The sequence below is a fragment of the Rhinoderma darwinii genome, chromosome 3 (assembly GCF_050947455.1).
Source record: "Rhinoderma darwinii isolate aRhiDar2 chromosome 3, aRhiDar2.hap1, whole genome shotgun sequence".
In the NCBI taxonomy this organism is placed as follows: Eukaryota; Metazoa; Chordata; class Amphibia; order Anura; family Rhinodermatidae; genus Rhinoderma; species Rhinoderma darwinii.
The window spans coordinates 30,536,956-30,609,044 of record NC_134689.1 but is presented as its reverse complement, the minus strand read 5'-3'; positions in this window follow the sequence as shown (position 1 = coordinate 30,609,044).

Genomic DNA, 72,089 nt, shown 5'->3' with positions numbered 1-72,089 from the left:
GAGCTGTTTTTCTATTGGCACAATGAAAAACGGCTCCAAAAACGTCTCAAGAAGTGACATGCCCTCCTTTTTACAGGGTGTTTTTTTTACGAGCCATTTTTTTCAAACGGCGGCGTAAAAAACGCCCCATCTGAACAAAACACAGTTTTCCCCGAAAAACACCTGAAAACCCTGCCTGTGAACATACCCTTACAAACATCCAATGACTCATCACATACGTACTTACTCAAACATGAAAGCCCTCATACGCACACTCATCACATACATGCACGCACACCTAACACATAGCCACACATTTAACATGCCCACAAGATATATATATATATATATATATATATAAATAAAGTGCGTCACTCCCCCACTTCGTCAATTGTACCTCCTTATACAATATGGTGCCCAACAGCTGCTTCTGGTATGGTTTAAATAACCATTTCATAGACCTTGGTTCCTCGCAGTTTGTGATGAATACTCAGAAACATTATTTACTTTTCTTTTACCAAGTATACTGCATTTCCCTGAAAAATGTATAATGGTTCGGATTGTTCCAGAATTCTCTTGGTGTTATTATCCTATATTTCATAGATGGAAGCTGAAAGCCTGGTTTTAATTTCTTATGTTACTGTTACGTGAAATTGGTTTTGTCATTTTGGCGTCTTCTCTTCTACAGATGTATGTTAAAGCTTTTTAAACGAGGAAGTTACGTACAGGGTTTATAGATTGTCATGGCCATTACATTAAAGGATTAGACTTAAAAACGCAAATACATTCAATAGCTTCTTGTCTTTAGCTTGTGTGTGTTTTGTTCCATAAAAATAGCACATCCAGGAGGAAACCAGAACCTGCTGCAATAGGATTAGCGGTGATGAAAAGGCAACAAATGGCCCAGTATGTAAATATAGAAGAAGTTCAGCTTGACTGTTATAGATTATAGGGACATAACTTCATGGAGTGCAGATGTTGCAGTTGCACTCATAACCCTGAGCTGAAAGGCTATATACACCTGAGCTTGAAGGCGATATACACCTTTGAACTTACATTTTTATAATTGTTCATTTGCTTCCTAATTGCAAAATTAAGTGACTTTTTAAATAGTCTTTAATAAAAATTTCTTACCATTTGGCTGCTGTAGAGTCTGTGTAACTTCTGTAGATGGCTGATCTCCTGCAAATTGTAAGTCAAATACAAGCGCTCGTTCATTGGCTAATCATATCGTTTATGCAGCAGAAAATATTAACGTTGTAGTGGTAATGCATGGGGATTCTACGATCGCTCGTCCCCATACATTACTGATCATAGCTCCTTGTGAAAGGAGGAAATGAGCGGTTATCAACGAGCTGTCGCGTTGATCGGCGCTCGTTATTACGGCCAAAATTGCCCAATGTAAAAGAATCCTTAGAGATAGCAGCAAAGAGGGGTGGGGGTAGGCTGTACAAAGCATGTCAGTGTATAGAGAAAGCATCTTGTTAGCCCGTGTGCTCTACTCCCTATCTACACTATGATACTAACAGTTTGTGTGATCTGCCCTTCCTGAACACTTGGAAGCTCCTCCTCCCTACGACTATCTCTAACACTGAAAGGGGAGAGGGGGATAGCAGATGAGTCAGCCATCAGCGGCAGTGGACTGACGGATTTGAGTTAGAATTTACAGGAGACCAGCTGTCTACAGGAGTTACACAGACTCTACAGAAGTAAAAATGTAGAGCATTTTTAATAAACAATATTTAGAAAAGATGCTTAATTTTGCATTTAGGAAGCGAATGAAAAAACAAAAAAAAACAAAAACAAACTTCAAAAGTGAAAGTACTGTAAATGACACATGATAGTTAGGTGGCTCCTGTACTGATTTTGCATTGGGACCGAGGAGATTTAACTATGCCTCTAACTACATAAAGAGACATAGACTATGGTCCTCAAGTCTTTTCAACAAAAATAAAATGTAACATTACAGTAAGTAGATGAAGTTTGTGATAACTTGAAGTTTAGAAGCAAAAATCCCCCTCGTACCATCAGATGTATTTTCCTATGATTCCTACAAATTAGGAAGCAATATAGCATGTTCACACGTGGATTCTGCTGCATGTAAATAGAGTTTTTTTGTGCCCCATACACATGCTCCAGAAAATTAAGTGTGGTTTTTAAAAATAGCAGTTTGTTCATTATACACATGGATTCTGCACTAAAAAGAAGCGGATTTGCTCAATTGAACTTCAATGGAGCTAATGAATATGTGACTCCATATGCATAGCCATGACGTAGACCTGCGTTTTAGCCATGGATTTCTGCTGCAAATACCCCTAAAATTCTTCCACGGATTTGCATATTTGCAAATCCTAGCCATGTGAACAAGGCCTTTTTTTTAAACAAAAAAATAATAATGCAGCTTTAGAATATGCCAGGGGCATAAATACCATAGAGGCAGACCAGGCAACTCCTATGGGGACTTTAGCCTAACCCTGGTTGGTTTTAGCCCTTTTGCTACTACGTAGGAACCTGTGCAGAACTCCCCTCTCTAGAGCAACTGCAATGTTAGCAAATCATGTGGTGGGAATCGGCCTAAGGTTCATGGAAAGGATGTAGAGGAAAAAGCAAAGTCCTAGCCCTTCTGTCCTGGGTGGAAAAATCCAGCACCATGATGACATCCCATTTTGATCTTTGTTATGGTGCTCCTATTTTTTTATGTATGTCGGAGTGTCATTCCAAATCACTTTAAAACCTTAAAGGGGTTTTCCAGTACTTTTATATTGATGGCCTATTCTTAGGATAGATGGTTGTGTTCAGATGGCACTGGTTTCTTTGGGTGCTCGAGGTAGGGTCCCAACCCGGGTATAGGTTAAGAATTTGTACTCGGCACACCTTGCTTGTGTTACAAAAATATATTTTTATTTTTATTATGGATGCCAGAGGCTGTATGTGCGACGTCGACGTTTCGGTCAGACAGACCTTCGTCGGGCACTGAGCCATGCTGGGGACTGGATCGGTACAAAATGATGCGTGTATAGCGCTGCTGTGGTCAGTAACCGGCGGCTTACCGCTCTGTGTTGGCGCTGCGGTAAGCCGCAGCAGCGCTATACACGCATCATTTTGTACCGATCCAGTCCCCAGCACGGCTCAGTGCCCGACGAAGGTCTGTCTGACCGAAACGTCGACGTCGCACATACAGCCTCTGGCATCCATAATAAAAATAAAAATATATTTTTGTAACACAAGCAAGGTGTGCCGAGTACAAATTCTTAACCTATTCTTAGGATAGGTCATCAATATAAGAACCATGGGGGTCCAACTCCCGCACCCCCGCCAATAAGCTGACTGAAGGGGCCACGGCGTTCGTCGCTGCAGCCTGTCCCATGTTTACCAGGCACAGCGCCGTACACATCCAAGGCAGCTACTTGAATGGTAGCAGAACTGCAATCCCAGGTACAGATGCTATGAAAGCCTATGGCGCTGTGCCTTTAAACTGGCAAAAGACAGCGGCAACGAATGCCGCAGGCTCTTCAGTCAGCTGATCGGTGGGGGTGCCGGGATTCGGACCCCCCCTGACCTTATATTGTTGACCTATCTTACGGATAGGCCATCAACATAAAAAGTCCAGGAAAACCCCTTTAAGAAAAAAGCCATGACACCTCATATTGATCGGAGACCTATAGATTATGCTTTATGTCTATACTGTAAGCTGCACATGTCAGAAAATTAAGATCTATAATGCTTTTCTTAACTTATAATTGCTTGGCAGTCACAAGCTGAGGAAATGAACGAGCAGCCTGGGCATGTATAGAATGCACTGGTTACTGCTGTGCCGCTACAGACATTGGAGCCAGTAACAGTTGCTGCTCCTGCTGCTCTTATTGTTTTGCTGATGATTAGAAGATATTGCATTATATATATCATACTGCTTAGAATAAAAGAAAACCTACATGAAGCGAAGAAACAAACTTACTAAAAATGATGACGGTGGGGAAGATTTATCAGTACTGTCGTAGGATACATCCATTTACAGGGCAGCAAAACTTCTGCGATTATGTATGCATGTAAGACACCCTTTGCAGATGATAGATAGATAGATAGATAGATAGATAGATAGATAGATAGATAGATAGATAGATAGATAGATAGATAGATAGATAGATAGATAGATAGATAGATAGATAGATCCTGGATGCCAAGGTGAAAAAAACAAGTGGTGAACTTAGCAACACAGTGCAACGGCGCCAAAAGGCTAATGGAAATGTATCATCAGAAAATGGCAAAAAAAAATGTATTAACATATTTTTTTTGTGCTCTTTTTTTAGGACTATCCATGTAAAATAAGTCCAGAAATATTCTAGTTCAGACTGGAGTACGTGCATTAAATTTATATTCCCTGTTTTATGCTGCTTAATTTGCTGTATAGACTGGGATGAAATAAGCAGAGTCATCTCGTTATCATTAGTGGGTTAATGACAGCTCTATTGTACTGTTGAAGGCCTAGAGAAGGAAAGGGAACAATACTATACACTATATGCACAGATAAGGCCCTGTAGTAATCTCGTCTGCCACTCCCTGTCTCTGGGGAATGTCTTGTACTCCTTCACTTCCTGGAGACCATATTAGTCTACTGACACATCTGTTCATTAACTCCTTTTCAATGCAGCTGCCATAAACCACACACCCTGCTGCACTGTCTGTACGACTGTACGACATATGACTACCGGCAACGTTATTATAACTAAACAAAAAAAATTGTTACAACTTTAAAAAAAAACAAAAAACATTTTAAATCTTCTACATTTTTAAATAATAAAAAAAAAAATGAAATACATCAGTCACTCCCGTTATAGCCACTGTTCAGTCCCCTGACAGTCATTATAGACTTCCTATGGAGAACTCACCAAGCATCCATTTTTGAATGCTCCTATTCCAGAACGCTACCTCAGAATGGAGCGGGTGGGCAGATGCTGATGAATGACGCCACTAGCTGGACTGGCCTGCTACATTCAATAGTCTGTGATAACATCTATTTCAGGCATCCGCACCGTCTTAAACTACTGCTTCCCCCATATTTCCACTGTAGGGAAGTTACAGCTATTCAGCCCCGACATCATATTTAAAATTGCCGTGCCATTAGACAGTCACTTTGAGTAAATAACCCCTTATTTCCTAAGTAACATTTTCATAAGTCTCCACTCTCTCTGAGGCATATTCAGATAATTATGTGATAATATTCTCCATCCACAAACTCTTGGTGTGTTATGTTTTTACTTTGCGCTCTTTTATTAAAGTAGAACAAGGTCTTCCATTGCTGTCAACGATTTACGATGCTTGGGGTGCTGGCGTCTTTATTATTTATGATACGTCTGACTTTCGGTGAACTGAATCTAAATAAATTGTAATAATAACCAAAAGGCAATTGTTCTTTGACTTCTCCATTCAAACCTCTCTTTGGCAAGGAATTTTTCTATACTTAAGTACCACTAAGCCTGACATGCAATCACCCTGTGTTATTAAAAACAATATTGGCTAGCTTTATTGTATTGTAATATTCTTCTTCTTCAGTCTGCATTCTATTACGTGCTGTTTGTACTTTATGTTGTGTTAAATTGACTTATATTTTACAAGGCTATTCCCTTTAACTGAAGCTCAAAATCCCTTCTATAAAAGCACTGGTCCATTCATTGTATTTTGTCTTATTGATATATATTGATATTTGTCTTTTTTTAATATTTGATCTCAATCCAGAATTTTTTTAGTGAAAAAAAACCTTTTGTGACATGCTAATCAGAGATATCATTGGTCACATCGGTGGGGGTCCATCATCCGGTTCATAATATACTGAGAGGGAGAGGTCACGTTTCCCATTGTGTGTCAAAAAACTAGATGAACCCATCGTTCAATGTCCTGGTTGTAAATTCCTACTGATCTTACTTTTATGACATATTTGTTTGGTTAATATGTCATCAAAGGGGTTACCTGGTTTAGAAAACCGAATTTCTCATCAATTATCCAGACCAGAGAGCAACTACAAAATGCATCTCTCAGTCTGAAGGACCCAGCATATCTGTGCATCATATGGACAGCCCATTGATGGGTATATGAACTATGCTACATATCACCTGTGGTGGCGCTGTGGGAAATTAATCACTTGCTACTGGTCACTGGGGGTCCTATCTTCTAATATAATTGGATTGGACAACCCCTTTAAGATCTTTTGTTGGAGAACCACTTTTTTTATATTTTTCTCATTTGTGTAATTTTAAAATTAAACTGTCTCTATGACTTAAAATTGACCAGTCCTCCAAATATAACAGCTACAGAAGGTGAAAAAGACTTGAAATGTGCTTTCCCATAGTAACTAATGAAATAATTTGATAAATAGTAATACTAATGTGGATTAAAAAAAACAAACTTTATTATTATACCAGAAGGAGATAGGCAGAGCCGGAAGCAGACTAATTGTTTGTTACACTATTCACAAGGATCTCCTCGGTCTGCACCACCTAATAAAATAAAATGTCTTTACAGAAATGTAACCCTATAGACTAAAATTCTGACAAATACAAAGAAATGTGGAGATGCACACACCAAGATACATGTAAAAACATTTAAAGCAGATTTGTCACATTGAACAATCTTCCCTATCTGCGGGCACCATATATAGAGCAGGAGGAGCTTCCAGTGGGCGGTCCTAGTCAATGATTGACAGCCATCTCTATATGAACACTCACACAAGGAAGGCTGTCAATCCTTAATTGAGAATGCCCACGGGACTCATAAGCCCAAAGTAAGCAGAAAATGAAATCAATATAATACATGTTACAACCCCCTCTCCTAAAATTATATCAACTGTTATACTGTTACAATTATAGCTCAATTATAACTCAGCTTCCTAACATAATGATGCAGTTACAGTAGTTCGACCTGTCAAATCCACTGTAATATGACTAAACTAGACTCACTTGATAGCTGTTCGGACAAGTTGCCTACATAGCAAGGCTTCTGGGTTGGTCTGGTTGTCTAGACCCGCATGCTCCAGGCCAATTTCTCACCTGTGGTTAAAACTAAAAGACATAACGGCAAACAAAGCATATATAACTGGAGGTATGTCGTCTATAAATATTTATTTTTATAAAACATTCACCTTTTTTGTTTCATACCACATTGCCCTATTATTTGTTTTGTAGCGGTGTTATTTTTCTACAATAAAGGGGGTTTTCCAGCCAGTAAAAATTGATGGCCTATCCTCAGGATAGGCCATCAATAGCTGATTGGTCGGGGTGCGACTCCTATGACCCCCGCCGATCAGCTGTTTTGAAGGGGGTGAAGTGCTCGTACGAGCGCTGCTTCCCCTTCATTTCTACTTGCTTGCTGTGAATCTTCTACATGCATGTAGCAGCAATTCACAGGTATCACAGCCTTTTCTACAATTCACTTCAATAGGAGAAAAGGCTGCAATACCTGTGAATTGCCGCTAAATGCATGTAGAAGATTTACAGCGAGCAAGTAGAAATGAAGGGGAAGCACCCCCTTCAAAATAGCTGATCGTTGGGGGTCCTGGGTGTCGGACCACAACCCATCATCTATTGATGGCCTATCCTGAGGATAGGCCATAGATTTTTACTGGCTGGAAAACCCCTTTTACTTCAAGTGAATGGGGCTGAGCTGCAATACCACACACAGCCCATAGACAAGAGTTTTGCTGTTTCGGAGATAAAAGGAGATCCTTTTTTCTAATTTTAAACAACCTCTTTAAAGGTGTATTATTTCCATAATGGTGTATTATCCAAACAAGACTCTGCTCTGCCTTTACATTTCTGTGTAGGATTAATTTTACACTGTCTATAAGCAGCTGATATCGCTGCCTTAGGCACCAAGATATCTTGTCCTTCCCCTAGGTATTGCTTTCTGTGGCACAGCTACCTCTACACGGGATCCCAGTCCAAGATGTCACTTTACTAAAATATGGACTAAGCATATTGCAGAACCAAAATAAAAGTTTACAGTAGTTATTCAATACTTATCCTTAGTGTATTAAATGTATTTAACCCTTTACTTTGGACAAAATTCTTCTCTAACATTTTTTTTTCCTTATTGGCAATAGTTGGATGAATCCACAAAATAACTTCAAGGTGTTTGAGTTACAAGTTCTGTTCTCCCAAAACTTAAAGCAAAAAGTTCACAGAAGCATACAAAACTAAAACAATAAGAATAAATAAACAGAAAATCCCTTGCTGTATGAAGGCAAGAAATGATATATCAGTAAGAGGAAAACTCTTTAATTCATTAGCGCTCCCAGGCTTCACAATCGCATGCAAGACATAAAGAAATGCCTGGCAGATTTGCTACATTTTTCCAATGTATTAAAACAAAAGTGGCATAAAATATATGTGTTAAATTGATCTTTTATTTGCCATTCTTATCACATTCCTCCAAACATCTTCAAGTATATTCTTTGTAGAGATCTAAAAAAGATTGGAGCATGGATCAATATATCCTACCCACTTTCAAAATCCCTCTTTTATATACATTTCTTAAAACAAAAACCAGGCTCTTAGAATTTATCTTTCCATTTCTGTTCTACATCGAAGACCTCGAAAAGACGGTAACAAATTATAGAACCACCTAAACCCTTCCACTCAACCGGATGAGCTTCAGGTGATAAATTTATCTCACGTTCTATTTATTTTCAATTCCAGTTCAAAGCTTCCATTAGCTGCTTGATCTATAAACATATTTGCTTTTCCATCTCCCACCCAATATTTTTTCATCAAAATCTTTTAACCAAGATCAAAACTCAGAATCCTTTTCATCATTTTTATTCTTCTGTTTTCTCTTCTCCTCACGTTCCATAAAGTTAAGGAAAACCCTTCAAGCCAATTCACGGAACATGCAAATTGATCTTCATAAATATGTCAACAATGTATTAAAGTATCAGATTAATGGCGTGAGAATATTGGCCCTTGGCCAACTGATGATTGAGCAGTGAATGTAGAATTATGTTGCAAATGTGCTTTTTTATTGGACATCTCATTCACTTCTAGTCACAATTGATATCGTTGGCAGAAAATGTGCCAGTTGTTAATAGCCAAGAATAAATGCATTATGTACAAAGTGAGCCGCCTGCTTTTAACCCCCACATTCTAAATAGAATTGTTATTAAAGGGAATGTGTCGCCAAATTTAAAAAAAAAAAATTAAGTAAGTTACTTATTTTTATTATATTTTTTTACGTTTTTTTTTTGCTGTATTTTTTTTTCTTCTACAAGGTCGAAAGTATTAAAAATTAAATGTTGGCCACCAGAGGGAGCACTTCCAACAATTACAGCAAGGTGAATCAGGCAGAGCAGCCTGACCTACAGCTGCTGTAAATGTGTGAGGGAAACTATTTTTGGCTACAAACCAGGAAAAGGTGTCTTCATATTGCTAAGCATTGTCTAGCTCCATTTTGGAAGTGTTTTTGGAAGAAGCTACGCGACACAACAAAAGGCTAAGAATGATGAAAGTCAAGGTGGGAAGCCACTCTGCAGAATGACTTTTTAGTTGACAGGTTCACACGGTTTGTATTTGACTAGTTTTTTTATGCATATTACGAGCCGAAAAACACGTCAAATGCTTGATTAAGCTTCCCATTTACATCAATGGTAAATCGCGCCGTTAAAACATACAACACAATTTTTTACGCGAGAGTTTTTAAAAAACATGTTGCGGAAAAAAGTGTCTTGTCAATTCTTAAGCAGAAAATTACCACAGCACTGGACCACAAGTGGGTGCACGCCTCAATAGGACCGGATCCGTGGTCCCCAATATCAGATAGACAAAATAGACGAGGAGACAGCACTTCCAAAATATGTCAGCTTTTTAATCACCCGTGCGACGTTTCAGTCCAGCAGGACTTTTGTCAATTCTTAGGCACATAAAGCACGCCAAATGTTCCCATAGTCAATGGGACTCCTAATGACGCAAAGTGCGTCAACAAATACCTGAAAAACTCGTAAAATATGCCTGTATTTTAAAAGGCACTTCACAAGAAATGCTACAGTATTTTACACATCTTCACGTCGCTTTTTTTTTAGCGTCGTGTGAACATCCCCTAAGGGAATTATTTTTCATTTTTCATTGGAGTAGGTGAGAAGATTTTCATTTTTTATATTACTAACTTAATTTTTTTATTTTGCAGGTTCTGCACCGTTTGGACTACGTCGTAGATACGCTGGACCAACTACTTTGATGATCTACGTTTTTTTTAAAACAAAGAAAATAGTTAACAAGAGTTGTGCGGTTGAGTTTTTATTTGAATTTAAAAATATTTTCTTAGGGTGTATTCAAACAGTGCGGTTTTGACGCGTTTTCACCCCGCAGCCAAAAACCACATCGAAAAAATTGTGGTAAAAATGCATGCGCTATTCGATGTGGTTTTCAGCCGCACGGGAAAGATGCGGCAAAACTGCACTGCTCACCCTTAGGCCCTGTTCACACAGAGTTTTTTTGCAGGCAGAAAAAAAAATTGGTCTCAGAATTCCTTCAGGAATTTTGAAGACGATTTTAAACTGTCTGCACTTTTTGTCCGCTGTATTCGCGGCAATTTTTGTCCACAGCCATTGAAGCTAATGCAAGGTCAAAAACACCACAAAAAATGCCTCTGAAAAGATTTTAATGGGAGGTCAGAGGCGGAAGCTGCAAGAAAGGAAAGCCTCTTCCTATAGAAATCAATGCGGGGAGATTTTGGTGGTTTTATGGCGCTGATTCTGACGTGATTTCCACATCAATATCAGCGCCAGCAAGCTGTTTTTTAATATTTTATTACCACATTAGTAATGGCAGTTGTCTGTTTGACGACATCCATTACTAAGGCGGGGCTTAGTGTTAGCCAGTAAAAAGGCTAGCAGTAACCCCCCCCCATTATTACCCCACGGTACCCACCACCACCAGGGGTATAGGGAAGAGCCGGGTACAATCCAGCAGTGATGGGGCGGCCGCAGGCTGGTATTATTAGGCCGGGAAGGGCCAAAAACAGTCCCTTCCCACTGGTAATGCTAGACTGCGGCTGCTTTATTGTAGTTGGCTGGTTATGAAAATGGGGGGGGGGGAAGAGCCCACGTGATTTTGTCAATTTATTATTATTTTCTATTTTTTTTAAAACTATGTGGGGTCCCCCCATTTTCATAACCAGCCAGATACAATAAAACAGCTGCAGCCTAGCATTACTAGGGTGGGAAGGGCCACTGTTTTTGACCCTTGCCAGCCTAATAATACCAGCCTGCAGCCGACCCAGTGCGCATCCATAACTACAGATGGTCCCGTACTGGATCGTGCCCGGCTCTTCCCTATACCCCTGGTGGTGGTGGGTACCGTGGTAATAATGGGGCGTTCATTGCAGCCTCACGTTATTAATAGACGTCGTCAAATGTAATTAAAAAACTCCTGGAAGACCGCGGGAGCATTACACAGGCCGAAGGGCATTACTAGATATTCATAGTGTCCATCACGGGTGTTAAATTCAGTCTTCCATTCATCACACTGGCGAATCCAGACTAGGTTGTAAGCCCCACGCAGGTCTAGTTTGGAAAAAATCTTGGCACCACGTATACGATCAAACAGTTCTGAGATAAGTGGCAACGCATATTTATTTTTCACCGTGATCTGGTTGAGACCTTGGTAGTCAATACAAGGATGAAGAGAACCATCCTTCTTTTTGACAAAGAAGAACCCGGCTCCTTCCGGGGAGGAAGACTTCCGTATAAAGCCCCTCTCCAAGTTCTCTTTCACATAGGCGGACATGGACAGAGTCTCTGGCATGGAGAGAGGATATACCCTAACATGGGGAAGGGATGCACCAGGAATCAGCTTGATAGGGCAGTCATACGCCCGGTGTGGAGGCAATGTCTCCGCCTCCCTCTTGCTGAAGACATCCGAAAATGCAGCATAGTGACCCGTCAATCCTGTCAATGACCGAGGCAGCGAAAGCTGAGCTGAACGAATCTGCACCAGGCATCGGCTTTGACACTCAGGGCCCCACTGTAGAACCTCTGCAGAATTCCAGTCCAGGACTGGGGCATGTAGTCGGAACCAAGGCAGGCCCAGCAACACAGTGTTAACGGCTTCGATAGGACATAGAATGACAGGAGTTCAGAGTGCAGAGCTCCTACTTAGAACCTAAGCGGCTTGGTCACAGCTATAACTGGGTCTGGCAGAGGTAGTCCATTCACTCATGCAACCGTCAACAGCCTCTCCAGTGGGGTGGTGGGTAATTGAAGAAGATCATCCAGGTCTCTACGGATAAAATTAGCAGCGGATCCAGAGTCCAGATACGCAGAGACCTGATGCGTTCTCTCGCCGGACACTATGGTCACTGGTATGGACAATTTAGACAGAAGTCCTTTCTCACCCAAGGTTGTCTCTCCTGGGTGGATAGCTTACACTGGTCCATCATCACAGACTCCTTAGGAGGATCGACATCTGAGGACAACAGGGGTTGCTGTAAAGTAGGGACCAGACTAGGAAGGCCTCCCTCCCGACTAACCTCTTGGAGGCGTTTTCGGGTCCGCAAATCAATCCGGGCGGACAGAAGAATGAGGTCATCCACGGTAGATGGCAGGTCTCGAGCGGCAAGTTCGTCCTTAATTTTAGGAGACAGTCCATGCCAGAATGCAGCCACCAGGGCCTCATTGTTGCATAACAGTTCTCCCGCCAGGGTGCAGAAGTGGATGGCGTACTCGCTCACGGAGGTGTCTCCTTGGTGTAGGTTAATCAAGGAAGCCGCTGCAGATGAGACCTGTCCAGGCTCCTCAAACACCATGCGAAAAGTCCGTAGGAAGCCCTGGAAGTCACGGGTCTCCAGTCCTTGTCTCTGCCAGATAGGGTTCACCCATGCAAGAGCCTTGCCAGTGAGGAGAAAGATGATGAAAGCGACCCTTTCGCCGTCAGATGACAATGTCCTAGTATACAGGCTGAAGTGGATCTGGCACTGGTTCAAAAATCCACGACAGGTACCTGCGTCTCCATCTTAGCAGTCCGGAAGTGGTGAAGAAAAACGCGGGTTAACACTGCCAGGAGGTTTAGTCTGAGAATCAACACTGCCAGGAGGTGTAGTAGGAGGAACGGCAGCTCGTGCCTCCTGCCGACGTGCGTGAATGTTCAGGGCCTGGAGGAGTTGGTCCTGTCGACACCAGAGGTCTAGCATATCCGCCCGCATCTCTTGTGACGTCGTCATGGTCTTCGATCGACCAGCGGGGCCCATGGCCTGAGCATACCATCACGTAGGGTTCATGGACCTACTGGGCCATACCGCCTCGGGGGTATGGCAGCTGGCCAACAGGGTGCATGTCAGAGTCCATAGTTCATATAGGGTACCTGTGGCAGCTCGGACAGTAGCAAGGAAGGCTAGGCAGGAACTAGACAGCAGGTGGACATCAGGACAGGCGTGGTATACAGCACAGCAAGGCTACAGCTCAGTATGGCACTAGAACAGGATACAGGTTACAGGATACAGGAACAGGGAATACTGGGAGCAGGAAACACTAGGGGACCATTTTCAAGACAGACTTGGAATACGACAACAACGCTCAGGCGTGAGAGCATGGGGCTGGGACCTTCTTATAGTCCAGGGTGCTCTGGAGCAATTAGCTCAATCTCCAACATGCGTGCGCTCTGGCTTCTTAAAGAGGCTCTGTCACCAGATTTTGCAACCCCTATCTCCTATTGCAGCAGATCGGCACTGCAATGTAGATAAGAGTAACGTTTGTTTTTTTTTTTTTTAAACGAGCATTTTTGGCCAAGTTATGACCATTTTTATATTTATGCAAATGAGGCTTTCTAAAGTACAACTGGGCGTGTTTAAAGTTAAAGTACAACTGGGCGTGTATTGTGTATGTACATCTGGGCGTTTTTACTTCTTTTACTAGCTGGGCGTTGTGAATAGAAGTTTATGATGCCGACAAATCAGCATCATCCACTTCTCTTCGTTAACACCCAGCTTCTGGCAGTGCACAGACACAGCGTTTTCTCGAGAGATCACGCTGTGACGTCACTCACTTCCTGCCCCAGGTCCTGCATCGTGTCGGACGAGCGAGGACACATCGGCACCAGAGGCTACAGTTGATTCTACAGCAGCATCAGCGTTTGCAGGTAAGTAGCTACATCGACTTACCTGCAAACGCCGATGCTGCTGCAGAATCAAATGTAGCCTCTGGTGCCGATGTGTCCTCGCTCGTCCGACACGATGCAGGACCTGGGGCAGGAGGTGAGTGACGTCACAGCGTGATCTCTCGAGAACACGCTGTGTCTGTGCACTGCCAGAAGCTGGGTGTTAACGAAGAGAAGTGGATGATGCTGATTCGTCAGCATCATACACTTCCATTCACAACGCCCAGCTAGTAAAAGAAGTAAAAACGCCCAGATGTACATACACAATACACGCCCAGTTGTACTTTAACTTTAAACACGCCCAGTTGTACTTTAGAAAGCCTCATTTGCATAAATATAAAAATGGTCATAACTTGGCCAAAAATGTTCGTTTAAAAAAAAAACAAAACGTTACTCTTATCTACATTGCAGCGCCGATCTGCTGCAATACGAGATAGGGGTTGCAAAATCTGGTGACAGAGCCTCTTTAAGTCTGGGCTGAGCTCGTGAGCGCACCCTGGTGGTCACTGTGGAGCAGGACGGCCGTATGTTCAGACATCTCTTGAGAGAAGGGTGTCGACTGGATGGAAGGAGTTTGTGGTCAGTGACCACGGACGTTACAGGTACTGCAGCTCAAGCCTATTCAAGTGTATCAATGTAAATTGGGCATAGGTGCTATACCAGGCATTGACAGTCCTCTGATCTTCAATGGGCCATGGCACGCCAATCTATTAATCTGTTGTCCCAACACTTCTCAGGATGATAAAAACTTTTCTGATTTCAATAATGTTTTAACTTAAAGGGGTTGTCCCACCTCAACAGCTTATCACCTATCCACAGGATTAATGGAGGTCCCACCGCTGAAACCTCCACTAATCATGAGAATGAGTGTCCCAAGTCCTCTATTTGAAGTGGCAGAGCTGCGATCACATATGTGCGCTGCTGCTCCCTTCATTCTCTATTGGATTGACAGAGATAGCCAAACTCTGTCAGTCCCATAGTGAATAAAAGGTGCAGCAACGTGCATGCATGACCGCCGCTCCATTTAAACGGGGGACTCAGGACCCACATTCAAGTGATTGGTGGTCCCTCAGTGATCAAGCACTTATCCCCTCTCCTGTAGATCAGTGAAAAGCTGTTATAGTGGGACAACCCCTTTAATCACTATATAGGATAACTTTTTATTGTATAAAATAATTTCAGTGATATTAGGCAGGAACTAATATAGTAAAGTTTGAAAGAAAAATCAAAAACTCAAATAAAAAATACATCCACTCAATGAATTCCTATGTATCCCCTATTGACAAACAAATAGAATAACAGCAAGGCAACTTATCCAAATTGCTAATGATTTACCACTCAATGTTGTACAAAGCCATCTCATTATAAGTTCTATATCCTGTAAACATATTGTTGTCTACTCAGCCGTTACAGCAAGCAAATGATATTAAGGACTTTTATATTCGTTATTACTGTGTCAAATGAATGGCCAAAAATACGGCAGTAATTTAAATAATATTTGCTAAGAACATTGCTGCTCCGAGGCCCCCCACCATGTTAGAGTGGTCTTTACGATCATCCACTAGGCACCTTGTTGGGCCCCCCGCAGGGCTTAGAATTGTCTTCCCTTTTGTTTGCTATTGCATCTTTTCCCCAGTAGCTCCTGCCAGTTTGTGTAAAGATTCATACACATGCTTTTGCACTTTTCATAATGGATTGTATAAATTAATGTTCCCAAATTATTTTCATTTTATATCAAATGGTTGTGGCGTCTCTGGGTGCGAATTGAATTGATGTAAATAAGACAAGTAGTCGAAGGAAAAACAAATTTTCTTTTATGCAGACTCCACAGTTCTTTCTGCACTCACTAAACTGCAAGCTTTGCCAAGTAGTACACTGTCTATAAATTTACAGCGGAAAGTGGAACATTAATTTTGGCAAGCTTTCATCTGCTTGGTTAGTTGAAAGTCAGGGATCTACAAAAAAAATACCTTACCTTAGTGCAAATGCCAAGTGCCATTGTGTTTGCTTAAAAGACAAAAGATTAAAAAGAATGTTAGCATTAAATCTGGCAGAGGAAGAGTCAGCTGGAAGACTTTGTTCACAATCGGTATGAAATACAAAGCCTCGGTCCTCCATTCTTCCCTTACATAAAGTTCATTCTTAAACCCCTGTCCCGTCTACTATGCTTCACTGTTCTGTTTCCCTGACCCTGTGACTTTTTAACACTCTTTTCTTTATTACATCTTTTTTTTCTATTCACTTCTTTTTGCACTACATGCAAAAATTTCGAGGTACAATCTCCTGATGGTACATTGTTTATTGAATTTCCTTTTTACCTATTCCGACTTTGCTGCTGTTAATATTGTATTAGATGGGTGGTATGGTGGCTCAATTTTACTGATGGGGAAAACATAAAATCTGTAACAAAACCACCGAGCTATCATGTATCATGTACAGTAAGAAGGAACATTTGGGCTCCCTTAATGTCCAGGTTCTGAGCGTAACTATTAGCGACACCACCTAAAGTTACACCTTCGGTAGGGGCCATAAGTTAAAGGGGTTGTCCGAGAGTTTTTTGCTTTTTTTAAAAAAGAGATGCATAAAAGTTCTGATATTAAAAAACAATCAGTACTCACCTCCTAAATCCCCAGGCGATCCCGCACAGATGCTCTGGTGGTCCCCCGCCTATCTTATTTTACAGGCCTATAATCACTGGCCTCATTGATCAAGTGCCGTACATACTGTACAGAACTAGTGATTCCTCAGCAGTGATCCTAATAAATATATAACCTAAAGAAAAAGATGCCGAGAGACTAGAAATTGAGAAAGTAGAAAAATACTTTATTGAAGATAACACATAAATATACAATGATTTAAAAAGAATCCATAAACCGACAGGTTTAAAAAGATACAAGCCATGCAACTTACAGAATGAATATGCCATGTAGACAAAATTTTTTATAATAAGTGCCTGGTGGCATAACCTAACACTGGATGCGTCTGCAAGCTATGTTCTGCCCTTGCAGTTACATAAAATAAATAAACATATGCCATATAAAATGGTATAGGAATGAGTAACCAAGTACATATGAAAGACACGGCAGGAAATAGACAATGATGACGTGTAAAAAAGTGTTTACAGCAGGTGACAACAATTGAACATACCCATAATAGGTCCAGGCTAGAGTGCACAGAAAGATGTCCGCCCCAACGTGCGTTTCGGCGCAACTGCCACACCTTCGTTTCACTTGGAAATGCAAATAAAATAACACAATTTTTTATGAAAATTTTCATAACCCATGCCTCTTTGCGGAACCATTTGCATCTAAAGTGACACATATACAGTATAGATTTTGTATATTTTCCTGTCTCCTTCAACAGTCCATGGGATCCAAGAGAGAGCCCAGAGGATGGGTCAGGTGTGTGCAGAAAGGGAACTCCATGATGTGATGTGTCTCGAAGCAGCATCAGTCTCTCCCCATTCTGCTGTGATTTTTCTCCCCACCGGTTTCGCCCTCTGCAATGGCCCCCTCTTCGTGTGTCAAGAACAACAGAACCAAGCCTAGTGATGATGTCCCCCCAGGAGGAGACCAAGATCTACCATGCCAATTACATCTGCAACTTAGAGGCCATCAGTGTGCGGAGGAAGACACATGTGAGGAGATAAATCCCAGCAGCAGTGGCAGCATGGAGAGCGACTGATGCTTCTTTGAGACACAGTGCGTCATGGAGTTTCCTTTTTACACACACCTGACCCGTACTCCGAGCTCTCTCTTGGACTCCATAGGTACCGTGCGGGCAGATCGGCCTCTGCTGCGTTGGAAATCTCAAGTTATGTCTCGGGAGCTCGCCGACATATACATTCAATGAAGTCCAGTGACAGATACCACACAATGGCATCCATCACCCATAGGCAATTATGGCATCCGCTAAACGTATCCGTTTTTTTATAGAATTCTCTAAATAGAATAGCACAGTTGACAACAGCATCAAAAAGGTATACACGACGTGTACCATCCGATAAAGGCAAAAATAACACTGCACACATTTAAGGTGCTCATCAGGAGATTTCCCAACATACGCATTAAAAGAAGGGCTAAAACGTAGTGTGAAAGGGCCCTAACTGACAAAAGAGATTCTGACAGCAATAAAGATACAGTATATTAAGAAATTATTCTATATACAGTTGAAGATTTACGAATACTGCCACTTCAAACGCCAGTCTAAATCACAGTAAGATGCACCAAATTCATAGGCGCATGCCTCTTAATAAATTTGGCAACACTTTGCCTGTCCAATTTCTGTGGTAAATAATAGTAAATCTGTCAACGGGAGGCCACGCTTTGCCCACTAAACCCCACCCACTTTTCAATAAAGATCAGTTCACACGTTGCGTAAATACTGCCGATTTTCCTCAACGGGGTCAGTTGTGAAAAATCCGCAGCATAACACAGTAGCAGCAAAGTGAATGAGATAGAACAAATATCATCCACACGCTGGGTAAATACTGAGTGGAAAAAACACTCAGAAATTGACATGTGGTGGAGAAGCTTATTCCACAGCATGTCAATTGTATTTGCGTAAAGGCTGCTTATTTGTTGCGGGTTTTCCCCATTGAATTCAATGGGGAGATAAAACCTGCAACAAATAGCAGTTGTTGCGTTTTTTGTGGTGGATTCGAAGAGAATTCGCTGCAAAAAAAAGCAATTCAGAAAAATAAAAAAGTCTTATACTTACCCGGAACTCTGTGTTTCTTCCTCCAGGCCGGTCTCCTGGGATGACACATCATCACATGTGACCGCCGCCACAGCCAATCGCAGCCAATCAATAAAACGCCATCCCAGGAGGCCGGCCTGCTAGCAGGCTGGTTAATGCTGCAATTTTCCGCAGTGCAGATTCCGGGCGAAAAACTGTACCACAGTTTGGTGCGATTTTTTTGCCTGGAATTCCCTGTGGTGCAGAGTGGATACGCTCTTATGTGCATTTACGCAGCGCATCTGCCCTGTGTGAACTCAGCCTAACAGGTCAACATTAACTACAGCCTTAAGGGTATGTTCACAAGGGAAAACAGTCTCTGATTTTCAGCTATTTTTTAAGCATCAAACGTTTTTTGATGCGTTTTTTTGCGGCCCTTTTTAGAGCTGTTTTTCTATTGTCACAATGAAAAATGGCTCCAAAAACGGCCCAAGAAATTACATTCACTTCTTTTTACGGGCTGTCAAAGTGAAACGCCATTTTGCCCATTGAAATCACTGGGCAGACGATTGGAGGCGTTCAGCTTCTGTTTTATCAGCTGTTTTCGGGGCGTTAAGGGCCCGACAAACAGCTGAAAATAAGCCGTGTGAACATACCCTTAACTACTACTTTATGCTGAACTATTCCTGCTGTTTCAGAACCGATAAAAACACAGGGACATATACAAAACCACCGAAAAAGGCCATACTTACAAATGGACACAGCCAGGCCAGAAATGCTGATGAAAGGGCGAGCAGGTGCTTTAAATAATAATAGCCACTCCCACTAGTCTTGAGGGGAGTGGTGTGTGGTGCATGGGATGTGTAGTAAGAAATAATAAATGAATAGTGTGTGTGCAAGTGTAATACTATAAGTGAAATATAGGGGGCAGTAATAAATGAAGTGCCTCAATAGAAATAAATGGATAATGGGGTGCAAGTGAGTGAAACATGGAGGGATAGTGTGTACGTCATGAGGCACAACGTGTATAGCCAGGTAGAAGCCTATTTGTGACGCCTTGATAATTCATAGAGCGGGCTACCCTGCTTGCTATGCCAAACAACAACACACCATGCTCTCCCAGCATCAAAGACCCGGCTGTGTCCAAGAGAAGCGAATATACATAATAATGAAAAATACCTGGGGTATTGGTAATCATTTTGGCCAAAAGGACGCAAGCTCGCAATCCACGACAAGGATCCCCAGACTTGCGAGTCCCTAACTCCTAAACTGGAACAGAACGTTCCTGATACACAAACAGAACCGATAAAAACACAGGGACATATACAAAACCACCGAAAAAGGCCATACTTACAAATGGACACAGCCAGGCCAGAAATGCTGATGAAAGGGCGAGCAGGTGCTTTAAATAATAATAGCCACTCCCACTAGTCTTGAGGGGAGTGGTGTGTGGTGCATGGGATGTGTAGTAAGAAATAATAAATGAATAGTGTGTGTGCAAGTGTAATACTATAAGTGAAATATAGGGGGCAGTAATAAATGAAGTGCCTCAATAGAAATAAATGGATAATGGGGTGCAAGTGAGTGAAACATGGAGGGATAGTGTGTACGTCATGAGGCACAACGTGTATAGCCAGGTAGAAGCCTATTTGTGACGCCTTGATAATTCATAGAGCGGGCTACCCTGCTTGCTATGCCAAACAACAACACACCATGCTCTCCCAGCATCAAAGACCCGGCTGTGTCCAAGAGAAGCGAATATACATAATAATGAAAAATACCTGGGGTATTGGTAATCATTTTGGCCAAAAGGACGCAAGCTCGCAATCCACGACAAGGATCCCCAGACTTGCGAGTCCCTAACTCCTAAACTGGAACAGAACGTTCCTGATACACAAACAGAACCGATAAAAACACAGGGACATATACAAAACCACCGAAAAAGGCCATACTTACAAATGGACACAGCCAGGCCAGAAATGCTGATGAAAGGGCGAGCAGGTGCTTTAAATAATAATAGCCACTCCCACTAGTCTTGAGGGGAGTGGTGTGTGGTGCATGGGATGTGTAGTAAGAAATAATAAATGAATAGTGTGTGTGCAAGTGTAATACTATAAGTGAAATATAGGGGGCAGTAATAAATGAAGTGCCTCAATAGAAATAAATGGATAATGGGGTGCAAGTGAGTGAAACATGGAGGGATAGTGTGTACGTCATGAGGCACAACGTGTATAGCCAGGTAGAAGCCTATTTGTGACGCCTTGATAATTCATAGAGCGGGCTACCCTGCTTGCTATGCCAAACAACAACACACCATGCTCTCCCAGCATCAAAGACCCGGCTGTGTCCAAGAGAAGCGAATATACATAATAATGAAAAATACCTGGGGTATTGGTAATCATTTTGGCCAAAAGGACGCAAGCTCGCAATCCACGACAAGGATCCCCAGACTTGCGAGTCCCTAACTCCTAAACTGGAACAGAACGTTCCTGATACACAAACAGAACCGATAAAAACACAGGGACATATACAAAACCACCGAAAAAGGCCATACTTACAAATGGACACAGCCAGGCCAGAAATGCTGATGAAAGGGCGAGCAGGTGCTTTAAATAATAATAGCCACTCCCACTAGTCTTGAGGGGAGTGGTGTGTGGTGCATGGGATGTGTAGTAAGAAATAATAAATGAATAGTGTGTGTGCAAGTGTAATACTATAAGTGAAATATAGGGGGCAGTAATAAATGAAGTGCCTCAATAGAAATAAATGGATAATGGGGTGCAAGTGAGTGAAACATGGAGGGATAGTGTGTACGTCATGAGGCACAACGTGTATAGCCAGGTAGAAGCCTATTTGTGACGCCTTGATAATTCATAGAGCGGGCTACCCTGCTTGCTATGCCAAACAACAACACACCATGCTCTCCCAGCATCAAAGACCCGGCTGTGTCCAAGAGAAGCGAATATACATAATAATGAAAAATACCTGGGGTATTGGTAATCATTTTGGCCAAAAGGACGCAAGCTCGCAATCCACGACAAGGATCCCCAGACTTGCGAGTCCCTAACTCCTAAACTGGAACAGAACGTTCCTGATACACAAACAGAACCGATAAAAACACAGGGACATATACAAAACCACCGAAAAAGGCCATACTTACAAATGGACACAGCCAGGCCAGAAATGCTGATGAAAGGGCGAGCAGGTGCTTTAAATAATAATGGCCACTCCCACTAGTCTTGAGGGGAGTGGTGTGTGGTGCATGGGATGTGTAGTAAGAAATAATAAATGAATAGTGTGTGTGCAAGTGTAATACTATAAGTGAAATATAGGGGGCAGTAATAAATGAAGTGCCTCAATAGAAATAAATGGATAATGGGGTGAAAGTGAGTGAAACATGGAGGGATAGTGTGTACGTCATGAGGCACAACGTGTATAGCCAGGTAGAAGCCTATTTGTGACGCCTTGATAATTCATAGAGCGGGCTACCCTGCTTGCTATGCCAAACAACAACACACCATGCTCTCCCAGCATCAAAGACCCGGCTGTGTCCAAGAGAAGCGAATATACATAATAATGAAAAATACCTGGGGTATTGGTAATCATTTTGGCCAAAAGGACGCAAGCTCGCAATCCACGACAAGGATCCCCAGACTTGCGAGTCCCTAACTCCTAAACTGGAACAGAACGTTCCTGATACACAAACAGAACCGATAAAAACACAGGGACATATACAAAACCACCGAAAAAGGCCATACTTACAAATGGACACAGCCAGGCCAGAAATGCTGATGAAAGGGCGAGCAGGTGCTTTAAATAATAATAGCCACTCCCACTAGTCTTGAGGGGAGTGGTGTGTGGTGCATGGGATGTGTAGTAAGAAATAATAAATGAATAGTGTGTGTGCAAGTGTAATACTATAAGTGAAATATAGGGGGCAGTAATAAATGAAGTGCCTCAATAGAAATAAATGGATAATGGGGTGCAAGTGAGTGAAACATGGAGGGATAGTGTGTACGTCATGAGGCACAACGTGTATAGCCAGGTAGAAGCCTATTTGTGACGCCTTGATAATTCATAGAGCGGGCTACCCTGCTTGCTATGCCAAACAACAACACACCATGCTCTCCCAGCATCAAAGACCCGGCTGTGTCCAAGAGAAGCGAATATACATAATAATGAAAAATACCTGGGGTATTGGTAATCATTTTGGCCAAAAGGACGCAAGCTCGCAATCCACGACAAGGATCCCCAGACTTGCGAGTCCCTAACTCCTAAACTGGAACAGAACGTTCCTGATACACAAACAGAACCGATAAAAACACAGGGACATATACAAAACCACCGAAAAAGGCCATACTTACAAATGGACACAGCCAGGCCAGAAATGCTGATGAAAGGGCGAGCAGGTGCTTTAAATAATAATAGCCACTCCCACTAGTCTTGAGGGGAGTGGTGTGTGGTGCATGGGATGTGTAGTAAGAAATAATAAATGAATAGTGTGTGTGCAAGTGTAATACTATAAGTGAAATATAGGGGGCAGTAATAAATGAAGTGCCTCAATAGAAATAAATGGATAATGGGGTGCAAGTGAGTGAAACATGGAGGGATAGTGTGTACGTCATGAGGCACAACGTGTATAGCCAGGTAGAAGCCTATTTGTGACGCCTTGATAATTCATAGAGCGGGCTACCCTGCTTGCTATGCCAAACAACAACACACCATGCTCTCCCAGCATCAAAGACCCGGCTGTGTCCAAGAGAAGCGAATATACATAATAATGAAAAATACCTGGGGTATTGGTAATCATTTTGGCCAAAAGGACGCAAGCTCGCAATCCACGACAAGGATCCCCAGACTTGCGAGTCCCTAACTCCTAAACTGGAACAGAACGTTCCTGATACACAAACAGAACCGATAAAAACACAGGGACATATACAAAACCACCGAAAAAGGCCATACTTACAAATGGACACAGCCAGGCCAGAAATGCTGATGAAAGGGCGAGCAGGTGCTTTAAATAATAATGGCCACTCCCACTAGTCTTGAGGGGAGTGGTGTGTGGTGCATGGGATGTGTAGTAAGAAATAATAAATGAATAGTGTGTGTGCAAGTGTAATACTATAAGTGAAATATAGGGGGCAGTAATAAATGAAGTGCCTCAATAGAAATAAATGGATAATGGGGTGCAAGTGAGTGAAACATGGAGGGATAGTGTGTACGTCATGAGGCACAACGTGTATAGCCAGGTAGAAGCCTATTTGTGACGCCTTGATAATTCATAGAGCGGGCTACCCTGCTTGCTATGCCAAACAACAACACACCATGCTCTCCCAGCATCAAAGACCCGGCTGTGTCCAAGAGAAGCGAATATACATAATAATGAAAAATACCTGGGGTATTGGTAATCATTTTGGCCAAAAGGACGCAAGCTCGCAATCCACGACAAGGATCCCCAGACTTGCGAGTCCCTAACTCCTAAACTGGAACAGAACGTTCCTGATACACAAACAGAACCGATAAAAACACAGGGACATATACAAAACCACCGAAAAAGGCCATACTTACAAATGGACACAGCCAGGCCAGAAATGCTGATGAAAGGGCGAGCAGGTGCTTTAAATAATAATAGCCACTCCCACTAGTCTTGAGGGGAGTGGTGTGTGGTGCATGGGATGTGTAGTAAGAAATAATAAATGAATAGTGTGTGTGCAAGTGTAATACTATAAGTGAAATATAGGGGGCAGTAATAAATGAAGTGCCTCAATAGAAATAAATGGATAATGGGGTGCAAGTGAGTGAAACATGGAGGGATAGTGTGTACGTCATGAGGCACAACGTGTATAGCCAGGTAGAAGCCTATTTGTGACGCCTTGATAATTCATAGAGCGGGCTACCCTGCTTGCTATGCCAAACAACAACACACCATGCTCTCCCAGCATCAAAGACCCGGCTGTGTCCAAGAGAAGCGAATATACATAATAATGAAAAATACCTGGGGTATTGGTAATCATTTTGGCCAAAAGGACGCAAGCTCGCAATCCACGACAAGGATCCCCAGACTTGCGAGTCCCTAACTCCTAAACTGGAACAGAACGTTCCTGATACACAAACAGAACCGATAAAAACACAGGGACATATACAAAACCACCGAAAAAGGCCATACTTACAAATGGACACAGCCAGGCCAGAAATGCTGATGAAAGGGCGAGCAGGTGCTTTAAATAATAATAGCCACTCCCACTAGTCTTGAGGGGAGTGGTGTGTGGTGCATGGGATGTGTAGTAAGAAATAATAAATGAATAGTGTGTGTGCAAGTGTAATACTATAAGTGAAATATAGGGGGCAGTAATAAATGAAGTGCCTCAATAGAAATAAATGGATAATGGGGTGCAAGTGAGTGAAACATGGAGGGATAGTGTGTACGTCATGAGGCACAACGTGTATAGCCAGTTAGAAGCCTATTTGTGACGCCTTGATAATTCATAGAGCGGGCTACCCTGCTTGCTATGCCAAACAACAACACACCATGCTCTCCCAGCATCAAAGACCTGGCTGTGTCCAAGAGAAGCGAATATACATAATAATGAAAAATACCTGGGGTATTGGTAATCATTTTGGCCAAAAGGACGCAAGCTCGCAATCCACGACAAGGATCCCCAGACTTGCGAGTCCCTAACTCCTAAACTGGAACAGAACGTTCCTGATACACAAACAGAACCGATAAAAACACAGGGACATATACAAAACCACCGAAAAAGGCCATACTTACAAATGGACACAGCCAGGCCAGAAATGCTGATGAAAGGGCGAGCAGGTGCTTTAAATAATAATAGCCACTCCCACTAGTCTTGAGGGGAGTGGTGTGTGGTGCATGGGATGTGTAGTAAGAAATAATAAATGAATAGTGTGTGTGCAAGTGTAATACTATAAGTGAAATATAGGGGGCAGTAATAAATGAAGTGCCTCAATAGAAATAAATGGATAATGGGGTGCAAGTGAGTGAAACATGGAGGGATAGTGTGTACGTCATGAGGCACAACGTGTATAGCCAGGTAGAAGCCTATTTGTGACGCCTTGATAATTCATAGAGCGGGCTACCCTGCTTGCTATGCCAAACAACAACACACCATGCTCTATTCCTGCTGTTTACCTGACTTAACCAAAATGTCTAACTCCATTTTGTCCATTGCTGAACCCTCCTACATAATAATAGGAAAATGAATACTGAATATACGTAGGACCATATTGTCAATGATTAGACATCCATGTTTTCTTCTTGGGTAAGATCACGGCAGAGTGCCTTACAGTGTAATGTCTACAGAAACTGCGGAGCAGTTCTTCCTGCCTAGTCTCAACCAATATAACCTCAGTAGTATCTTCATCAAAGTACAAGTTCTTCGTATTGACATGTGACCTATTTTAACGTTGACTGAGTTAACGAACACTAATAACATAAAAAAGAACCTTTAATCTGAGATCTTGCCATTTACAGGTAGACAGTATTTTACTTATTACATATTGCGGGTGTAGACCCTTTGCAAGGTGTTTCTCCCCAGTAAAGTAGCAGATTAAGGACACGTATAATCCAAGGCTCCTTTGTGTTGCTTTTTTCTCAGCATAGTGAATAGATCTAGTAGAGGCATCAAACAATGTTGAAGGTTGTCTGGATCCCTAGAAAAGTTATGCTGCTTCCTTTTGTCGTTCATTACCTGAAGCTCTTGTTCGGTTGAGGGAAAGTTTCTTGTTTCTGTAGGTGGATATCTGAATTTGGCTTTTAACCATAAATGAAACAGTTTTTTTTTTCTTCTGGTCTTTAACAAGTTTGATATCTCTGCCTTGTTCCTTGACAAATCTTCAGTCAAACCATCTGACCTTATAGCTGCTCTCCTATTATCTTTTTATTTTTGGGTCTCCTTGTCGCTAATGATCTCTGGTCTGGCTGGAAGAGAAGGAGAAAGCTCAATTTATTATCCTATGGTAAAGGAAAGGTGACTGTCATTTCTTTTCATGCTTCTTTGCCTCTTCTCTCATTTTCTACTCTTTTATTCTTTTCCTATTCTTTAACAATGTTTCTTGAAATTGCTTTCTACTTTTACCATACTCTATATCAAATTGATATTTTTTTAAATAATTAGCTGTGCGTCAAATAGTACGATTTTATACAAGCATTATTTAAATATATTTGTATAAACTAGTATCTTCAAAACACCATAACCAGTACCGGATTTACGTCTCAGGAACCTGTATGCACATCTTGTCTGGCACATTACACTCCGCCCATCAAGTAAGCCACGCCTTAAGTTATATATGGCTTTAAAGAATCGGTCTGTTCTTAGAAATCAATGCAGAACATTGTGGTTTACTTCTCACAAAATCAAGCACCCTCTGCAACCCTCCTCTTGTCCCTTCCTGGGTGCCCCTCTCCCACTGCACTGTGAGTGGCTAATTACCATATACATACACTTCTTTTACATATGACTGCAAACCATTCAGTTAATTCATATGTAAAGTCACCTTTCCACAGGGCTGCCTATAGGCACAGGCCTCCTGTGTCTAGGGGTAAATCTGGTTCTGGCCTACTGTGCCTATAGGCAAATATTCCCTGGTCATAATTAAGAAGTTATCCCAGATTTTAAAAGCCATCAATATTAGATTGGTGGGGGTCCGACTATTGGCACCCCGCCGATCAGCTTTTTACATGGTTTTCCTTTTCGTTCGTTTGAAGCAGATGCAATTTTGTTCAGTTTGTAGCGCCTATGCAAGATATTGTAGTACTGTGCCATTCCCATTCACTGTCCCATTCCCATTCACTGTCCCACGTACGAACAAAAAGGAAAACCATGTAAACAATGAAGAGATTCTATGTATGACCACCACGGCCCTTTAAGTAGCTGATCGGCAGAGGTGCCGAGAATAGCACCCCCACCGGTCTAATATTGATGGCCTATTCTAAGGATGGGCTGTCAATTTTTTTAAAAAGTTTACCCCTTTAAGTGGCATGAGACTATTGATCATATAGAATACGTGTATAGGCAATTCCATTATTGTATTATTCTCTTTTTTTGGATCTCTTTTTTTAATTTGAAAAAGAATACTTTAGTTTCACAGCTGTGCATCTATATATCGTAGTACCACCTGAGCTACAGTAATGATTTGGTTGATTAGAGATGATTTCCACCCAAAACTTTAAATTGGCCATATATTAGTAAACCAGAAGTAAAAACTGCAGCCAAAGTTAAATAATTATGCAATTTTTTGGTTTTGTTGTGGTGGCCATATTGGCAAAAATGATAAACATGAGGTGTTGGTAATATTTTGTCCAAAATACGCGGGTTGACCCTTGACGCAGGTTGCGAGCTTACATATTTTGGCCAAAATATTCCCAATACCTTATGTTTATCATAGATATTTATCGTGTATCATGGATATCTTTTCAGAATGCAGCCAGGTCTAGTGCTGGGGGAGAATGGTTTGTCAGTATATTAGAAGGTGCTGGGCAGCGCGCCTTGTATAATATTATAGGCGTGACTAATGGCCTGTATGCCAGTATGGGCACTATATGCACCCATGTGACTGACACCCTTATAAAAGCTATATCTGTGTGCAATGATTATACTAAGCAGCCAACCCCCTCATGAATAGTAGGCGTGTGAGTAGGTGTTCATCAGTATATTGCACCTGTGTAATCTCCCTCTATGTAGCATTGTGGTTTGTCTCCGTCCTGCTGGGAGATGTTGTTCTTCCCTCATGAGTGAATATGGCCTGTTCAGTGATTTTTATATTGTAATTAGGTAAGTCTCCATTTTTGACCATGGTCATTGACCTTCAACCACTCAGTTCCTCTCTATCGACCATTTACCAAAGTTAGATAAACTTGTCTGGCCAAAAAAGTATCCCCTTAAAAAGAATTACTCAGGGCGACATAAAGTTGTGCACTCAGTATGATTACAGTGATTATTTTCTCTGATCCATTCATATTATATTTTAATTACTTTTGATATTTTATAGTGTTTTCCATTTAAGTCTTCCATCATTAGCATTAATGGGCTGTAACCTCTTCCTTCTCCTTCATCTTCTTGCCCTGTTGAAACCATACAATGAGTATATATTATTTCCATGAATATTCCTTTACCAGCTTTGCACAAAAAGACACTTTACTTTTGACCCTGTCAGCTAGAAAGAGGTTAATTTTCTCTTCTGACAGCAAAGAAAAAAAAGAAATGTATCAACGTTTCCAACTATTTTTGTTTACTAACGCGTGCTCGAAGGGGGAGGAGAGGATTGTTATTTCCCAGCAAGAGTGGAATAATCTGTAAGCTTTTCTGGGAATGAGTCTGAATGTTGATAGAAAGGGTTCCTCTGCTGACACAGTCCTGCAGCGGGAGGGAGAATAAAAGAGGAGGCCAATGACTTGGGTCTGCAGAGATTTATCTTCCGGAGGGCACAATCCTCAAAAAGAAGCATAAAAACCAAATGAGCCAAAATAAACTGAATGGAAAGAGTAAAGTCGTCAAATATCGTTTGCTCACTTACTATATATACATCTGTATGCTTTTACTGCATGACAAAGTTCTGCAAATTTTTATTTCAGCTTGTGTCTCAATTCCTTGCCATTTTAATATCTCTGCTTGCTGTCAGTGGATGAAAATATTCTTGCTTACATTCAGAGGCTGACAATATGCGCAGACCTAATCCTGCTTGCAAATGAGAGTTTGCTACAGTATTATCCAGTCTAGAGAAACCTGTGTGAGTTGAAGGGGTTTTACCACCATATCGTTCATCAATTCCTGATAATCGGGAGTCAAACTGCCGATACCCCCACCATACCCCAGAATGAAGGAGCGACAGCGCTTGCTAAAGACTGTGGCTTATTCACAGACTTTCCATGCCCCTGTCATCCACAGAGTTAGAGCTGCATTGCACTAAGCACTGCTTCGCAGGCGAAATGCCAAATGGATCTCGTCCTTTCATTCTCCGATTATAATGTTATGGCATATGATAGCGAGATGTCATTACATTAAAAGATGGAAATGTATCTTTAAATATTTCAGCAGCAACAACAATATCTGTACTGTCCTGATTGTCTGTAGCAAACTCTCAGCTGTGAGTGGTACAAGATTTGTATGGTTTTCTAAGATGCAGCCATTATATGGCCAACTGAAGCTGGATGTGGGCAACAATGTTTTTATTCATTCACAATAAACAGAGATTTTTACAATTTTGATAATTTGAAGCACAAAGTTGCATAATGTTTTATTGAATAATGATTAAACTTTATTGAAACAAAACTGCCAAACCAATTTAAACAATTTTCATCATTATGTCTAAGTAATACTATTTACTTCCCGTCGCAGCAATTTTTCAGATTTTCACCTATGTTTTTTGCTCCCCACTTCCAAAAGCCGTAACTTTTTTATTTTTCCAGCAATATTGCCGTATGAGGGATTGTTTTTTGCGGGACGAGTTGTAGATTTTCAAAGTACCATTTATTGTACCATATAATGTAGCGGGAAACTGGAAAAAAAATATTTGTGGGGTGGAAGAGGAAAAAAAACAGTGATTGCTCAATCTTTTGTGTGGTTTTGTTTTTACGGCGTTCACCTTTTTTTGCGGGTCAATACGATTACAGCGATACCAAATTACATTGTTTTTTATTATGTTTTACTACTTTTACAAGGAGAAAAACTGATTGTTAAATTTGAGTTTTGTCGCCATGCTCTGAGAGCAATAACTTTTTACATTTTATGTTGAGTGAGCGGTATGAGGGCTTATTTTTTGCGGGGCGAGCTGTAGTTTCTATTGGTACCATTTTGGGGTCATGAGACTTTTTGATCACTTTTTATTTCATTTTTTGTGGGAGAGGAACAAGTGACCAAAAAACAGCACGTTTTAAATGTTTTATTTTTTACGGCGTTCACCGTGCGGACTAAATATAGATATATTGTAATAGTTCAGCTTTTTAAGGACGCGTTAATAACAGTAATGTTAATTTTTTATTTTTTTACATTGTGCTTGAGGGAAGATGGGGGTTTTTGAACTTTTAATACATTTTTATCTTTTTACTTTATTATACTGTTTTTTACTTGTCCCCCCAGGAGACTTGAACAAGCGATCGCTGAGTCGCTTGAACAATGTACTGCAATACTAATGTATTGCATTATATCGTGATACCGGCAGTCTCCTATGAAGCCCCTTCATTGTAGTACAAAGATAGCGGATCCCGGGCTGCTATGTCAACCAACGGCACACTCCGATCGCGCTGTGGAACGTTACAGAGGGGATGCCGTCCTGTTTTAGTCATTTAAATGCAGCGGTCGCTATTGACCGCGGCATTTAACAGGTTAAACGTGAAGCATCGCGCTTGTTACCCGGAAGAGTCGGCGGTAACACACTGCCAACCCGCTCGTTCTATGGTGCAGGCTTAGCCCGTGAGCCCGCTCCATACTCTTCCACCCGACGTGCTCTGTATATATATATATGGCGGATGTTGGGAAGGGCTTAAAGGGAAGGACCAACTAATTTCTTTATTGCTCTAAAATAAAAAAAATGAAGCAAGTTTGCAAATAGTCCTAATTCAAATTCTATTCTATTCGTTTATTTTTTTTTGTGTGTACAGCACTTATAAAGAGTTACCTGTCTCTATGGTAACAGACTACAAAGAAACCCTGTGTAATTTAATCCTGCAGCCATATTGCCATCCATCTGTCCCATATTTCTTACCTACATACATATTTTTGGTAGTTTAGAAAGTAGGGGACAGATGGATGAACACATGCAGAATAAAACTATACAGAGTTTGTTTGTAGTCTGTTACCATAGAAACACAGGTTTCCACAGGAGCTGTAGACACAAAGTAATAAGTTATTTTAATTTTGGATGCATTAGAACAATTGTAAAAAATGTGCTGTGAAGGTGGACCTTTCCTTTAAGTTATAAAGCCTGACACATATATACACCTTCTTGATCTAACAATCTGGACAACCACTTCTTAGAACGGAGCCAACCTGGGGGATCAACTGGTCGCCGTGGGACTGACTTTTCTACCCTATCCACTTGGCAGGGAAGCTCCATGTTGCTGCTCATTTTAGAAGCCATCGTATCAAATATGGTCGTGTTTAATCCACCAGAGTGGAAGCCGCTCTTTGCAGTCACTCTCTGCTCTGGTTCATAGAGAGCTGTCCCAAGCTGGGGACCTTCCTCTATAATGTCCATATGCCGTGGTATATATAATGAGCTTGTCCAGATGCAAAACCCCCGTTAATTCTTCTTATTAAATCTATAGTAGAGTTTCACAAGCCCCCGCCTTTTATGGTCTAAGTATAGAGATGGTTGATTGGTGTAATTTACTGGTAGTATATTAACTGCATTTTCAGAATTAAATCTTTAACCTGAAAAATGGTTGCCTCCGCCATTAAAGGGGTTGTACAGTTTAGAAAACCCACCTTCATATGCCTTATGAGGGAATTCTGAATTAACAGTGAGGGTCCTCTGTCAGAATCCTTATCTCTTGGCCAGTATGGAGAGCGATTACAAAGAGCATCTCTCACTTGGAGGACCTGCCCCATCTTGCATTACACAAACAATCCATTGATATGGATGGGCACTGTGTAATGCTTCATTTCCCCTGTGGTGGTGCTACAAGGAAATTGACAACTTATTACCAGATTTCCCAACATATAACAGCTGATCGCTGGGGGTCACCACAGGGGACACTTTGTGATCTTATTTTCAGGGAACTTATCTAACAAGTAGGGATTCTCCAAGCGCACAACCCCTATAGGCGGCAACAAATAAACTTTAAACAAAAAGGTTAGAAATAATGAGGAGTATGGTAACATATATATTAAGTCATATTTGAAAGCTAGGAATTATACAGGTTCCTGCACAAGTGAAGCTGAGAATGTGTAATGAATGCTAGAAAGAAAGACAAGATAATGCTGTGAATTACAATTTTTACTTATGCCCGGCATTGTTATAGATTACGCAAAAATCTGTAAGCACCATACGATGTTACCATGGTAACCACAGAATCCATCACATTTCACCTCTTATTTTTACTTTACTCTGTATGTTTTATGTTCACTGTGTGCTTGCATTGCATACCCAGGCATGTGGAAATGTTTGGCCTTGTTTCTTCATACGAACCTTTCTTATCCCTAATGGCTGTGAGGATGCTGGAAGAAGTTAAATATCCTTTCAGAGAAACAATCAATAATTATTGCAATGTTAGAGCGTGGTGAGGGCATACAGTGATCCGCAGCTCAAAAACACAGGACAGCTGGAGGCCCATCTCATCTTTGATACTGTCTTCTGTATTCTTGTAAGAATGTTGGAAACCTCACACTAGACCTGCCAAGGTGGACATACCGTATGATCTGGGCCTTGGGTTTCATAGAGGAGCTTGGTCCATCACTTAGTTTTGTACAACCCTATGTGGTCCATATCCCACTGTATTTAGTTGTGTTCTTCGCAATTAGACATGGCACATGAGATTGTGGAATATTGCTTTCTATAAGAATGCATTGAGCTGCATGCATTGTACAACGAGATCCCTGCCTGTGATCACTGTGGTCCCATCCTTGTTCCCTACTGAGTCTGTTCTGTCACCCTGTTGTCTGGTCTCCCCCTTCCTTGTGTCAGTGGTGGTAAGCAGACTAGCACTTACCACCGGTTTAGGTAGGCAGGTCCGGCAAGAGGATACTCTCTGTCAATGGGTGGCGTTGCGGTTTCTAGGTTGCTTGGCTCATTGAGATGGATGACATCATGATGCCAGGGGGTAGCCTTCTTGGCAGCCGATGGCATCATCTGTAGTTGGGGAAAATGGCATGGCTGACGTGGGGACATCAGTCAGCGGCCAAAACAGGAGTGTGTATTTTTCTTTCACATGTCTTGCTAACAGCGATTTATGCAGCTATTAGTAGCGGAAACACCTGTGTCCCGCTGGCATCGCCCAGAGAGAGGTCTGTAACCCGAAAAGCACAGCTATTTGCCGTGGGGTAAAGTAAGACCCTGAAGTGTGATCATTGCTGCTCCCCTCCTCCATCACTATCCCCAAGTTCAGATTAGATTTCAGAATGTAGACCAGTGAAATATTGTGCCCTCTTTGAGTGTATAATACTGTTCAGACACTGTGCCTTGTTCTATGCCAGTTTGATAATTATTGTAGTATTAAAGGAATAGTAGTCTCTCTATTGAACTATGAACTTTGGACTGTCGCTGCGGCCTAGTTTCCCTAATAGGTTGTTTGCGAAGCTTACAAACAACCGCTGGAGCGTGTTGTCGGTGATACTGCGAAAGGCAGTGGTTGACCAACACAAGGAACCGCAATGTAGTGGTAGCATCAATTTCTGGATTTGTGACACAACCTTGGAGTAGGCCGTGATGCACAGTAACCCACGGAGGCGCAATTGGGAACACTGACAGACCGGTCGGACATGAATTCTAGATGCAACCGGTACTGGTGGGACTGCTGGGTTCAGATCTCTTCCCAGCATCTTATAAGCTGCAGGCCTAAAGTGGCCTGTAGCCTAGTGAATGCCAGAGCAAGGATCTAGCTCCTTGCCCCGCCATAGTATTCATTTGTATCGGTGTCCTGATGCCAATACAATTGAATGTGGAAGACCCTTGAGGATCTGGAGCTTTTGGCCCAGATGCCCCGTGCTAGCGGTGACACTTGTCCAGGTTCTACTGTCCGCCAGTAGAGGATCCCTGTGCTACAGCAACATGAATTCATCAGTCTGATGCTATCTGGGCCTTCATCTAAGATTTCTTAAAAACTGTCAGGCAGCGGGTTTATTATAAAAAGTCAAAACCATTTCATTGCCTTGAGTTTTTGCAAAGTGTAGCCTTTATAGATTTCAAAGACCACGTCTTGCCGCAGTCTTATTGTGAGTTCCAGATGCCGTTTCTTCACTAAAATTGATGTCACTACATTGAGCCGGCTGTCAGTATCACAGATACAGTACACTGAAGACAGCATTCACTTTATGTTCTTGATCTATTTGATCTCTGGGTCCTTTAAGATTTGTAGAACATAAAGGTATCAGATTTGTAGTTGTGTACAATCTCCCCTGTCGGCTGTAAAGCGCTGTGCTATGTAATCAAGCTTATCCTGGATTCTTGTGATCATGACTTAAAGAACAAAAAGATTTGTTTTGTTTTACATTGTACAATAATCCATTTAATTGGATATCTTCAGTATTACTTAATACTGTGAGTCACAAAGGACTTATAACTAGAAATGTCATTCAGATAAACTACAGCATACACGACACATAGGAAGTACACATCCTCTATGGCTTATATAATGCACAAACTGCTTCTAGCTTTGGTGTATACAGGTACACAGCATATATTAGAACTACATACAGTAAAGTTATGCAGAATATATGATTCATATTCCCATGGTTCAATTGATTACATTCTCCAGCCTGTTCATTAGTCCGGCTTATATTCTAGCTCCATTGACTGGATATACATAATATAATTAGTATTTTCATAACTTTACAGTATCTATATTTTTTCCTCTCTTCTTGTAGCTTAAATGTAGTGTATGGTCTAAGTTGTTATAGTCTGAGTTGCCTAGCAACGGCTTGACTTCCTGTCTGGGTGACCACCATCTCAGTGCTTGTTAATTCATGAGGTTGTAACGTCCACGGCTGCGGACCGTCGTTCCTACTCACCCCTCGACGGCCACGGCTATGGACTTGAGAGTGCTGGCCAGCACTCACTTCCGCTCCACTCTGCAGTGCCTCGTAGTGTGCACGCGCTCGTGCCCGGCCTTAAAGGGCCAGCGCGTACACATGTAAAATATTGTTAATTAGCCCTGCTATTGTCTGGACTATTTCAGGTATCCTTGTGCTACGAACTCTTTATATAAGACTTTGCATAGACTGTGACTTGACAAGCTGCCTCTCCACTACGGCGGAGCGGCCTAGTGGGTCCACATACCCCTAGATCGTGACAGAATTAAAGTCGTCACCGGAGGTTCCATGTGCTGTAATAATACCTAACAACTCAGTTCTACACAGAACTGCTTTAGGTTCCATCCATGTATGCAGCAGGAAGAGAATAGATATGTTTGTAAAGCAAAAACTGGAAGTTATAACATATGTGCATTGAGGAAATCACTGTTTAGATTTTGACTTATTGATTCACTAGTGTGGTGTATTTTAATTTACCGTATTTTTCGGACTATAATACGCAGTTTTTAGCAAGAAAAAATCTTGCTAAAAAGTCCCTGCGCCTTATACACCACGTTCCAAATTATTATGCAAAAGTTATTTTTCACTGATTTTCCGAAATATATCAATGTGACACGTGTCCCGAAAAACTAAGGCTCCGTATGAAAGAGTGCTTCAAAATGTATCATACATCCCATGATTTTTAATCTACCCCAGTTTTACTTACCCTGATGCACTTCGCACAGCTTATCCCCCCTCGTCTTTCCCCTCTGAGCCCTGCTGCGTGCCCAGGCAGCTGATAACAGCCACATGTAGGGTATTGCCATACCCGTGGGTACCCACATTACAGTTTATGGGGTGCATGTCTCCGGTCAAAATGCTCACTACACCTCTAGATGAATGCCTCAAGGGTGTAGTTTTTAAAACGGGGTCACTTCTTGGGGGTTTCAACTGTACTGGTACCTCAGGGGCTTCTGCATACATTACTTTGCACCAAAAAATCCCCAGTAGGCCAAATGGTGGTCCTTTCCTTCTGTGCCCTCCCATGGGCCCAAACGGCAGTTTATCACCACAAATGGGGTACTGCCGCACTCAGGACAAATTGGGCAACAGAATGGGGTATTTTATTTCTTGTGAAAATTAGAAATTTTCAGCCACAACTACATATTATTGGAAACAATTATTTTGTTTTAATTCCCAGCCCAATTCAAATAAGTTCTGTGAAAAAACTGTGGGGTCAAAATGGTCACAACACCCATAAATGAATTCCTTGAGGGGTGTAGTTTCCAAAATGGGCTCACTTCTGGTGGGTTTCCATTGCTTTGATACCTCTGGGGCTCTGCAAATGCGACATGGCACCCGAAAACCAATCCAGCAAAATCTGGACTCCAACAAACACATAGCACTCCTTTGCTTCTGAGCCCTCCCATGGGCCCAAATGGCAGTTTATCACCACAAATGGGGTATTGCTGCACTCAGGACAAATTGGGCAACAAAATGGAGTATTTTATTTCTTGTGAAAATAAGAAATTTTTACCTAAAACTACATATTATTGGAAAAAATTATTTTTTTTAAAATTCCCAGCCCAATTCAGATAAGTTCTGTGAAGAAACTATGGGGTCTAAATAGTCACATTACCCATAAATGAATTGTTTGAAGGGTGTAGTTTCCAAAATGGGGTCACTTCTGGTGGGTTTCCATTGCTTTGATACCTCTGGGACTCTGCAAATGCGACATGGCACCCGAAAACCAATCCAGCAAAATCTGGACTCCAACAAACACATAGCACTCCTTTGCTTCTGAGCCCTCCCATGGGCCCAAACGGCAGTTTATCACCACAAATGGGGTATTGCCGCACTCAGGACAAATTGGGCAACAAAATGGGGTATTTTGTTCCCTGTGAAAATAGGAAATTTTGATCATAAATTACATCTTATTGGAAAAAATGACATTTTTTTAATTTCACAGCCCAATTAAAATAGGTGCTGTGAAAAAACTGTGTGGTCAAAATGATAACAGCAGCCATAAATTAATTCCTTGAGGGGTGTAGTTTCCAAAATGGGGTCACTATTGGGGGATTCCTACTGTTTTGGCACCTCAACACCTCTTCAAACCTGGCATGCTGCCTAAAATATATTCTAATAAAAAAGGGACCTCAAAATGCACTAGGTGCTTCTTTGCTTCTAGGGCTTGTGTTTTATTCCAGGAGCGCACTAGAGACACATGTGGGACATTTCTAAAAACTGCAGAATCTGGACAATACATATTTAGTAGTATTTCTCTGGTAAAACCTTCCGTGTTACACAAAACAAATTGAATAAAATTGAAATTCAGCAAGAAAAATGAAATTTGCAAATTTCACCTCCACTTTGCTTTAATTCCTGTGAAATGCCTGAAGGGTTAAAAAACTTTCTAAATGCTGTTTTGAATACTTTGAGGGGTCTAGTTTTTAAAATGGGGTGTTTTATGGGGGTTTCTAATACATAGGCCACTCAAAGCCACTTCAGAACTGAAGAGGTACCTTAAAAAAAAGGCTTTTGAAATTTTCTTAAAAAAAAGAGAAATTACTGTTTATGTTCTAAGCCTTGTAACGTCCAAGAAAAATAAAATAATGTTCAAAAAACGATGCCAATCTAAAGTAGACATATAGGAAATGTGAACTAGTAACTATTTTGGGTGCTATAACCGTCTGTTTTACAAGCAGATGCATTTCAATTCTGAAAAATGCTCTTTTTTATAAATTTTCCCTAAATTTTGCAAATTTTCACCAATAAGCACTGAATATATCGTCCAAATTTTACCACTAACATAAAGCCCAATGTGTCACGAGAAAACAATCTCAGAATTGCTTGGATAGGTATAAACATTCCGACGTTATTACCACATAAAGTGAAATATGTCAGATTTGAAAAATGGGCTCTGAGCCTTAAGGCCAAAACAAGGCTGCGTCCTTAAGGGATTAAGGTACAAACATGCCCGGTCATTAAGGAGTTAAGAACAAAATGTATATAAGATACACATACTGTATGGCTATGTTATCCAATGACATAAGTAAAGCTTCATTACTAATTACTTAGGTTCTATAGTCGGTTAAGTAAAATCTAGCATATTTGTTATCTCTCCTTTGCCTCTCTCTCTCTCTCTCTCTCTCTCTAGATTAGAGATAGATAGATAGATAGATAGATAGATAGATAGATAGATAGATAGATAGATAGATAGATAGATAGATAGATAGATAGACAGACAGACAGACAGACAGACAGACAGACAGATAGATAGATAGATAGATAGATAGATAGATAGATAGATAGATAGATAGATAGATAGATAGATAGATAGATAGATAGATAGATAGATAGATAGATAGAATACATTTTCTCATAGACTAGGGGTTGAGGAAATCCTATTAAGGCTCCATAGTTATTTTAGTTCATCTTTTGTCCTGAATAGGAAAGGTTAAATTGGGATCAGCATATAGCTACTGAAATTGTTTTACACTGTGTCGTGCAGAAAGTTGTAATAGTCATACAACACACACACACGCACACACACATATATATATACACATTACTATTCACATAACCTACTGTATGGTCATATCCTGAATGGGGCCAAAGATGAATATGGTATGGGACGCTTTACTCCAGGAAATAGGAGTAGGGTACTGGATTGAGGATCACATTACCCTGTACACACGTATCAATGCTAACATCAATAATAATAATAATAATAATAATAATAATAATAATAATAATAATAATAATATAGGGCTGGTAACTTGAATGGAGAAAGATGTTGCAGCCTTTGCTTTGGTGCATGCCTGTTACAAAGACTTAATGAAAACAACGATTTCTATCCCATGTCCAAATGTTATTAATCTCAATGTCCTTAACTTAGACTCTTTATAGAGAATGGCTTTATTCCTCTCTTGGGATCTACTGAAGGAAACATTTTGATCTAAGATTCCTTTCTACTCTAATAAGGTAAAATATTCAGATTGGTCGTTGCTTGGTGTAGTGGGACTTCTCCGAACCCTCTTGTGCCATTAGTCTAGTAGCAAAACTCTTTGAGAAAGCAAATAAGTAAATAAAAAGCAAAATAACATTCCGAAACCATGCCGGAAAGAATAACTCCAAATGTAACATCGATATTTCTTTACAACAAAAAATAAATATTGTGTAAACTTTCTGGGCTCTTGCTGCACAAAATCAATAGCTTTATAATTAAATATTGTATATTACTGTCACTTTCGAAGGCGAAAAATTCTGCTTACTTACACATTTCAGAGTACTTTTATGCATCTTGTTATTCAGAATCCTCTATTTCATTGGCTATATGCTGCTCCCGATTTACCCCTTGCTATCCAGAGATGAACTTAAATAACTTCTTTACTTGAACAATGCCTCAGTAGGATTTTCACAGACTTGACTTCTAGGGCCAGTTCACACTGTGCGTAAATATTGTGGATTTTCCGCAACTGTATTAGTTGCGGAAAATCCGCAGCAAATACAGTAGTAGCAAAGTGGATGATGTAAAACAAATCTCATCCACACGCTGCATAAATACTGAGCGGAAATGCCGCTCAGATATTGACCTGTCGTGCGGAAATTCATTCCGCAGCATGTCAATTGTCTTTACGTAAACGCTACTTATATGTTGCGGGATTTCCCCACTGAATTCAATGGGATGTAAATCCTGCATCAAATAGCAGTTGTTCCGTTTTTGCGGCGGATTTGCAGCGATCCCTCCGCAATAAAACGGAACTCAAAAAACAAAAACAAAATTAAACTTATCTAGGAGTCTGTGTTTCATCCTCCTGGGATGACGCTTCATCCCATGTGACCGCCGCTGCAGTCAATCACAGGCTGTTGCGGCGGTCACGTGGGAGGAAATGTCATTCCAGGAGGCTGGTCTGGATGACGTCAGAGGGTCGAACTCCTGGGATGACGCTTCATCCCATGTGACCACCGCTGCAGCCAGGGGCGTAACTAGGAAAGACTGGGCCCCATAGCAAACTTTTGACTGGGGCCCCCCCTCCCCTGGGTGTCACACAACCCCCCCCCTTGTAGATAGTGCCTTTTTTACAGCCCCCCCTGTAGATAACGCCATACAGCCCCCCCTCTGTAGATAGCGCCATACATCCCCCTGTAGAGAACGCCATACAGCCCCCCTGTAGATAACGCCATACAGCCCCCTGTAGATAACGCCATACAGCCCCCCCTGCAGAGAACGCCATACAGCCCCCCCCTGTAGAGAACGCCATACAGCCCCCCCCTGTAGGGAACGCCATACAGCCCCCCCCTGTAGAGAACGCCATAGAGCCCCCCCCCTGTAGGGAACACCATACAGCTCCCCCCCTGTAGGGAACGCCATACAGCGTCCCCCCTCTCAAAAAAATGCGACCTACAGTGTGTCCTACAAAATACATGTATCCCCTCTCCACAGGATCTCCACAGGATAGGGGATACATGAGTGATCGCTGGCAGCAATAGGGAGAACGGGGGACTGAAAGTCCCCTGAACTACTCCATGACTAACCTCTGACTTCCGGCGTCTGCGCAGCTCAATAAAAATGAAAGGAGCGCTGGTCACGCATGCGCACAAGCGCGCCCGGCGCTCCATTCATTTCTACGGAGCTGCCGACACAGATCCCGGAAGTCCGAGGTTTGTGATGGAGAACTTCAGGGGACTTTCAGTCCCCCGTTCTCCCTATCAATGCCAGCGATCACACATGTATCCCCTGTCCTGTGGAGATCCTGTGGAGAGGGGATACATGTCCTGTGGAGATCCTGTGGAGAGGGGATACATGTCCTGTGGAGAGGGGGGGGATACATGTCCTGTGGAGATCCTGTGGAGAGGGGATACATGTCCTGTGGAGAGGGGGGGGATACATGTCTTTTGCTCTATTTTGCGCCTTCAGGACCAGACACAGTTTAGCCATTTTTAGCACGTGTTAGTTAAATGGCTATAACTTTTTTATTTGTTGGGCTAACGACGTGATTTTTGCGAAGTTTTTTCCGTAGACAATGCAGGTTTCATTTTTTATCGTTTTTATACACACCTTTTTTGCTATTTTAGAATTTTTATTCATAAAGTTTGAAAATAATAGTAAAAAAATAAGCTTTTTTACATTTCAGCTATTTATTTTTTGGTAATAACATAGTTTTACCCTAAAATAGAGCTTTTATTTGTGATCGTCATTGTCTACCGTAAATTTTTATATATTACATGTCTATATTAGGGTAATTGGGTCAGCGCTAGCGTTACAACAATGATTGGCGGGGGGGAACGTTTTTTTTTGGGGTGGGTATTTTATGTGTATTTATTATTTATATTTTTTTTGCACTTTACTTTATTCTTTTTTTATTACTATGGTCTGTCCCCCAAAGGTCAAAGAAGACCTTTGGGGAACTTTATATATTTTTTTTCTTTCTTTTACACCATGTTTTTCCACTGTAACTGGAGATGCACAGCAGCCCCAGTTACAAGGGAAATCAGCCCTCTCATAGTGACGATTGTCACTAATAGGGCTGTGCTGGGTCTAGTAAAACCCAGCAGCAGTCTGCCACTAACGGCACCCGGCGATCATGTGACCAGTCACATGATCACCGAGAGGAATAGAGACAGCGCCGCTGCTGCTGCTGTCTTTATTCCTGTACACAGCGCGCATTGAGCGCTGTGTACAAGTGATCAGAGAAGACAGAAGCAGTGAAAGCTGCTTCTATCCTCTCCTCAGGGTCCCCGGCAGTCACTGACAGCCGGAGACCCGACATTCAGCTGCCCGATCGCGCGGGCAGCAAGTTAAAACCCGAGCCGTAGAAAGTCTATGGCTCGGGTTTTAAGGACCCTGACCGCTGGCCGTAAAAATACAGTCAGCGGTCGGGAACCAGTTAATGGCAGAGCGGGGAGATACCTCCCTGCTCTGCCGTAGTGTTCAGTGGCGTCCCGCTGTAGCAGCCATAACGGCTGCTAGCGGAGCCTCCGGCCATGGTGGGGGCCCGTGCCGGCGGGCGACATGGGCCCCCTCATGCCGCGGGCCCCGTAGCAGCCGCTACTGCTGCTACGGCGGTAGTTACGCCACTGGCTGCAGCCAATCACAGGCTGACTTTAGTGCTGCAGTTTTTCACAGCAGACATTCCGGGCGAAAAACGGCACCACAGTTTGTGCGCTTTCTCGCCCAGAATTCCCTGCAGCAGACAGGGCGGATACGCTGCAGTGTATCCGCCCCATGTGAACTCAGCCTTATAAGTCATACTGGTCCTGACTATGCTATTTTTCAATTTTCTTGCATGCTGTCTAGTATATGCACAAAACAAAGAAATTAACTCTGTATGCGGTGGGTAGAACTACACATGCAACAACAGATTGCCGAAGACATGAAAAATACCCTATTTCCGCACGACTAAGGAATAGAGCCTGCGTGGATCTGTAGAATGGATTCTAAACATAACTGGTAATTGATATACTTTGTGACCTGACACATATTAAAAACCTATAAGGTTTCTGCAATATTTATTTCTCTTCAATTCTTACATTTAATCATTTGAACTAAAATGTAATTTATGATATATTCCCTTTTAGAATAGAGTTCAGCAACAGCATACTACCTTGTAGTCCTAAATTAAATGTGCAAAACATTTCCTCTGTCTCGTTGTGGATTTCTCCTGGCACTCCCCAAAAGCATGCTTGTGTGTGTGATCAGGGTAAATATACTGCACGCTTCAATAGAAACAAATACTGGTGTGAGCGCATTTTCTGAACAGAACTGCAGTATATGTTGGTTTTAAATAAATGATAGGTAACATCTAAATATTAAATTGTGGCTTGAAATGTTATTGTGCTTCAAAATCCTCGATTTTTTAAAATGACTATAATTTGAAACGACATTACAGGATCGCACTATGAGCAATTCTCTAATATAATGTCATTTTGAGCGGAGAAATTCAGATAAACATTCGGAGCTCCCCTGCACGTGCAGTTGGCAGAGTATAGGTGCTCTTTATGAAGCTTGTATTCACACAAGGAACTACTCACGTTGGCTAAAGTAATCTTTTTCAACGTACCAATAAATGACATTTAAAGACTATGCCCCCCTTTGCAACCATTTTTTCGTCATTGCTCCAATGCATTAAAAATTTTAATAAAATTGCAACTAGTCTTGATTAAAAAGTTCCAATTGTTGTGTGACTACAGTTCCTTAGTAAATTTATACATGTCCGTGATACCAGACTACAAAAATTAAACCTTTTTTGTAGTCTCGTCCTGCAACCATACTGTTTTAGATCTCTACCCTACTTATTACTAACCTTCCGATATATATATCAACAATAAGTACGGGACAGAAAGAATAGAGTATGGCTGCAGGATCAGACTGTACAGAATTTTGTATGTAGTCCATAACTATAGAAAATATAGGTCTGCATAGGAGCTGAAGACACAAAATAAATTGGAAGCTTTTAACCAAGAGACACTACAAAGTTTGTTCATTTTTAATTTTAAGTTCACCCGCATAATACAAAAAAAATTGGTTGCAAAGTTGTACCTCGCCTTTAAACTATGCAGCAATAGATTCAGTGTCTATTTAATTGCGTGGGACATTAAATGGCATAGTATTATGTGCGTTGCAGAACTGTAACTTGAAGTTCCTAGGTCCAAATTCTTTAACAGCATCCCCAACTGTACATACACTTTATAGAACTAGTATCTTCGTATGTAGCCCTGAATCCTTCGGCCCACTTCAGGCACCAATTTATAACCGCAGTAATTGCAACAATATCTCACCATAGGGATAAACAACAGTAATCCTAATCACAGTGTATAACTAATAGAGGGATAATTTACAAAGAGATGTCACAAAACAGAAATAAACTCAGTGATGTCACAGCACATGCATAATAAACACAGAAAAGTCGTTAGAAAGAGGTATTGCACACATTGATGTCACAGTATAGACATAATGAGCACCGTGATGTCACAGAGCAGAGATAATGTCACAGAACAGGGATAATAAAACTAGTGATGTCACAGCTGAAAGATAAGGAACACAGTGGTGTCACGGGACAGGGATAATAAACACAGCATTATAATACAAGAATAAGGAACATATGGATGCCACAGTACAGAATTAGTGAAAACAGTATATACAGAGAATGGGAGTAATGTGCACAGTAATGTTATAGCTCAGGTATTCTAAACATAGTAATGAGTGTAGAAGGAGTTAGAAAAACAGGAATACTTCCATAGCACTGTCTCTTTGCATAGAAGGTATATGCAGAGTGTATATAGCAGTCAGTCCATAGAAGGTAGGAGATAAAATACTATATGTTTTAATCAGAATAAGCTACACCTTATGAGGTCGGACCGACCTCTTCATCAGGCAAAAAAAACAAACACATGTTGTATGTTTTTCTAGACAGGAAGGTAAAGGATGGATCCAGCGCTGAGACCAATGTGTCTGTTAAAATAGGGAACTTCTTCCAAGTTTTATTCCAAAGAAAAAATGGTTTAAAATTGACAACGAGTGTTTCCAAAGTACAATGGCTAGTTGAAGGTATAGGCAGTGCCTACGCGTTTCAGACGCGAACTGCGTCCTTAGTCATGGCACAATAAGCTTGTTTCGTTTGAAATGACAGGTTACATCGTAATCTCGCTAGATTATGTTTGCCTTGCTGGAATCTCACAGAAAAGATTCAGAAGTGGTCAGGATTCTGAATAAACATCACGTCCAGGCTGGTAGTGATGTATATTCATTATCAGGACACTGCAGTAATGTTAGTGTTTGTGTATGTGGCTGCACATAGCGATATAACTATATCGGTAGTGTAGTGTAAATGAAAGAAGAGAAGTGTATGACGCTGATTGGTCAACATCATACACTCCTCTGTACAACGCCCACTTGGTCTAAAGTAAAACATGCTCACTTGGGCATTAAGAAACTCATTAGCATAAAGCTAAAAATCGCTCATAAAGTGGTTTAAAATAGATTGTTTTTCTAAATAAAAAGCACTGCTGTCACCTACATTATAGCGCCAATCTTCTTATATAGGAGACAGGGCACTTATAATGTGGTGACAGAGCCTCTTTCATTTTCTTTGTGGTGGCGGCAAAGGGAAATTGAATACTTGTAGCCTGGTTCCCCTGGCAGATTGCAGGGATCACAACAGCGGGACAACCTTTGATCCTCTCATTATTGGAGGACCCTTCTAACAAGAAGAAATTTCTCTTAGCAGACCTCCCCATTAAGCACAATTGTAGTTGCAAATTGACAAAAATAGTGAGCGTATGACGCTATGGATGTATCATTAGTTTGGCAGTTCAAAATAACTCCTGTACTTGTTTTGCCCTTTGTAGCCAATATCTGAATAGGTCAACATTTGACTTTGTGTCACGACTTTGCCTAAACAGCATCAACATTTTTATATTTTCCCCAAATAGAAAACCAATTAACAAGAGACAACACATCTGATAATGAAACACTTTACAATATTTTTTTCTATTCCACAAAGAAAAGTGTCACAATCCTAGGTAGCAGAAATTTCACACACACTCGTTCTAACAATATCCTTTCTTAAAAGATATATTTTGCCCAAAACCAGAAAATAACATATATTTTGATAGTCGTTTTCAGAATGGTGTAGCTAGCAATGGAAGTTGCTATACGCTAAAGGAAAGTCAAAGCTGGAAATGTATTTTTCATTGGGTATTGCCCAGAATGTAAAGTGCTGTTGTATCTTTACCTGGTTATCAGGACAGAGCTATGTATTTAAAGCAAATCACCATTTTTACCAGTTCTCCTGACTTGAGCATAAAACACTGGACATCCTACACGATACATAAGCTAGATATCTTGTAATACCACCATGTATATATGCAATAAAATTCACTTGATCCGGCATCCAATAGTGCACCATAAGGTTTGATGGTCCAGCATTTGATGCCAGTACAGAAATGCAAGTTAATCTTGTATCTGTCTATTGAAATTCGGCTTGCCACAAAAAATACCCATGGTCCTGTGTTGCACAAAATTTATAAATACCCCCAAAAAATAAAAGCACAGAGCCAAATTATAGAAACATATAAATTCATCTTTAGTGAGAACACAATTCATATACATAAATATATTGAAAAACAGATAACACACCCACGATGAATGTGTGATATTCCATTGTGAATGCAACTTGTAGATCAAATTATTGCAAACATAGTAATAGTACCAAAAAGTATAAAGAAATAGTATACTGTTAAAGTGCTCAGCAGACTCCAACCATTACTCCAGACGTGTAAAGGATGTGATAAAGGAAAGAACAACCGAAACAAAAAGTATATTAAAATATACAGTCCAAGATTGAACACCGCACACCAACATGTGTTTTGCTTCTAGGAGTCATTTGGGACACCGCTTATTTGGTAAAAATATGGCACCGGGATGCACTATAGGAAGAAGACAAGGCGGCAGAGGCAGTGTGATTCTCTGGGCAATGTTCTGTTGGGAAACGTTGGGTCCTGGCAGCCATGTGGATATTACTTTTACACGTACCATCTACCTAAACATTGTTGCAAACCGAGTACACCCCTTCATGGTAACGGTATTCCCTAATGGCAGTGGCCTCTTTCATCAGGATAATACACCCTGCCACACTGCAAAAATTGTTCAGGAATAGTTTTAGGAACATGACAAATAGTTCAATGTGTTGACTTGGCCTCCAAATTCCTCAGATCTCAATACGATTGAGCATCTGTGGGATGTAATGGAAAAACAAGTCTGATCCATGGAGGCCTCACCTCGCATCTTACAGGACTTAAAGGTTATGTAAACCTTTGTAGCCTTTTTATTATTATTATGTTTTATTTATTGTATGTGTTTAATGTTTATAAACATTTTTGTAATAGACATTTATTAAGAATTTTATTTCCTGTAGCTTCTATGTATCCCCTAAACATAGAAGCGGCATAATGCCAGTGTAAACTGAATCCGTCAGTCATCTGGACACATAGATGAATCTAGGTGGATACATAAAAGCTGCAGCGCAAAAACTAAATACAAATTTTAGTACGTCTATTCATTAGAAAAATGTTTATAAACACTAAATGCATGCATTAAAAAAAGAAAACAAAAAACGGCTACAAAGGCTTATACAGCCTTTAAAGGATCTGACCTTTAGGTTTTGTGAAGTCCATGTCTCGAAGGGTCAGAGCTATTTTGGCAGCACGAGGGGGACCTACACAATATTAGGAAGGTGGTTTTTAATGTTATGGTTGAAATGTTGGATGATAAATCATACCTCCCAACCGTCCCGTTTTCTCACCGTTGTCCCGCTGTCCTGGGCGGTCTGCAAAATGTCCCGCTAAGCGCTGCAGCTGTATCAAAACAGCTGATCGCTGCTGACAGGTGCCCTGCATGTCAGACGACTGCAGCAGCGATCAAAAGAAGGCAGGAGTCTTGCGACGGTGTTCTCACTGGGATCGATGCCGGCACAGGAGTGGACCAGTCCAGTCACCAAACCTGTCATCTGACCTCACTGGTCAGGTGACAGGTCAGGTAACTGGACTGGTCCACTTCCGGGCCGGCATCGACACCAGTGATAACGCCGCCGCAAGACTCCTGCATTCTTCTGACGGTGAGTGAAAGCAGAGTGGAAAGTGGCAGCAATAGGGCCGGCTACCGCTTATAAGGGGGTTGTGTTGCGCTACCTACAGGGAGCTATCTACAGGGGGGCTGTGTCTGGCGCTATGTACATGGGGGCTGTGTGGAACAATCTACAGGGGGCTGTGTATGGAGCTATCTACAGGGGGCTGTGTGGAGCAATCTACAGGGGGGCTGTATCTGGAGCTATCTACAGGGGACTGTGCAGAGCAATCTACAGGGGGATGTGTGTGGATCTATCTACAGGGGGGCTGTATCTGGAGCTATCTACAGGGGGGCTGTGTCTGGCGCTATGTACAGGGGGGCTGTGGGGAGCAATCTACAGAGGGCTGTGTGTAGAGCTATCTACAAGGGGCTGTGTGGAGCAATCTACAGGGGGCCTGTATCTGGAGCTATCTACAGGGGACAGTGTGCGGAGCAATCTACAGGGGGGCTGTGTGTGGATCTATCTACAGGAGGGCTGTATCTGGAGCTATCTACAGGGGGGGCTGTGTCTGGCGCTATGTTCAGTGGGGCTGTGTGGAGCAATCTACAGGGGGGCTGTATCTGGAGCTATCTACAGGGGGGCTGTGTCTGGCGCTATCTACAGGGAGGCTGTGTGTGGAGCAATCTAGAGGGGGGCTCTGGTGGAAGATTTTTCCATTGACCAGTAGCAGAGTTACACAACTGGGAAAATAAAATCCCCATCATGTTGCTCTGCTACCTGTCAATTGAAAAGTCATCAACCACAGGGTCTCTCTCTTGACTTTCATTATTCTCAGCCTTTTGGTTTGTCCTGCAGCTGCTGCTGTTATGGCAGGAAGGAGGGGAAGGGGAACAAGTGAGCCCTAATCTACCCACCGGCCTGTCCCTGCCTACTTGCAACGACCCGCCCTAGGCGACGGGGTACAACTGGGTGGCGGTCCCTACGCTGACTAAGTGCAAGGGAATACAAACAGGGAACAAGCAAGGGAAGGGGCAGTAGCCCACGGAACACCGTGAGGAAACCAGAGTGGTGAACGAGCCAGTCAGGATCAGGATGTCACGAAGTATACGAACGCAGAGCAAGGAGCAGGAAGCAAGCCGGGGGCAGAGCAAAGCAGGATAAGCGGAAGCTGTAGCAAGGCTGAAGCAAGGCAGAAGCAGGCTGGAGCAAGGCTGTAGCAAGGCCAGGAAACCAGGAAGAATCACAAGCAATGAGGAAGAGAAAACGGCAGGTATAAATGGACAGGGGACGGAGCTAACTCCGACTGACCAGGCCGCGATAGGCTCTCCCACTCCTGAGCCTGCCACCCTGATTGGTGGGAGCCGGAGTCAGTCTAAGAGGTCCGGCCTCAGGTGTCGATTGATTAATCCTGGGAGTATCCACAGACGTAGTGCCTGGCAGATCCTTTACAGCTGCCTTGATGAGTAAATGTTATACCCAAGTTAAAAAGTAACACAAAGACGATATAACTGGATCCATAATATCTGTGATATCCAGACAGTCTAGAGATCCGCAGTGAAGGATCTGGCCGTGATTTCACGTGTTGAGGCGGGATATTGGGTGTGGTTAGGGGGCGTGGCTTAAAATGGCCCTCTTTTCCGAATTCAAAAGTTGGGAAGTATGGATAAATTCAGCTCTGCTTTATCAGTAAATATTTCCACTGGAAGATTCTTGCTTTTTTTTTTTTTAACTATTTGTATGCTTCTTGCTTTTTTTCGTAGCATAAACTCCTGACAGTCATATACAGCATAAAGAAGAAATCCAATTGCAAATAATATTTGTACTACTAGCATGGTGCAGACATTTTAGAGCCTTTAAGTATGATTATTGTCACCCTTTTGCTGAATAATGCATGTATTACTGATTGTCCTTTTAGGAGGAGTGGAGAAAGGAAGGAAGGAAGGAAGGAAGGTGACAACAACCCTGAGCATCAGAAAAGTGGTTGTCACTCTGTAGGCCTGGCAAAGTGAAGGTAATTGTTAATAAATAAGTATTTTGAAAATTACACCAATCACACTGATATATATAAACACACACACACACACACACACACACACACACACACACACACACACACACACACACACACACACACACACACACACACACACACACACACACACACACAATCTAGTGAGAACATTTAGTCAGATGGGTTGATCTTGTCACATACCTAATTGCGCAGGTGGAGAAAAAAATGAAAGCAAGTCTGTTTATAAAATATTGTTGCAATCCAGTATGTATACTGATGGAAGTAGTACTTATGTAACACAAAAGGACAGGCTGAGGGAAAGGAGGTAGTTGTTGTACTTCAGTGAAGTCTTGTTGAGTAAAAGTGTTTCAGAAGTAGATGTGGAATAAACAGGTCAATCTGCTTTTATAGTACTTAATGGAACACTTGACAGATTTAAGAGCCATCAACTTTGACATTAAAACTCAACAAATAAAGGCATATTAAATGACTGGCAGTACTGAGGTCTAACTATGATGCATACTGTAAATCCATGTGTAAGACAAAACTTTATGTAAGTTAAAGAAAAACCTGCAAAAAAAGAGTGTCTTTTGAACTCCCTAATGGACCATTTTTGGGGTGGTTTGTCCTTTGTTCTTGAAATGTGTAGTATCACCACCCCTAGATCCAAAAGGCTCTCTGAGGTCTTCAGAAAGAAGTTTATAGATGTCTTTGACTCAGGAAAGGGATGTCAAATGTTGCCAACAATCTGAATTTATTATTGAATTTCAACCACACATTATTTTGTTATTATTATAATTCATATACCTATACATTTTGGTAAGTCACTATTATTTCACATTTCATTATTATTTATTTTCGGTCACATCATCTTTGGTAAGATCCCATTTCAATGTGTCAGTTATACTTGCTTGTTATGTAAGTTGATTCTTCATCCGACACATTCATTGTCACATCCGCCCGATCATGTGTTGTATCTTTCACAGTCGACAATTTAGGGATGAGCTGAGCGCTTACGCATCGGGGGGAGTGTCCGAGTTGTGTTGCTGTCTCGTGTCTCTATCGAGACGGGTGGAGTTGGAGTGACGTCCTTGTTGCTCTCTTTCTGGCCCCCCTCGATGATGCGACACCGGAAGTACTTTGACGGACACCTCCACACCAGGCGTATGACGCCACATAGAGGCCATCCCCCTTTTCTCATTAGAAACTCCCCACTTCCCTCACATGATTGGACGGACGTCACATAAATAGAGACTTCCGCTGGAGAGGCACCACCCCCGGACGAAGGCATCCCGCCGAAACGCGTGTCGGGTTTGGTGTCTCCATGGTGCAGGAGCAATAATATGGGTAGGTTTACATTGTCCACATCCCCACTTTGTTATGTCAGATTACCTTGCTAATGTAACAGCATATTTAACAGGGGGCTCTTTCACGTAATTCAGATAATCTGTTATCTTCTACAATATTTTCATATCTGACCTTGGTCTCTTCTAATACATGCATGGGGATTTTGCCCATAACAAATTTTGCATGTATCTTGACATATACCCTGTGGTCACATACCATATGTTTTTACATCCATATGCTTCTTGCCCTGACAGAAACTTTGGTATTGCACTGAATGATTCCGTTTAAATCTGTTTGTTCAATATATGTAACAACAAAGTATATTTTGTATTTTTCTAAAAATATTTTGTGTTAATTTACCTCATCTATAGGTTATATGTATAATTTAATAGGTCAATGCACCAAGTCTCTACTTGGCTATACTTTAATTTATTTTGCCTTATGTTCTATTATGAAACATGACTAATATTATAAGTGAAGGATATTTTCCCTGGATGTACAAATAGGTTGTAGTAGCAACAATCTAATATCAATCTACAAGTGAAGAAGATTTCGAACAACTGCCGACTTGCCCAGGCCAGGCCGTGTCAGGAAGTCTAGCGCTAGAGCGGCGGTAAGCAAAATACTGAAAGAAGTCTCTAAGAACCCCAGAATTTCTTCAAAGGACTTACAGCAGGCTCTCACCACTATTGATGTCAAAGAGCATGAGTCTACCATTAGAAAGAGCCAGCACAAATGAGATCTACATGAGTGGTGACTCAGGAGGAAACTTTATCACAGAGAGAACATCGGGGCAAGACTAAAGCTTTCCAATGAACACCACATCAACCAGCAGGACTTCTGAAATAACATGCTCTGGCCAGATGAGGCAAAGATGATGTCAGGATTTGATCCAGAAACCTCTGTGTCGCCGGCAGTAGATTTTCTCATTGAGCTACTGGCATTGTTGGACAGCCGCACTGCTTTATCATTGCCTTGAATAGCTAACATTTGGCTTCCTACATAAGCCTGGCCCCTGCACTTTCTCCTTGCCAGACTATAGAGCTTCCTGCAGCTAGTCTAGTCCATTTCTGCCGTACGCTACAAACTGTTGCTGCTTATCTGTGTAACGAACATGCATTGTTTCCTGACCACGTCTCTGCCTTACTCTACAAACTGTTTCTGTTTGTTTGTGTACCAAACTTAGATTGACACATTACCACATTTCTGCCTTACGCTAAAAACTGTTACTTGACTAGTCTTTGCTATTATCAGCCACCTTCCATATTGTTTCAGTCACCCGACCCAAATCTACTTCCAGACCTTGACAGATGGCGTTATGTGGCCTCAGTACCAGAAGACTTAATTGGCGAAAAAAGAAAAACCAAAAGAACCTGATACCAGCACTATAAAGCATAATGGTGATGGAAATGTTATGTTTTCCATCCAGGAGCCTCGTATAAAATTTTTTTATCACTCTCTATCATTGAAAACAGATTTGACCTGGATAATATGCAGAGAGAGAGAAATTCTCAATCTTTCTGTGATATATCAAGTGTTATAATAACATATGGGGACCAATGGATGTAGGTTACATTATAAAGTAAAATTATAGAAATAGGGATTATTCACTTCAGGCGAACACACGAATGTGACCTAAATATTTAATGACCTTCTCTAGGAGGCCCCATAGATTGTAACGTTACTGTCCGATGATAATCACATTTTATTTAGAAAAGAAAAAGGGTTATGTCATCATTTAAATTCACTTATTTCTGCCTATTCCCACATTTCCATGAACTGTAGTACAAACACTCCTCTATCTAGAATAGACCTGATCATCCTGATCCTGGTCCATAGCCTAATGACAGAATGGTCGGCCTTGGGCTGCATCATCCCTCCCTAGTATAGGACGCCAGTGCTGTCAATATGGAGACGCATCCATACAGTACTCCTGCGGCACAATTTCCCTTCTTTGCACCTGTTGTGTAATATTTGCAAGAGCCATCTGCAGCCCTTACTGACCCTCTGGCTACTTTGCTTTGTAGCATGTGAGAGGAAACCTGTCTCCTCTATCTGGTGGTAAAGTGCAGGAGCTGTCAGAGGGTCAGTAAGAGCTGCTGACAGTTCCTGCATGGACTACACAATGAGTGTGGAGAAGGGATATGGTGCCGCAGGCTGGGTAAGACTGCCATCTATGCCATACAATGGCCATTTATAGAGGGTTGATATAGGAGAGATGATTTTTGATTGGGAGAGAGATATTACCTTGGGTTGGAAAAGAGGAGAGATGATAGTGTAACTGCGGAGGGGGTGGATGATACCTCTAGGAGGGGACAGAAATGATACGTTGGGGAGAGATCATACCAAGGAGGGGAAAGGTGATACCCTGATGGAAATATGATACCTGTGGGAAGAAAGAGCGCTGTTGCAATGTTTTTTTCATGACATGTAATGTTTGCAGTCACAGCATACTTGCACCTGCACATTTCTCATTTTGTTAGGATGTGCTGACCAACCTTTTTCGTGTTTCATGTGGAAAGAAAGAAATGTTACCTGGAGGGGGGGTTAGCGGAGATGTCCCGACCTGTTGTCTAAGTTAAACACTCATGTGGGCACATGTGGCAAAGGCATTAGAGGGGTACCCATGGGCAGAATTACTGAAAGGGACATCTGTTCCTTAGACACTAGAGGGGGCCTCGGGCAAATGCACTAAAAATAGTACCTGGGCAGACGCGAAAGAGAGAACATTAAAGAGAGCAACCGTGGCTATGTATCCTGGGACGGAGGCACTAAAAACGTCAGTTTTCACATTTTTAGCAGTGTACTGTTACTTTAAAAGTCTTAAAATAGATTCCCCAATGGAGTCGTTTTGATATATAAGGCAAGTAATTTTGGGTCTTGGGAAGTTATGATTGGGGTTTGTAGCAAGATTTTCTTTTCTTTTTTAAGTAATTATTTTTTTATTATTATTGTTTTTATTTCACCTCCTTTTATTTTAACAAAAGGTGAGAAACCTGAAAGGTTGTCTAGTAATTAAAAATGTGTTTGCTATACATTGCATTGCCATAGAATTTCCAGTTACAGTGGAAATCAGTAATGTCACAGTGACAATTGTCGCTGTTAAGAATGCACTGGGTCTAGTGAGACCAAGCGCTCTCTCCATGCACCGGCATCCTGGCGATCAAGTAATCAGACCCCAGGGACAAATGGAGGAAGTAATATAGGTTTAAAGCCCAGGACTACGCAATGTACATGTACATAGTGCAGTCTTTAAGAGGTTATATAATATTAACCCTAGTGTGTAAGAAAGGAAAAAAAAATGTAAGCTCCACTGGGGACAAGGACTGATATGTTGGTGAACGAGGGAAATAAATACATATAATTTGGTTCATTAGTTGTTGAAATTCTGTTTTTAAGTAGTATTAAAAGTTTATTTACACCAAAGTTTTATTCTTCACTGAAAAAAGGTAGCAAAACAAAAAGACATAAAACTCTTCTCCTTTAATCCAGTATTAAACCCCTATCTGCAATTTATCGAGAGAATGGTGACACATTCATACCAACTTGTATAGTTAACAATCCTATCAGGGACAGAGTGAGAGAAATGATAGAGATCTATTTAACTTCCGTAGGGATCAAGGATGTGTTCTCAAGGACAATGATTACATATGATGCATTCTTCAGCTAAGTGTCGTTCAGTCCTCCAGTACAGCCAATTGCAAACCTCCCAGAACAAGTATACATTCCCTCTACTGTCAAAACCTTGTATTTATACACAGAACAGGTGCCTAATAGTCAACTGCAGAGCAAACTGCCCCCCAAAGCAATCACTTACTGTATTGCCAACCTTCTATAGAACACCAGTACAAAGCCTGGCAGTGGTCCCAGATCCTTTACATCACCTGTGAAGCAAGTTATACATCAACTAAAGATACACAAGCTCAAAATTAGCTACATCGCCCTGAAAATTTATACCATCGCATACGGCGCACTATTCAAGCAGAAAAGATTGAAACTTTCCTGGATGTCTAGCATTATAGATAAGTCAATGGGGTCATCACAAGGTAAGGATGAGCTTAATTTCTTTTGTAGAGTATTTTCAAGTTGAGCATTCCTTCCTGTCATTAAGTATAACTGGGACTTCTGTATCAGTTTTCTAATGATGTTATACAGATTTCAAATATAGTTACAATTATTTCGTTAAACCACATCATTGTATTTACAATTACAGCATACACTCACCAACTCTATGCATTAACTTATGATACACTGTAAATGACTTATTAAACACAAGTGAGATGCATATAACATGGAAAGTCATATGTTACGTGACAAATCACTGGCCGCTGTACATACTTGTGCATCTTAAGTCCATCTCTTCTCACCACCACACCACCACCACCAGCCTCTCCATACCACGTGAGCTCTGCTACATTTTAAATAGACAGTCCTATGTGAGCTGGTTGGCACCTCTAAATAATTTAAACCTGCTCAGAACTCGTCTGAACAAAAAGGTTCTTTGTATCCTATCCATTTGTGACGTTTTTTCGAATTTGGATTTGACCTGGACTATTTCATGCCTCGGGATGACTGCCTATCCTGACCTGTATCTGTTTTATTGTGTTGCATGAGCTTTGCCAGCCCTAACCTCAGATTTCTACTACCAGGCTCCTGATTTTTGTACCTCACTTCTGAAATACCATTTGCAAGCCATCAGCGGTCCTGCAAATTCCCTGCACAAAGTCCTTACCCCCAGAAAGGGGCATTTTAAAGTGAAGATTGTAATGTCGCTTAGACTCCATCGTCGTCACGTTCCCCCTGTCTAGCTCTAGCCATATCTAGTAGTGACACAATGGGTCCAAATTCTGTCCCTGGGACAGACCATGACAGTTAGCAATCTCAAAGGGTTTAGGAGATGCTTGCTTTAGACAGGTTAAGCTAGGACAGAGGGCTGTATGGAGAGGACTCCTACTCTTACCTAAATATGCCACAAAGCGGTATATGGCAAGGGATTTTCAATCTTTTTGAAGTACACCTGTCACCTTCCCCCAACTCAACCAAATGGTCAAGTGTGTTGACACTATAAAATAATACTATACAATATTCTCTATTTCAGCTAATCGGCAATGAGTAAGGACTCATGTGGAAATGGAAGACATGCTGATTTACTAGATGGAAGAAGACTAGTACTTTCCCCCTATGCTGTACGGCATACTGTACTTGACTAAATGGTTGGTGAAAACAACGTATCACCTGATCTAGCTACAATCCAGGGGGTATGTTTAATGAGTGTAGTTAGCAAAAATATGTAAAAATTCTTCAATATGTGTCCTGGAAGTTGATTTATTTTCTTCCCCCCTCACCTCAGATCATACCTGTGTCTGGCTGTGCGGCCACTGTCTGCAGCACGACCCCTTCACCACAGCTATGTCTGCCTTGGTTATTTGTTTATAGGTTCAGTGCTAACTTTTATCATTCTTTTCAAAGTTCAGTGTTCCTTTAAGAATATCTTCAAATACAAAGCTAATGTAAAATGGATTATATAACATCTTACTTGCCTCCTGTTTTAATCCACAGTGCTTTAATCACATGCACACACTAGATCAAAGAAGCCTCAATCAGACTGCAGAAGACAAGAGAAGGGATAAAACTGATATAACTTTGTAGTACTGAGCATCCGTCACTGGCTGCTGCTAAACTCCAGGCACTGCAGGGGTTAGATTGCCAAGGTATCCTGGTCTTATTGCACATTTTTAATACCAAATCATACTGTATCTGCTGAGCACTGTGAGGTTGTTATTTGCACTACTTTATTCATTAGGGTTCACACTGGGCATCGCTTTTTTTTCCATTTTTTTTTTTTACAATATCCCTTCCCCGGCCCCTGTCTTAATAAGACTTGACAAACATTTAATAAACTAAAAAAAAATCTCAACAAGGCAATACGTTGTATATGATGGAGACAAAAAACTCACAAATATACAATATATGCCAACATTTCCATGTTTTGTGAGAACCTGACATTCACCTAACCATGTTACTGACCACTTGGACAGGAAAATTGTTAAGGGTAGCATTTTACATACTAATGCCTCGGGCCGTTTTTTATGGTATCCGAGTGGCAACCGATAGTCTTCACTAACCCATTCACTTTAGCAGGTGAATTGGGTCCGTGAAAAATTATCTGAGTCTCCGATCCGAGGAAAGATATGACATGTTCTATCCTTCCTCGGATCACTGACGGGACTCGGCCGGCGCACACGGTTGTGTGCATAAGGCGTAAAAGTTAGAATATTAAAAGTCTTGTTCAGAAAAAAATACTTTTATATACAGTACACTACCATTCAAAAGTTTGGGGTCACCCAGACAATTTTGTGTTTTCCATGAAAACTCACACTTATATTTATCAAATGAGTTGCAAAATGACTAGAAAATATAGTCAAGACATTGACAAGGTTAGAAATAATGATTTTTATTTGAAATAATAATTTTCTCCTTCAAACTTTGCTTTCGTCAAAGAATGCTCCATTTGCAGCAATTACAGCATTGCAGACCTTTGGCATTCTAGCTGTTAATTTGCTGAGGTAATCGGGAGAAATTTCACCCCATGCTTCCAGAAGCCCCTCCCACAAGTTGGATTGGCTTGATGGGCACTTCTTGCGTACCATACGGTCAAGCTGCTCCCACAACAGCTCTATGGGGTTGAGATCTGGTGACTGCGCTGGCCACTCCATTACAGATAGAATACCAGCTGTCTGCTTCTTTCCGCAATAGTTCTTGCATAATTTGGAGGTGTGCTTTGGGTCATTGTCCAGTTGTAGGATGAAATTGGCTCCAATCAAGCGCTGTCCACAGGGTATGGCATGGCGTTGCAAAATGGAGTGATAGCCTTCCTTATTCAAAATCCCTTTTACCTTGTACAAATCTCCCACTTTACAAGCACCAAAGCAACCCCAGACCATCACATTACCTCCACCATGCTTGACAGATGGCGTCAGGCACTCTTCCAGCATCTTTTCAGTTGTTCTGCGTCTCACAAATGTTCTTCTGTGTGATCCAAACACCTCAACTTCGATTCGTCTGTCCATAACACTTTTTTCCAATCTTCCTCTGTCCAATGTCTGTGTGCTTTTGCCCATATTAATATTTTCCTTTTACTAGCCAGTCTCAGATAAGGCTTTTTCTTTGCCACTGTGCCCTGAAGGCCAGCATCCCGGAGTTGCCTCTTCACTGTAGACGTTGACACTGGCGTTTTGCAGGTACTATTTAATGAAGCTGCCAGTTGAGGACCTGTGAGGCATCTATTTCTCAAACTAGAGACTCTAATGTACTTGTCTTGTTGCTCAGTTGTGCAGCGGGGCCTCCCACTTCTCTTTCTACTCTGGTTAGAGCCTGTGTGTGCTGTCCTCTGAAGGGAGTAGTACACACCGTTGTAGGAAATCTTCCATTTCTTGGCAATTTCTCGCATGGAATAGCCTTCATTTCTAAGAACAAGAATAGACTGTCGAGTTTCACATGAAAGCTCTCTTTTTGTAGCCATTTTGAGAGTTTAATCGAACCCACAAATGTAATGCTCCAGATTCTCAACTAGCTCAAAGGAAGGTCAGTTTTATAGCTCCTCTAAACAGCAAAACTGTTTACAGCGGTGCTAACATAATTGCACAAGGGTTTTCAAGTGTTTTCTAATCATCCATTAGCCTTCTAACACAGTTAGCAAACACAATGTACCATTAGATCACTGGAGTGATGGTTTCTGGAAATGGGCCTCTATACACCTCTGTAGATATTGCATTAAAAAACAGACGTTAGCATCTAGAATAGTCATTTAGCACATTAACAATGTATAGAGTGTATTTCTGATTGATTGATTGATTGATTGATTGATTGATTGATTAATTTAATGTTATCTTCATTGAAAAAAACTATGCTTTTCTTTAAAAAATAAGGACATTTCTAAGTGACCCTAAACTTTTGAACGGTAGTGTACACTATCAGGAAATTTTGAGTTAAAGTGGACCTATCATCTTTCCTCACATATCTGTTTTAGCAAATACTTGTATTTTCTACAATATAACAATTCAGGAATGTATTTCCTAAGAACTCTGCATTGTGCCGTCCTCTGTTGTTCCGCCTAGAAATTTAAGAATAAACAGACAACTGGGTGTTACTAGTTAGGGGTGTGTCCCTACATAGTTTGACACTGTCGAATCAGCATAGACTGTGTAAGGAAAACAACTTTTGACTAGGGGAACGGTAGCACCCAGTTGTCAATTTATTCATAAATTTCCAGGAGGAGAAATAGAGAACTGGCACAGTGCAAGTGCGAGTTCTATGAAAAAAAATTTCCTAGAATTTTTTTTTCATGGGGAATACAAATATTTACTAACAAAGACATGTCAGGAGAGTCAACAGGTACTCTTTTATACCCTCATCACATCGCTAAAAAGAGCGTCTCTTCTCTGGTTTACCCGGTATGTCCATGCACTGCGTAAACAGCAAACATGTAATAATTAATCTCCCCTCTGGAGTTGCTGAAGGGAATTGAACACTTTAAGCTGGATTTCCCCTCAGATGATAACTGATCGTTGAGGGTTCCAGCACCCTGTGATCAGCTTCTCATTGATGGGCCCTTCTAACAAAAAGGGATTGTCCAAATTGGACTCCCCCTTTAAGAAAGCAGAGAGACTTTGGAACATCTTTTCGCATAATAGCTCAAGCCAAAGTCTGCATAATGTACTGGACTCACATGTAACCCCTCCAACGTGCCAATTTTCCTAGTGTTTGTACAGTGGTTTTATTGAAAAGGCTTTGGTGTCCAGAAGTCCAATGCTTAATGTGTAATTGTTTCAACTTGAGGCATATTTACTATATGCTTTGTCTTTCCTGACATCTGGTTCTTATTAACTTCTTGGAAACCTGAAATCAAGAGAATTTTATCGGCATTCCACATGCGGACAGTGCATTTAGTTTGCAAAACTGTTGAAGCTCTGTCAAGTTACCTGGACACCATGAGTAAATAGCAATTTCCAAGGACACAAGTTCTTAATAGTATTGAGGTAAGAACAGGACATTACAGACATTGATGTGTTTAACCCCTTTTCACATATAGCTTTGGCTTATGTTTCAGGTTGTTGTGTTAGGCTTTGTTCACATCTGCTTTGGGACTCCGTTCATGGGTTCCATCTGAGCTTTCCGTCAGGGGTACTCATGAACGAAATGAAAAACGAAACCAACGGAAACCATAGGTTTTCGTTTGCATCACCATTGATTTCAATGGTGACGGAACCGGTGCAAATGGTTTCCGTTTGTCACTGTTGTGCAAGGATTCTGTAGTTTTGAAGGAATATTGATTACGTCAAAACGACTGAACCCTTGCACAACGGTGACAAACGGAAACCATTTGCACTGGATACGTAATCATTAATATCAATGGTGATGCAAACAGAAACCTCTGGTTTCTGGTTTTTTTCAGTTTGAATTCCGTTCATGGGTTCCCCTGACGGAAAGCTCCAATGGAACCCATGAACGGAGTCCCAAAGCAGATGTGAACGAAGCCTTGGGAAAAAACTTCTCCCAAGCTGCAGTTCACTGGCAGACTTTCCTCGAGAATTTCCTTGTATTTTGCTGCTTTTATTTAACTGTTTACCTTCTTAAGCCTTCCAAGTCCTGCTGCATCGAAGCAACCTTACAGCTTGATGATAGCAACACCACGCTTGACAGTGGAGATGGAATGTTTAAAGTGGTGGGAGGTGTTTAACTTATGGCCTAGAACAGGGGTACTGAACTACTTTTAGTAAAGGTCCACTTACCAGGGTCTACCGTAAGGTGAAGGTCTGAGATGAACACCAACAGTAAATATTTTGTAAGGTTGCCGTACACGATTTGGAGAACTGTGGTAATTGCACCCAGGTACCATGGTTTTCCTGTGCTTCACTTGTACTGGCCACGAAATCACGCAGACATTACTGCGGATCGGGCACATCATGTACGGGCATAGTCACTGGTAACCATATGTGTCTCACATTAATAGTAACTAACCCCGTGTGCCTCACATTAGTGACCACAAAGGGCCTCACATTAGTGTTACTCATGTGAGACACATGGGGTTAAAACAAGGCGCGTGAGATTCCAAATGGGAGTACAGGGGGTTAATTACTATTAATGTGAGACCAATAGGGTTACTAAATTAATAATCCCATGTGCTCCACAATATAATATTAGGTAACCCCATGTACCTCACATTAGTACCGCAATGTGCCTAACTCGATCACGCGACCACTCCTCCATTTGGGCGATTATGGCATCTTGCTAATCTAAATTAATTAGTATGTGCTATATATTTACATACTTTTGTTGCAGTTTTTATTGCAATTTTCGTAATAGCAGCAAAACCATGCCAATTTTGAAAAAATTCAGTTTTGCCACGACTATGAAAATCACAACAAAAACAGCAGCAAAATACAAGTCATGTGAATACACAAGGGCATTGGATAAACCATTTAATACCTTCCCCTCCTCCTCCCTTTTTTCCCTCACTCCTGGCTCCTACACCCTCTGAAATTTGTGTTCAGTTGGAGGCAGTAGTCACTCGTCTCACGTAGTGGATGAGGAACACACTCCTCTGGCTGAAGGAGGGCTGTTTTCTATAGAGTCTATGAAAAACAGCTCCAAAAATGTCCCAAGAAGTGACCTGCACTTCTTTTTCACGGCCGTTTTTTACGCAGCCGTTTTTTCAAAAAATGGCCCGTCCGTCGGAACAGAACGCCGTTTTTCCCATTGAAATAAATGAGCAGATGTTTGGAGGCGTTCTGCTTCCGTTTTTTTCAGCCGTTTTTTGGGCGTTTACGGCGTAAAATAGGCCGTGTGAACATACCCTAAGACAAATGGAGGGTGAAAATTAATTCATTCACTTCTAGTATGTTTAATAACTGTACTGAATGCAGATCAATTTGTAAGGATCTGTTTACACCTTGCCTTTAAAAGTATTTTTCTTTTGGTCAGTGTCAAAAATGGCTGTATATGTACTCTGTATTTTCCCTATAACATACTATCAGCACTGATTGGTCAGTATTAGAATGTTTAGGGACACACCCCATCAACAAGGAGAATGGTAACACCCATTTGTCAATTTATTCATACATTTATTTTTACAGGAGGAGTAACAGAGGAACAGCAAATGCAGAGCTCTAAGAAAAAATGTTCCATAATTTTTATATTATATACAAGTATTCAATAAAATAGACATGTCAGGAGAGCTGACTGGTCCTCTTTAAACAATTGAAATGATAAAAGTCACTCCTCCGCTATGTGTTGCTCAGAGGCCTTCTTTAACTTTAGGAGAGTTTTCGTAAATACGTTTCTGCTGTATTGTGCTGTACGAGTTCCTTTTCCAAAATTTATGAAGCGTCAGAATCTCTGTACTTCTTTATAACAAATTATTGTGTTATCCCCATAAAAATGTATCATTAAATAGAAGCAACTTACTCCTTCTCAGATGTATTCCTTATTCTGCCGCTCCATTGAAATTGTCAATAGGTATTTCTAATGTTATTTATTCAGGAGACATGCTCATCGAAAAAACATTAAAAAATCCAAATACACAGAATAGTCTGCTGAAGTCATGCACAATGAACTTAAAAGCTACATCTTGCTGTCTGTAGCTCCCACCTCACCTTACCAAATAGAATTAAATAACTATGGTGAGTATATATGCTGTGTGCGCGCCGTTATTTTGTATAATACATCATACTTTGCAGACTATAATCTTGCCAAAAAGTCTCCCAGGGGAGGCAGCAATGCCAGCTCAAAACCCACCCTCTTCCCGGGTATTTCCTTCATGATCGGGCAGAACGTTCATTAAATGCAGGGAAGGAAGGGAGGCAGAAGTAGTGAGCAAATTCAGCTTCATGTCAGACATAACATAGCAGGACACACCACTGGAATCTGTTATGCTACCCTAGACCACCAGGGAATAAAATATTACCTTAAGGGCATGACCAGATATGGCGTATTTCTTCCGCCACTGTCCGCATCAATGCCGCACATAATCTGCGTTGCAGATTCTGTTGCGGCTCTGCCTAAAATGGGCATTAAATTGATGCGGACTAGCCGTTGCGTATTGAGGGGAAGAGGGCTTCCCTTTTCTCTATCAGTGCAGGATAGAGAGAAGGGACAGCCCTTTCACTAGTAAAAGTAAAAGAAGTTCATACGTACCCCGGCCGTTGCCTTGGTGACACGTCCCTCTCTTGTCATCCAGCCCGACCTCCCTGGATGACGCGGCAGTCCATGTGATCGCTGCAGCCTGTGATTGGCTGCAGCCGTCACTTGAACTGAAACGTCATCCCGGGAGGCCGGACTGGAGGAAGAAGCAGGGAGTTCTCGGTAAGTAGGAACTTCTATTATTTTTACAGGTTGATGTATATTGTGATCGGAAGTCACTGTCCAGGGGGCTGAAACAATTACTGCCGATCGTTTAACTCTTTCAGCACCCTGGACAGTGACTATTTACTGACGTCGCCAAGCAACGCTCCTGTAATTACGGGTGCACACACGTAGTCACCCGTAAATTACGGGAGCCCCATTGACTTCTATGGGCCTGCCCGTGCCGTAATAACTGCCCGTGATTACGGGCGTTTTTACGTCAGTGTGCATGGGGCCTCAGTCTGGCTGTAGACCTAGAAATACATAGGTCCAGCCAGAATGAAGAAATGTAATGTTAGTAAAACAAATACGCTATGCAGCACACATAACATCTGCGGACTTCATTGCGGAATTTTGACTCTCCATTGAAGTCAATGGAGAAATTCCGCAATGAGTCCGCAACAAGTCCGCTACATGTCCGCAACAACCAGTGTATGCTGCGGAACACCAAATTCTGCACCGCAGCCTATGGTCCGCAGCAGAGTTTTCCGTAACGTGTAAACGAACCTCACTAAAAAGCTGTGGAAAGCAATGGAGAAACGTGTACGCTGCGGATTTCGGAGGCGGACTGTCCGCAGCGGAATTCCAGAGCAATTCCGCCACGTCTGGTCATGCCCTAACTCCTTTTTTTTTTTATCCTAGACCACCATGTATTAACCTCTTCTTCTAGCCTAGACCACCCGGGAACAAAACATTAACCCTTTTTTAATCACAGACCGCCGTATATTAACATCCTCTTCTACCGTACCACCAGGCAGTATAATTACAGGGCAAAACTGCGCTGATAATGTGACTCCTGTCACACTCACGGCTGTGCTAGTTCTTGTTAGACCCAGCAACTTGGTTAAGTGATCAGTCTCCCAGCGATCACATGATCGCCAGAAATAATGACAGTGCCACATTAGAGTAATTTCATCAAGAAGGTAGAAACAGTAAAATACCAGTTCTTCCTTCTCACTCAGGTGCCTGGCTGTCTCTGTTTCTGGGCATCTAACCTATGGCAGCATGATCTTCTGTGCAGCCTTTGTTCTAGGAACCGTCAGTGTGTGCTACCAGGGTAAAAAAAAAGTCTGTGCTAGTCATGTTGTGAAATCAAACAGTTGCACAAGTCATTATTTAGAGAGTTAAACAAGGCAATTGGGGCATTTTCGATTTCACAAAAAAACAAAAACATACTCATCACCTTACAGGTCTTCCGTGGTGACGCGTCCAGCTGATGTAGTTGTCCCATGTGATCGCTGTAGCCAATCACAGGCTGCAGCGGTCACATGGAGCAGTTACGTCATCTCACCTTCCGGCAGGGACGCATCGCTATGGAAGATCAGGGGAGGTGGTGAGTATGTTTTTTTATTTTGTAATCACAAGTGCCCTGATTGCCTTGTTTGACTCTCTAAGGCCGGATTCACACGAGCGTGTGCATTTTGCGAGCGCAAAAAATGCATCGTTTTGCGCGCATAAAGGGCACTTAACAGCTCCGTATGTCAGCGCCATATGATGCGCGGCTGAGTGGGTTTCGGGCAGCCGCCATCATTATGACACTCTGTTTGTATGTTTGTAAACAGAAAAGCACGTGGTGCTTTTCTGTTTTCAATCATACTTTTTACTGCTGTTGCGCAAATCACGCGCATCCCACGGAAGTGATTTTCACGCACCTATTGACTTCAATGGGTGCGTGATACGCGAACAGCGCACAAATATAGGACATGTCGTGAGTTTTACGCAGCGGACACACGCTGCGTAAAAATCACAGACTGTCTGAACGGCCCCATAGACTAACATAGGTCCGTGCGAGGCGCGTAAAAATCATGCGCGTTGCACGGACGTATTTTACGTTCGTCTGAATAAGTCCTACATCTGACAGGGCTATCGTGGGACTTGCGATTCATGGGCAAATTAATTCGGACCGAAACGAATTTCTGAAAATGTGCTCATCACAACAAGACATAGCTCTGATAACTGAACTGTTAGGGTATGTTCACACGTCTTAACAAATTACATCTGAAATTACAGAGCTGTTTTCAGGTGAAAACAGCTCCTGAATTTCAGACGTTTTTGCAAGTGCACGCGTTTTTCACGGCGTCCATTACGGACGTTGTTGGAACTGTTTTTCAATGGAGTCAATGAAAAACGGCTCCAATTACGTCCCAAGAAGTGACATGCACTTCTTTGAGGCGGGCGTCTTTTTACGCGCCGTCTTTTGACAGCGACGCATAAAAAATACACCTGGTCTGCACAGTACATCGTAAAAAGCATTGAAATCAATGGGCAGATGTTTGCAGACGTAATGGAGCCGTCTTTTCAGGAGTAATTCGAGGCGTAAAACGCCTGAATTACGTTCGTAAATAGGCCGTGTGAACATACCCTAACAAGCCATACACCTCTGTGATCATACCATGACTAGGAAAGATTTTTTTTATCAACTGTAGTAAACAATTAACGTTCCAATTGAATGACAGCAAGCACAGATCTTGAAAAGGAATTGATACAGAAAGTATACTGGAAAAATGTGTAACTTTTGAATAACAATGCATAAGCTTTATGTGCTGGAACCATAATATACGTTTAAAAAGTGCTATTTCCTATTTGTTTTTTTATTTAATGGAATCATTTATTAGCTTAATTATTTTTGTATTTTTCATTTAAGGGGGGATTCACATGAACGTGTATTGGGTCCGTGCGGGCCGCGTGGTTTTCACGCGCCACGCACAGACCAATATAAGTCTATGGGGCAGTACAGACAGTCCGTGCTAATTGCGCAGCGTTTGTCCGCTGCGCAAAAAGCGCGACATGCTCAATATCTCCGCGTATTTCGCGCATCACGCACCCATTGAAGTCAATGGGTGCGTGAAAACCACGTAGGTCGCACGGAAGCACTTCCGTGCGAACCGACTGAAACAGCGCACCAGCTGTCAAAAGGATGAATGTAAACAGAAAAGCACCACGTGCTTTTCTGTTTCCAAACATCCAAACGGAGTGTCTTTGAGATGAGCGAACGCGGACAACCGAACCGAACTTCACCGGGTTCGGCCGAACTCGTTTTCGGTACGCGACGTCAGGAGATAGTCACTGTCCAGGGTGCTGAAAGAGTTAAACTGTTTCAGCACCATGGACAGTGACTTCCGATTCCAATATACATGAACGTGTAAAAAAAAAACGAAGTTCTGACTTACTGATAACTCCCGGCTTCTTCCTCCAGTCTGACCTCCCGGGATGACAATTCAGTCCAAGTGACAGCTCCAGCCAATCACAGGCCAAGCACAGGCTGCAGCGGTCACATGAACTGCCCCGTCATCCAGGGAGGTGGGGCCCGATGTCAAGAGAGGCGCGTCACCAAGGCAACGGCCGGGAGGGAAGTTCTCGGTAAGTACGAACTTTTTCTTTTTTTTAACAGGTTTCTCGATATTGTGTTCGGCATTCACTGTCGAGGGTGCTGAAAGAGTTACTGCCGATCAGTTAGCTCTTTCAGCACCTTGGACAGTGACGGGCGTCGACTAGCCTCATCTCTATGATGGCGGCTGCGCAAAAATCACGGATGACACACGCAGCTGTCAAGTGGTTTTTGCGCGCGTGCAAAAACGCAACGTTCGTCTGAATCTGCCCTAAAGGCCATGTACACCTTTACATGTTTTTTTTTCCCACCTGTTATCAATCACATCTAAGTTATGAACTTGGATATGATTGGTAACAGCTCGATCCTGAGTGTCAGGGACACGCAGAACCCACTGTCACTAACCCATCAGTGCCGCTGACCTGTTGGATTCAGGCCTCAGCACATGATACAGCTGCTCCATATATAGAATACAAAGCAGCTGTATCTCAAAAGTAAAAATATTGTTTTAATAAAAAGTATTCAGAAAGTTGCACCAAACACACTGATGGACTTTGTTTTATTTAAAAAAAAAACTATTTCAAAGGTGTACATAGCCATAAATTCAGAAATCCTCATAGGATTTTATGCCGTAATGAATATAAAATACATAATTGTATGCAACATATGTTCCCACACTGCAGCAGGAATCTATAAGGGTATGTTCACACGGCTAATTGTTGGCTGTTTTTCGGGCTGTAAACGGTCGAAAAAAGGCAGGAAAATCGGAAGCAGAACGCCTCCAAACATCTGCCCATTGATTTCAATGGAAAAAACAGTGTTCTGTTCCAATGGGCCGTTTTTTTCCCGCGTTTTTTTTTCTTCAAAAAACGCCTGTCATTTCTTGAGCCGTTTTTGGAGCCGTTTTTCATTGACTCTATAGAAAAACAGCTCCAAAAATGGCAGTAAAAAACGCAGTGAAAAACTCGACTTGCTTAAAAAACTTCTGAAAATCAGGAGCTGTTTTCCCTTGAAATGTTTTTTGCTAAGCTTATGAACATAGCCTTACAGTGGTACAAACTACTGCAAATGCAAGCCATGATTTTACCCTCAGCAACCAATCAGATTACAGCCATTGCTTTTCTATGGCAGATTAGAATATATGAAAGTAATGAACATCCGGGTTGTTATGGGCAGCATCTCCATTTCCTAAACTTATTTATTGAAAATGGTTTCTTATCAGCATGAAAATATGATGCACAACACCATTAATAACCATAAGTTGCAGTAATTTAATGACAACCTTGTCATTTCATGTTTGCACACCATGGTTTACTGTCTCTAGACACATACGAGTTAATAGAGAGATAGATATTTCCTCTCATTACATCCTCTTTATCTCTGTATAAATCCCTACTAATCCATAGCTGGGATGCAGGGCTCCAAGCACTCTTATAGACGCTGAGCTCCCATGTGTACGCTGGCAGCCTGTCTGTGATGTCTTGGACTTTTGGAGCGACAGGGGTCACAACTTCCACTTTGAAGTCCAGATCTAGGGCCTAAGGAACATTTGCAGGGTTAATCCCATCATTGCGTGTGATAGACACAAAATTGAATATCATTACTGCATGTCTCTTGTCAATATTAATATAGTGATTATTTCAATGTCATATAAATACACTTTAAGAACGGGCCACATAATTAAAGCTTACGTAATTTTTCAGGAGACTGAAAAGCTGTAATATTTCTGCCCATTGTATGACTTGTATTCTGCATTATTTAGCAGTTTCCACCTCTGCAGGCTCTATCTCTAATTCTCAGTTGTCCCTGAGCTAGTCGGCCGAACCTAACTGCTATCATGTCTTTTATACATTGCGCACATAGAAGAGGAGAATCATGCTCTCTTATCTCTATCTATCACATATATAGAGGGGCAGCAGTAGCATGGAGGACGTTATACAGCAGTACTGAGTAGTGTAGCTGAGAATCCAGCACTTGGGTGACATAGAAATCTTGCCAGCAGCCTATGTCTTTCTTTCTCACTCTGCTCTTGCTTCCTCCCCCTGCTCCCCCTCCCTTCTCCATAGACTTGTATTTGCATTGTTTTTGTGTCAATATCTCCCTTGCTCACTCCTTCTGCTCCCCCTCCCTTCTCCATAGACTTTTATATGCAGGCAGTGAAAAGACACACTCCCACCTTCTGCAGCCCATCAATTCTGCTCTGTAACCAGTGGATGGACCAGCAGATTACAGAAAGGAAAACACCTAGTGGTAATAACTTCACACAGAATTTGCATGGATAAAATGACTACATTTTTAAAAGTAAGTAAATTACAAAGTTTATATATATCCGGTATACTATTAGATGAGCAGAAGTTGTTTGAAAAGTTAGTGTCCATTTAATTTATTACATATTTTAACATGAGAAAATCCCCATAACTATTGTAGCTCTTACAACTGAACTTAAATCATTTGTAAATTGAGTTTGTCAATGCTACCTTTAAAAAGAATGAATCATCCGAAAATTACATATTATTTAAATCAGGTTTATATTCTAAAAATATTTTTTCTGCAATTTACTCATTGAAGTCAATGGTGGAAACTGTGTTAAAACCAGACTGTTTTCAACTGCACATGTGTGAATAGGATTTCACAAAATCTAGCGGAAAATGACAATGCAAGCTCAATTTTTTATTTTTGAAAAAAAAAAAACAGGTAGTGAGCAACTTGACAACTGTGGTGACAAAACTGACAATGAGCAGATAATAGAAAAACAAGTCATTTACAATTGTACACCATAGGTCTCATTTATCGAAACTGTTCAACAGAAAATCTGGTCTTGTTGCCCAAAGCAACCAATCATAGTGCAGCTTCCAATTTTCTAGTGCAGGTTAAGAAATAAAAGCAGAGCTCTGATTGGTTGGTATGGGCTACGAGGTCAGTTCTTCTTAGACAGTTTCGATAAATAAGGTACCATGTTAATTTGTCTCTATGCTACGGTTGGGGGTAAGGCAGGTCTATATTATGTGACACCATAAGGTCATGTGATATAATCATATGACTGTATAGTCCAATTGCCAGCATTGTAATCTGTACATGAGCAGATGTGCCTACAGCGCTAGAGTACGTGAATCAGGTGATCATGGGATTATATTATAGGACCACATTGTGTGACATTAATAGGACAAGCTTTACCCGCAGCCTACAGTTTACATAGTGTTTGTCATTTGTGGCGTCATATTTTAATTAAGAAAAGTTGCAAGTATTCCTGCCCGAAACAAGCGACATTCAAACGGATCCAGCACCAAATGTCTATAAAAACTGATATTCTTCCATCCATTGAAGCAAAAGGGAGGACGGTTAGAAAAACTGATGCCTCTGATGACAACTTCAGTTGTTTGGTCATTTCTCATTTGTCATTTATATTATTAGTAGTGTTGATTTATACATGTATTATTAGAGCAGAGCAGGAAAGACACAAAAATGGGAGCAGCCCCACTACTAAGGCAGCAATTACGTAGCTGTTTTATGTTAAATGCCATTCATTTCATCTCAATACCTAACATAGTGCAATTGGGATCACAACGTTTTACAGTATTTTTTTATTTCGTTTTGGGGAAGCTGTGTAATATCCACAATCAACCGAAATTCTGTCTTGAGCTTGTAATATACTGTATATACTGCCTACCTGTGCACCTACATTGCACAGGGCTTATAACATCCCCCCCCCCTTCCCTATAATGCTATTTTAAATCTCCTGTACCCATATTATCGGTCCTGCTATATTATCAGTTATTTAAGACAATTATCAGTCAAGAACACATGCATAATTCAGTTCATATAAGATCAGTTCATGTAAGATCTGCATAATATTTGCATTTGTTAGAATGTAGAGGTGACCTTTTTTTTTTATATATATAAATGCATATTTAAAAAAAAAACAAACATTGGTTTAACCCTATTAGTATGAATATTTGTAGTAAAATCTGTAAAAGCTTGAAAAATAAGAGGATTTTTCCAGTTTTCTTATATTTATTAGGACCTTCTGTATAAGCAAATGAAACAGACAAATGCCCTACATGAGGGGGTCCTTGTTACAAAGTTGCCCCCCTTGTGCTTTGATCAGTCCTTACTTTAGAAGAACAAAAGATGTAATTATTTTTGGAATTTTCCTATTATTTTTTTTTACTAATTTGAGCTCCTTAATTTACTGCTGATCATAGTTGCAAGGATTCCCAAAGATTTACATTTATGGGGGTCCCAGAGCAGGCCCCCCCCCCCCCTGCAGCCTTAGGGTTAGGGCCAGATCTCTACACCTCTAATCAATCTTCTCATTTATTCTTCTAAATAGCCAAGCACATAAACACATCGATTTCAGAGGAGCACCGGATGCACATGCTGGATGTTAGGACCCCTAATTCAATCATCCAGAGAATATTAAGGATCCTAGCTCACTGACTTCCCACTAGAGGTATTTTCTATGTTTCTTGGCTGAAACTTTTTCTGTTCTTAAAAATTTAAAATGTACATGAGTACAACAGTCCATGTGCATAATATGCTATTATTTATAACTCATCCAATAACATGTATTTTCCGCTCAGTTTAGAGTTATTTCTATGGATGGATGGAGATAAGTGGCTAACACATTTAGTGTCACCTATCGTGAGGCATAGAAGGAATCAAACCAATAAAAATTCAACCAGTCCAATCTAGACCTGAGATTATTGGGTGATCCAATAAAAAAAGGAGGATCCACCAAACAAAAACAAAAAATCTCCATGACCAATTTTTATTTATTCTTTTTACATTGGGAAACGGGTACTCAATGACTACATAGAGATCAGTGACCTGTATGTAGCGGTGATCACATGTGTTAATGAAGGCATCCTTTGCAACCAATTTTGTTCTTGAATGCATCTAAAATTAAAAAATTTAAATTTTTTTTGCAAATAGTCTTAATTAAAAATAGCTTACCGTTTA